Consider the following 72,089-nt stretch of genomic DNA (forward strand, 5'->3'; position numbering starts at 1 on the left):
ACTTTAGAAAACATAAATTTTCTGACAGTGCATTGCTCGTCTATTACCTCTTTTTTTTAGAAGCCTTTTTAAAAACACAGTTAAATCATTCATTTCATTTTAAGTGGAATAGAGAAAGATTCATCAGAAAAAATATATCAATTAAATAAATTCTTGAAGAAAATTCAAGTCCATGGGGCCAGATGACATCCATCCTAGAGCTTTGAAAGAGATGGTTGATGTGGTTTGCCGAGCCACTCTCCGTTGTATTTGAAAAACATGGCTGTCTGGTCCCCAGTTACTGGAAAAAGGGAAATGTTGCTCCCATTTTTAAGAAAGGGAGAAAGGAAGACCCAGGGAACTACAGGCCGGTGAACCTCAGCTCTGTGACTGGGAAGATCATGAAGCAGATCCTCCTAGAAGCTATGTTAAGGCACATATGAGATAAAGAGGTGATCCAAGACAGCCAGCTTGGCTTCACCAAGGGCAGATCGTGCCTGACCAATCTGGTGGCCTTCTATGACGGAGTGACGGCTTCGGTGGATAGGGGAAGAGTGGTGGATGTCATCTACCTGGACTTCTGCAAGGCTTTTGACATGGTCCCTCACTACATCCTTCTCTCTAAATTGGAGAAGTACGGATTTGAAGGATGGACTGTTTGATGGATTGGAAATTGTCTGGCTGGACGCAGCCAAAGGGTTATGATCAATGGTTCTGTGTCAGGGTGGAGACTGGTCACAAGCAGTGTCCTTCATGGGTCAGTCTTGGGACCGGTGCTCTTCAGCATCTTCATCACGGCATAGACAATGGCATCAAGTGCACCCTCAGCAAGTTTGTAGATGACACCAAGCTGAGTGGTGCAGTCGATACATTGGAAGGAAGGAAAGCCATCCAGAGGGACCTGGACAGGCTGGAGAAGTGAGCCCATAAAAACCTAATGAGGTTCAATAAGACCACTGCAGGGTATTGCACTTGGGTCCGGGCAATCCCAGGTATTTATACAGACTGGAGGAAGATCTCCTGGAGAGCAGCCCAGCAGAGAAAGACTTGGGGGTCCTAGTAGGTGAGAACCTGGACATGAGCCAGATGTATGTACTTGCAGCCCGGAAGACCAACTGTGTCCTGGGCTGCATTAAAAAAGGGGTGGCCAGCAGGGAGAGGGAGGTGATTGTCCCCCTCTACTTGACTCTGAGGCCCCATCTGGAGTACTGTGTCCAGGCCTGGGTCTCCTAGTACAGGAATGACATGGAGCTCTTACAGCAGGTCCAGAGAAGGGCCACTAAGATGATCAGAGGGCTGGAACACCTCTCCTATGAAGAAAGGTTGAGGGAACTGGGCTTGTTTAGCTTGGAGAAGAGAAGGCTCCAGGGAGACCTCATTGTAGCCTTCCAGTATTTGAAGGGAGAATATAAATAGGAGGGGGAACAGCTGTTTTTGGGGGTAGATAGTGATAGGACAAGGGGAGTTGGTTTTAAACTAAGACAGGGAAGGTTTAGGTTAGATATTAGGAGGAAGTTCTTCACAGAGGGCGGTGACGCACTGGTTGCCCAAGGAGGTTGTGAATGCCCCATCCCTGGAGGCATTCAAGGCCAGGCTGGATGTGGCCCTGGGCAGCCTGGTCTACTGGCTGGCAACATGGCAGGGAGGTTGAAACTCGATGATTGTTGTGGCCCTTTTCAACTCAGGCCATTCCATGATTCTATTCTAAAATCCACTTTTTACAATGCCACATCTCAGCTGCAATCAAAATGTGCACAATTGTATTCGTATTGTTTTTTTTTTATTTTTAGTACCATTGATTCAATTCACCTAGAGTTGTTTCAGTTTCTAACCCCAGTAGCCCTAACACTATGGTTCATTTGATATTTATTACATTAAAATTTCTTAATATGTTAAGAGGGATCTGGAGCTTGTCCCAATATGAGAAAAGACTAAAGTTGATGGAATAAATATCTAGTCTGTATGAGCATTACTTTAGTTTTTTTGAAGGATATTTTCCCACTTCAAATAGATTTTTGTGTCAATAAAGAAGTTAAGTCTTTGGTATATTGTTGTGTTTTGGTACATTTGAATTAGGTGTAACTTCCTCCTTTAGAATAAGAGTCTTTTCTCCTTTAAGGATTTCCTAACTGGAAGCTTCACAAAGCACTAATTTATGTTGTCTGAAAAAATAGCATGTCGTGCTGGAAAAGTTGATGAGATCTATAAAGTTATCACTATTAATAGTTTTTGTGGTCTCTTATCACATTACAGTCACAATTGTTGTTTTCTTTGTACAGTTACTAATGAATTGTGCCTTGTGTATAGAAGTTCACAATTTCAGCCCCCATGAGTTCTTTCAGTATGTGAAAGCAGAATTATTTTTTTAAGATTTGTGTATATTCTTAATATGCAGCGTTCCACTACTTTGATTTTTCTACATGTAAGATTGTATAATATTGTTTATTAAGACATAAATTACTTTACTGAGTTTATAGTATTCTTTTTGTGTTAAAATTTGCACTAATATCCAGAAGGTTGCTATTTTTTTTTTACTACTATTGTATTTCCCGAGTCTTAGGATTACTTCTAAATGGGAACATTGAGTGCCCACTGCCTTTTTTTCCTTATGATTAAGTCTCTAAGCTTAGATGATTGCTTTAAACTAAATGCAAAACTGTTAGATGAGCTGTGCACATGACTAAGGCCTGGATAAATGCTTTTTATCCTCAGGATCTGACTGTATGTGTCCTATTAATAGAATACACTGTTTTAGGATACATGTTACTTATGAGCAATGCTGAAACTTGAACAGGTGTTATTCTATTCCGGAGACGTGCTCACACTGCAGACCTGGTGATTTTGCAAAGTAAATGGTTCTTCTTATTGTAGTATTGTAAATTCAAATATTACACCAGATCACCTATCAGATTGGCTTTCCTAAATAAAAAAGATGTTTGGAACATTATTCCTGATGTTTTACCTCTGTGTATCCCTTCAACAATAACAAAAATTGAATCAAAAGTTTAGTAATAACATATGCACATATTGGATGGAGAAAGAAACAAGGAGAAAAGCATCTTTAAAACCTTATGATGGGATACACAACATTAATGGCAGGACTTGGCTCCAATATGTGATGGATAAGCATTAATAACATTCATTTATACATTGAAAACTGATTGAGGTGAGTATAGATTTACCTTGTCCCAGATCAGTCTTGCCTGTCAGTGTTTTGGGGTTTAGGTTTTAAAGGCATTTTTACTTACAGTTCTGAGGCTGTCAAATCTGAATTAGATCATTTCCATAACAGCAATTGCATCTATTTGCATTCTAAAACTTAGTGAGCTTTATGCTGATGAAGTTTTTTGAGGATATAAATAAAAATGCCTAGATGATAAATAACAAAAATGTTCAATTCTTTTTTTCTTTTTTTTTTTTTTTTTATATCACATAAGTATATCTTAATATAGCCTAAGTTACCTTTAGAAATGTTTAACAGGAGATAAAAAGTTGATCAAAAATTACCTTTATTCATGTTTATCAGGACAGTAGTTGTTCATCATTCCTTACTTAAACCAGGACAGGCAAAATCTAGGCAATCACAAGCATATTTTTAAAAAATCACCCTCTGAGATGACAAGCAAAGAACATACAAGTGATTCTTCAAGCTTCATGAAGATTTAGATCAATCTCCAGGGGAATAACTTATAAGAAGAACATTGTCAACTGATAAAATTCCTCCTCTGTGAAGATATAAATGGTAAGATACAAAGGCATAGTTTTCAATTTTCGTTGTATGAAAATGTTCATGGTCAAATCAAAAATCACAAAGACTTCCCAAGGTGGAAGATTACTAGATTACTACAATACTACAAAGAAATGGAAGGACCTCAGGTTACATCTAGCTCTCTCATAAGCTTTCATACTCTGGGCTACAACCTATACTATGTCTATATGGCCTGTTAAAGAAGGAGACAGGAAAAAAGCTATGGGCCATTACCCTGGTTTGTTTCACATTAGTGATAAGAGGGGTATGTTCAACTGTTTTATTGAATTTACTTTTGTCTTATATAGGAACACTGCATATTTGTTTTGATATTTTATTATTACTTTGTGAAAAGTTATTTTGTTACCAGGATATGTATAACTGAACAGTACACACTAGGTTTTCATTAGCTAATACATGATAGATAGCAGGTTTAGCATGCTGCAGGCTTATCTGTTTACATGCTCACCATCAGCCTCCATTGCTTCAAATGGCTGAAATTCAGTTGCACTGACATCTTTTGTGTGTGAGGGATTAAAGGGGTAGTTGCACTGACATCTTTTGTGTGTGAGGGATTAAAGGGGTATCTAACTTTTTATGAAGATCAGTATTATCTTTACTTCTTCATGAATCATTGAGTCATTCTTACTATCTCAACAGCTTTTCTCAGTTGCAACTTTTCGTATCTTGTAAGGCTTCAGGTTATATATTCCTTTACTGCCCAACAGAATTTCATTTATTTTTTTTTTCTGCAAAAATAAACCAAATTAGCATAGCTGAGATTCACTAATATGGCCTTTAGGTCACAGAGTCTTGACCTTAATGTGGTTCATTGTAAAGCCATTCTACCAGTGATCTTGCCTATCTTCTCTGGACAAAGTTAGTAATATAAAGATACAGTCAGTGAGCCCACAGTGGCAGAGCATGAACACATGGGCTTTTTCTTCTGCAATGCTCTAGAATTAATGTCTTTCTAGTGGATGCTATATTTTGTTTATCATCTTCCTTAGGTCCTTGTTTGTAATTGGAAGCAATGTTTTTTATCCAGTTTGTTACAATGAACTGAAGATATCTTCTTTAGCATGTGTCAAGAGTTTCAGTTTTATAATGCTCAAAAGAACCTGTTTAGAATTCAGTGTTATTAGGATTCAGTGAATATCATGAATGGTGGAAGGTTTACAACCTTTATTAAGCATTACAGAAATATCTGTATTTTTGCTTTATTGATCACCACACTGTATTTAAAACCTTGGAAATATATTTCAGTTATACTGTGAGACAAAAGATGTGCCAAGCCCAGACAAAATCTTCTCCTTCCAAGCCATACAAGCGTAGGTAGTTTCTGTAACAGTTCCATGGCTGACACAAACATTCCAACAGAAAATATTTGGTACTAACTGCAATGTAAAACTATCTAAGAATAAATGTACTGTGACTTGGATCCTAAGATAAAATTTTCTATGCATGCAAGCAAAATGAAGTAATGACAGAGTTCACAAAACCTATTCTCTTCTTAAGATTGCTGTTTGAACTTGTTTTTTAGGAGGACTTTTTTAAAAATTTAAACTTGACAGTGCAAGAAATTTCACACATTTTATCCGTAAACTGTCAATTGCAATTGAACAATGCTCACATTCTTCTACAGTGTTCTGTTCATGAGAATACTAAAATGAGATCTCTGGGTCATCAGACCATAATACTTATATTAGCAACATAAAATTGTACATTTCAAGTTAATGGCTACTGGGATGCAGATTTTCTGCATAGTACACTAGTATTGTACTGAGAGACCAAAAAGCCTGAACTTTCTGCACTACAAAGTTTCTCATTTTTAAATGCAAATGAAGTATTTCCACCAGGAGAGCAATAGGGCAAAACCATTACAGTTATAACACTTTTCTAGAAAAGTATAGAAAAGAATATCCTTGTGAAATGAAAATGCATAAATTCAGTATTCTATGGATATAAAGTTTCCCAAGATGTGGAATACTGCTGAGATCTTTTTATTGTCAGGTGTATGAAAGTCTCAATCACTTCTACTTCTATCATAGGATAATGCAATAGTTCCATTACAGTGGCTCCAATTGTTTCAAAAGAAGGAATGTAATTTTTTTTTTCTTAGGGAAGGTTTGGGGCTCTGAGTGCTAAGCAGAGAAATGGTGAGACATTTTAATATCAGAAACAAGATTTAAAACATTATTTTTGTATTGCATTTCCTATTGGTAGCCTCACAGAACTTTTTGTTAAAAATTTTGTTCATACATATTTGGCCACACAGAGAGAAGGCTATATCTGTGTAAACAGTGCACAAAAGTGGCCCTCAGTTTGGTGAAGTGTCAAACAGTACTCCATACTTCATTAGTGTGTCCATTTTAACCAAACTCTATCTACATGGAAGGCAATCCTAAAAATTCATGCATTGTTTTAAATGTTTAAAGAGGTGGATCACTGCACGATACTTTTTAGAATGTCTGCACAGAATTTTAAATCTTCTATATCATTGACAAGTTGAGTCAATGTACTATCAGGGATCTCCTATTGTTTGCAGGAATTACTTGTAAAAATAAGTTCAAAAAAATAAGAACAACGCACGTTACAAATGTGTTTAGCCTCTGTTGTACGTCTTCTTATCAAAAAATTGTAAGGAATGAACTGTGTTTTCACACATTTCTACTAACTTCTCATGCCATTTAGATTGGATTCATATACAGTAAGAAATTATCATTGTAAATTAAACCAATGAAGTATTGCTTGTTAATATATATACATCTCACAGCAAGGTTATTCTATATGCCTTATAGCAGACTCAGGAAAAAATTGAGTAGGATAAATAGATTGTCTTAAAGAAATGAATTGTGAAGTGTATGGTGTGTAGAACACAAATAATCAAATCCCCATTTATTATTAATCAGTATGACTCCTAGAATCGAAAGTATCTGTGCCAACTTGATTCAATTAATCATAGAATCATAGAATCACCAAGGTTGGAAAAGATCTACAAGGTCACCCATTCCAACCATATCGCCAATAGCTCTCACTAAAGCACGTCCCTCAACACAACATCTAAATGTTCCTTGAACACCTCCAGGGTTGGTGAACCCACTACACCCTGGGCAACCCATTCCAGGGCCTGACCACTCTTTTGGAAAAGTGGCATCTCCTGACATCCAGTCTGAATCTCCCATGGAGCAATTTGAGGCCATTCCCTCTAGTCCTATCACTAGTTACACAAGAGAAGAGGCCAAACCTCAGCTCACTACAACCTCCCTTCAGGAGATTTCAATATTAAACCCTCCCCCCACCGCCCCTAGTGACGAAGCGCAAGGAGGAGAACAATAAGTTCTCCCCTGAGTCTCCTCTTCTCCAGACTGAACAATCCCAACTCCCTCAGCTGCTCCACATAAGGCCTGTTTCCAGATTCCTCACCAGATTAGTTGCCCTTCTCTGGACACTCTCTAGGGCCTTGATGTCTTTCTTGCTGTGAGAAGCCCAAAACTGTACACAGTACTCAAAGTGCAGCCTCACCAGTGTTGATACAGAGGGACAATTACTTCCCTGCTCTTGCTGACAATACTATTTCTGATACAAACCAGGATGCCATTGGCATTCTTGGCCACCTGGGCATGTTTCTGACTCATGTTCAGCCAAGCATAGACCAGTACCTTCAGTTCTGTTTCCTCTACACATTCTTCCAGCCACTTTGCCCCAAGCCAGTAGTATTGCTTGGGGTTGCTGTGACCAACATTCAGGACCCATCATTTGGTCCTGTTGAACCTCATCCCATTGGCTTCAGCCCATTGATTCAGCCTGTCTAGATCCCTCTGTACTGCCTTGCTAGTCCCAGGCAGATCAACACTCCCTGCTAACTTGGTGTTGTTTGCAAACTTACTGAGGGTGCACTCAACACCCTCATCCAGGTCATTAATACAGATATTGAAGAGGACAGACCCTAGCACCGACCCCTGGAGAACACCACTCACGATTGATTGCCAGCTGGATTTAACTTAATTCATCACCACTGTCTGGTCCTGACCCTCCAGCCAGTTCTTTATCCAGTAAAGAGTGTACCTGTCCAAGCCAAGAGCTGCCAGCTTCTGCAGGAGAATACTGTGGGAGGCAGTGTTGAAAGCTTTGCTGAAGTCTAGTTAGACCACATCAACAGCCTTTCTCTTATCCATCAGGTGCGTTACTCGATCACAGGGGGAGATCACACTGATCAAGCAGGACCCGCCCTTCATGATCCCAAACTGGCTAGCCCTGATCCCCCAGCTATCCTGTATATGCCATGTTATCTCCCTGACATTTCCTTTCCTTTCCTTTCCTTTCCTTTCCTTTCCTTTCCTTTCCTTTCCTTTCCTTTCCTTTCCTTTCCTTTCCTTTCCTTTCCTTTCCTTTCCTTTCCTTTCCTTTCCTTTCCTTTCCTTTCCTTTCCTTTCCTTTCCTTTCCTTTCCTTTCCTTTCCTTTCCTTTCCTTTCCTTTCCTTTCCTTTCCTTTCCTTTCCTTTCCTTTCCTTTCCTTTCCTTTCCTTTCCTTTCCTTTCCTTTCCTTTCCTTTCCTTTCCTATTATATTCCTAATGCTGGCTCCAGCACTGGTGATCTCTCTCTCTCTCTCTCTCTCTCTCTCACTCTCTTTTTCTCTTAAGAAAAGCTTACCTGAATACCTTATAAACCTGCACAGCTTAGGTAGATATAATTGTGAGGTGACCAAAGCATATAGGATAACAGTTTGGAAGAAATATCCTATTAAAGGTGATGTTTTCCTCTTGAAAAGGAGGAATGACCTTGAGTGTCATTTCACTTTAATCTGGGGGGATTTGCAAATTTCATTCCCCATGTAGGATGTGACAAATGCTCTCAAGAAGGTAATGAACCTTAGAAAGGAATGTACAAAATTCAGAATTAAAAATCAAGCAAAAAATAAGAAAACAACGACAGCAAAGACAAGCTTAAATGATCTATTTTAAGACTTGAAAAGGTTAAGTGGGGGAGTGCAGGTATTGTACTTAGGTTAGCAGCTATTAGTTCTCTAATTAAGGACCCATAAAAGGTCATTCTGGAGTTAAAGTCTGTTGATTATATATTTAATTATTTGAATATAGTCTGTACTGTAAAAGATTATGAAAAATTCTAAAACTACAGAGCAACAGCAGAGGAAATAACTTAAAAGTAAGGCAAATTATACAGACACTATTGAGCTATTAATGCAAACCTAGTAATCCTTTGCACGTGTAAACCCTCTGATAATTTCCTGAAGTAATTTTTAAAGAGTCAACAAAACAAAGGACTAATAATGCTTTGAAAAGAAACAAAAATCAACTATCCACAAAAAAAAAAAAAAAAAAAAAAAAAAAAATCTGAAAATCAAAGCTGTCTGAAAACCATTTTTCCAGCATCCTAAGGTAACATATTTCATTCCAATGTTCCCCAGTGTACTGTTTCAGTAAGTGATATATTTTAAAATAGGTTGCTCTCGGCTATATTTTGAAACCAAATCTGTGACTGTTCCTATCCCTTTCTTAGCTATTGACTTCTCCACGTCCAGAACTACACAGCTGAGTTGCTTGATGAGTGCTGTATTTGTTATTTATTTGTATTTGCTATGTTACAGCAATACAGTAAAATGCACGGACTTTAATTTATGATTCATAAGCAAAGTCATACTTTGATTTGTTATTGTGCAATTGTTTTTAAAAAAGGCATCAGGGACTCAGGGTTCTTGCTGGATGTGTCACTGGTAATGTTCACACTGCAATTCTGCTTACAGGTCTACCGTGCATAGCTTCATTTAGGACTTTCTAAAGTCTCAATAAGGCTTTTGATTCATTTTTGTTGTCTTTTCACACTTTATCATTTATCATTACATAGATATGGTAACAACAAATATATATTAACTACAGCCTAATTCAGGAGACAGTAAAGCATTAGACAGATTTCTCCTACATTCTCAGTCCAATTGTTTCTCAACTTTTATTGCCAATTTTATAGAAAATGAATAATGCTTTATGTGTTCATTTTCACATTTTGATTTTGATTGAAACAACTAAGCATAATCATAGGAAAAAGATACTAAAACAAATGAATGGTTCCACCTCTATTAGCTCCAAGAAAGCAATTGTTACTTGATAGATTTATTTATGTATGAAATACTGGAGCTCAAATCTGGGAATCATTACCCCTCCCTCCCCCCAGAAAATATATATATATATTGAAAACTTTGTTTTTTTTAATTAAGTGTAAAAGTGAAAGTTGATATCTGACATAAGTAATTTTCATTGGAATATCTGCTAGATTGTTGCATTAAACAAAAACACCCAAATAAAACTGAAGAAATGAACATAGAAGCAAACTTATCTTGCATATCTTTTATTTTTTTCTGTCCTGTATTCTAATTCAATTAAAAACACATCTTGACCTTTTTTTCTATTACTGTTTTTGTCAGCTCTTGATAACATCTTATTGTTTATGCAAGTAAATGAAATTGTTTCATTCTGACAAAGAACTAAATAAGATAAAGTCATAAACAGATTTTACATGTAGCAATATCAATATTACCTGTGATAACACAGAAAACTTGGAGAAGGACCTTCACATCTTAAGATATTTTTCAATGTTAAGCCCTCTTCCAGACTGCAGCATTTGTACATATCTGGTTGTTTCTTATAAATACTCATTGAGCTGCCACATCCATAGCTACTTTTTAAATGACAATTTTTAACATATGCATGAACTAGAAATATTTGCCAGGTCAGATCCAGAATTCAACTCAATGAACTTAAGTCCTCCAAGCATCTCAGCAGCTTGCTGTTGGAGAAGACAGTCCTTTTAACAGGATGAATCTTTCTTAAACTGCATGTAGACAAGTCATGAAGAAGGCTTTGGTGATGTCAGGATACCTTCTAATGATAAGGTTCTTAAATTTGGCACCTCAAGTAAGTGATTAAATTTCAGCAGGATAACTCTTCCCCTGGATATCTAGATAATCATCTTTCTAGAAATTAAGAGTGTCTATGGTGTTCATGGCTAGCCAAGTCTTATGTCAGTCTCTTCTTTGCTTGATTTGTAAAGGGAATTTGAAGGGAAGAGAAAACCTCCTGCAGAATGAGCAGCTGAAAATTCTCATACTGAAGTCCCTGTAAATGGGGCTTACCAGTCCAGAGGTTGGATGGGCTCTAGAAGAAAAATCTGGTTTGTTAGGATCTTCATAGATTAAAAATAATAATAATAATAATAATAAAATAATAATAATAAAGCAAATTTTTAAAAAGGGAGAGAATAGAGGAAGAGAAGAAATAAAGAATTGTTCAGAGTGCATTAAATGCTTGGGTTGAATTAGGATTTATACCTTTCATTAATCTGCATTATATTGAATTATAAGGCAATTCAAGCTATTTTAAAGCCTCTGACTCATTTTTTAATTGTTCTGTTAATGTAGTCCTTTTACACAGTATTGTTTTCTGAAAACCATTTTTAACAAGCAAGGTAATGATTCAGTTTACAAGAACAGACATAGAAAAGCAGTGTAGTTCTTACATCTCTGCATGTGCATCTGGTTTAAACAAAGATAAATGATTCAATTTTGTTACAGGAATTTGTCATCAATAATACTATGTAAATCATCTCCATTATGATAGGGTTGGTGCATTTGCTCCTTTTGACATTTTAGGAAGCAATGGTAATGAAATTCGTGAACTACTACAGAGCTTTCTGAAGAACACTTGAGATTATTTTCAGAAGTTTATAAGGAATGCCAGTTAAATAAAAAAATTATTTCTGGCAGATGATATGAATTCCATTAAGGAACCATGAATGAGGCATTTTTTACTACATAGCACTTCTTGTAGTAGTGCAACTTCTCCAAATAATACATCCTAAAAGTTTACTGCTATAGAGAAAGAAAAATTAATTGTAATCATCTTTTGGACCTTATTAATTAAAGCCTTAATGAGACCTCATAAATTAATTAATTAAAGATGGACTTTGTGAAGCACCTTAATAAATGCTGGAATGTTTTTATAATTTCTCCTCATATAACAGCAGTTATGTTCAACTGTCTTAATCTAATGTTGCTCTGAGAGACTTAAACACCACAAGCTTTGTCTTTTTCAGTTCCTATACTGTCACTGATTTATTTTAAATATTATTTTTATTTATTCTTTTTTTGTAGTTAAGTACTGTGAAGTATACACATCTGTATACATATTAAGTATACATATTTGGTATAATGGAATTTTAATTCAATTAGTTTCCATGAAGACTTCACTCAAGCAGTTTTCTAGTTTTCCCTTTGTTTAAAAAGATAGCACAGCAATTTGTCCTTGAAACCTTAGACAAATCTAGTAACCATTTGCAACATTTACTATTATAAATATATTGGAAACAGTGAAATGAGGAAAAGAATATCTTTAGCGTAAATTTTGGAGATAGGAGTCTATAGCTTTTAAACCGGTTCTCCAGATGACTGGCTGGTAATACTGGAAGACCTCTGTAAAATAAGGTAGATAATACCACTGTATCAATCATGATTACTATAATGATTGGTTATTTAATATCAGTACATTTCCGTAGACGTTACAGGTGCTAAATATTATTGAAGGATATTCTGGCTTACAACAGAACTTGACTTCTCATTCTACAAAGCAAGTGTGATGATGCATTGTCATGGCAATGGCTGTATCATCACAGGTTGTGGATTGATTGCACTTCTACTGTGGCATAAACTAAATGCAAATAATTGCTATCAGGAAAGAAAAACTTTGCTTAAATTTGAACAGCACAAGAAAAAGCCATTAACAAAATGTAGAGAGGGAAATACGTGCACTGGGGAAAGCTACTCTTTTTCAATTATATTATGACATGTGAATTTGAAAAGTTTTTTCAGTAAGAAAACCTCCACTTAGCAGACTGAAGAGCATTAAGGATTTGCAGAAATGTCTCTAATGGGAACTGATATTTAAAAGCAAAGGATACCAGGGCTGATTATTTTTCTCATTAGGCAGCATCTCTAACTAAGTAAATCAGATGTTGCCTTATAACATTTCACAAAATCTGTCAAATTGAAGGATATAATCTGAAAACATACCATGAAATTAGCATAGATCTGTGCTGAATTGGATTCAACAAGCATTTTCATCTTACACTAATTGACAAAAAGCAGTGCTACTGCAGCACAGAATTTCACATGCAATTATTATTAGACAGACAAGTGAAAACATTCTGAATTACAATATTTTCCTCATGTTTTGATGTCGAGTGCTACCCAAATCAATGTCTAGAATAGGTAGAATTATTTTTTACTTAATACTGTCCAGTGCTCCCTTTAGCAGCATCTTCCTCCTTTTAATAGAAAAATTAAGTGACATTATTTCTTTGAATAGTCTATGCAGAAAAAGAATTAGAAATACTTCTTAGGAAGAAGTGTAGAATCAGTTCAACATGCAGATTCCAATATGTCAAGCATCATATTGTGAGGTGACTACATAGGGCACATGGCTCTAAGGCCAAAGTTAGTTTCCCTAGGCTGTCTCTGCAGAGAGTGGGGAAAAAAAAAAAAAAAAAGTTCAACAGATTCAGGGCTCTTGGAACAGGAGCTGCTCTGAATATTCTTAGTGATGAACAAGTCATTAAATGCTCAAAGGTGGTGAGAGAGAGAGAGAAAGAAATGAGACTGCCTATAGGCAAAGGGACATTTAAATCTTTTGAACAAGATGGTATTGCTTTAACTGGAAAGTAGAAGAATGCCTTCGTGGTAAGATATCCTTTATCATTACATGCACTTTTTGGTCAGAAAATTTGAGTTCAAATTACTTTTCTAAATCAAGAAGTAAAGGAAATCTGTTGTCTGTTTTACAAACTGTGAATATTCAATGAGGTGGTTGTTGTTTTATGTATGTGACTGGCATCAGAGCAGCCAACAGGGAATTTATGTGGCTACTTTGCTGGTGCTAGTACTTCTCAGCAAAGTAGGTAGTATCTAGGAACCCTAGATAAATGAGCACATCTCTCATTTGATGTGCTTGATTTGATGTGCTATCCAAGCATGTGAATGGCATACGTCTGGGCAAACAAAGCTGTAGCAGCCTATCTCTCATAACTTCTTGAGTCCCTTCAGCTTCAGGTCTCCTTAGCTGTCTTCAGATTTGATACAAGCAATTGGTAGTTGAAGTGGGAGCTAGTTATGAGATTATTGTTGATATTTGTCACAGTGCTTATCATTTATTAGGCAACTTCAACAAAGCTCCAAGCTCTAGCTGAACTTCATATAGAGTTACTGGGAGAGGTGCTAGTTTTTTGTTATATTGTTATTACTGTTCAGTTATTTATTGTATTTTATTCCCTTTATTATGCGAAGAAAAACATTTTTGCTAAATTCTAGCGTTTTAGAATTAACACACTACACAGTCGACTTTTAACAGATTGTTCAGTGAAGTATGACACTGTGCTCCCTTGCATTTGGTTTTTAGCATAGTTCACACAGACTAATCACCGGAGTTAAAAAATTGGTACTAAAGTCCAGCTTTCCCTTATCTCTTCTAATTTATGCACCTTATGTAGCAGAGATTGATAAAATTTTACACATACTGCCCAAGAAACCATCTCATATGATTTCCTATCAAATCAGACTTTGAGTTTTGTTAATTTTCAATGGTTTTTTTTTGTTTGTTTGTTTTTTTTAATAAAAATGAAACTGAGCTGAGGCAAAACATCCTCCATCCTCCCAGCATGTTTGTGGGTTCCTCTTATAGAAGGTATAGAAGGGATCGTAATATCTCATATCAAGCAGAGAGGGAATGACTAGAATTGTGAAAGGTCAATCCCCACTGTTTCATATACTGACAACATGCTTAATGCATGAAAAAATATGTGAAAGGAAAAGTAATTATCAGAGAAGCATTTCAAATTATAACAGTTCTTATAAAATAATTAAATGCTGTTTACTCCAGTCGGATACTGTGCTGACGGTATTCTACCATGATGGCACCTATGATTTTAAATATATATAGAGAGATAGATTTTTAATGTAGGTGGCATTTACAAAACTTTGGCACAAACTGCACTGAGTTTAAAAGCAGTGTGTGCTCTTTGTAAAGGAAAAAAGTTCAGGAGAGTAGCAACAAATTTTATCAGTAGTAGGGAAACAGAATAATTAAAAGATAATTAAAGATAATTAAATGATAGCAAATACTAACCTGATGTGCTTTAGGCTAAGTGAAATAATTAATCTTGATACATGGTATATGATAAGAGTTTTCAATGTATACTCTTACACTATCTTGCTCTTATGAAATCACATCCTTCTATGCAGGAAATAATTGGGCTAAAGTTAAATGTTCGTAATAGACTCACTCTGTCACTAGTGCAGTTAGTTTTACTGTGAAAGGTGAATTTTAGGCAGTAAGCAGGAAGAATAGAAATATTAATTTACTATGAAACTTCTGAGGCTTCCATATATATAGAAAACGAGATCCTCCTCATCTTTTCTCAGGGATGCAGGGAGGGGAAGTCAATGACTAATGAAAGATGCTGCGGTGATTAGTTGAGACTCTTCAGACGTGAAAGTTCCATGAACTGCAAAGATACATTAATCCTCTTCCTGTTCTTGACCTGGTGTCCCACAGGGGTCAATACTTGGATACTTGGATTGCCACTCTTTAATATCATCATCGGTGACATCAACACTGGGATAGAGTGCATCCTCAGCAAGTTACTTGATGACACTAAGCTGTGTGGTACTGTCAACAGGCCGAGGGACGGGATGTCACCCAGAGAGACCTAGACAGGCCTGAATAGCAGGCCCAGGGGTACCTCATGAGGTTCAACAAACCCAAGTGCATGTTCTTGCACTTGAATCGTGGCAACCTCCACTATGAGTACAAGCTGGGAGATGAAAGGAGAGCACTAATGTAAAGGATTTGGAGGTACTAGTGGATGGCAAGCTGCTCATGAGCCAGCAACGAGCCCTTGCAGCCCAGAAAGCCAACCACATCCTGGGCTACATGAAAAGAAGCATGGCCAGCAGGGCAAGGGAGGTGATCCTACATCTGTACTCTGCGCTGGTGAGATCTCACCTGGAGTACTGCAACCAGATGAGGAGTCCTCCGTAAACATAGACCTGTTGGAGAACATCCAGAAAAGGGCCACCAAAATGATCCAAGGGATGAAACACCTCTTCTGTGATGATAGGCTGAGAGCGATAGGGCTGATAGACCTGGAAAAGAGATAGCTCCAGGGAGATCTGGAACAACCTTTAAGTATCAAAAGGGGAGTTATAAGAAAGAAGGGGACAGACTCTTTAGCAGAGTCTATTGTGATATGGCAACAGAAATGGTTTTAAACTAAGAGATTTAGTCTGTATATAAGGAAAAAGTTTTTTACTGTAAGGGTAGAAAAGCACAGGTTCTGATTGCCCAGAGATGTGGCAGTTGCCCTGTTATCAGAGACATTCTAAATCAAGCTGGATGGGGTTCTGAACAACCTGATCTAGCTGTAGGTGTCCCTGTTCTTTGCAGTAGAGTTGGACTAGAAGACCTTTCATGGCCCCTTCCAACTCAAACGATAATGTGGTTCTATGATGATTCTATGATTCTAGCATGGCAGATTCTTGGCATTGGTCAGGAAATGCTTTTCCTCATGCACATAGTTTATCTAAGTCAATTGTTTTTTTCCAGGAAATGCCATTCCTCACGCACAGTTTATCTAAGTCAATTGTTTTTTTCTGTTCTATACTGGAGCAAACACAGATTCTTAAAAACTCTTTGTCACTTTTGTGATGAAGGAACAGGCTTTATACAAAATGTGGATCAACTTAATTTAGATGACAAGTATTAATTTCTTTTCTCTCTTTTCTTTCAGTTGGTTGTCTTGATCTATCAGTTTCATTTTGTTTTCTCCTACTTTTTTTAACCTTCTCTGAAAATTTCTATAAGTATCTTTAGCTGTTAATAACAGAGTAGAAATTTCCTTGTGAAAATTATTGAAAGTTATCACCCAAAACCATAACATAAAGCAATCATTGAGAAGACTTATTTTTTTATAAAATTATTTAAATGAGTGCAGACCCTTTGCAGTTTGCTTGTTTTTTTAAAAAGCTTTCAAGATTTTAAGGATAATTTAAATTTAATTTACTCTAATTTTAGAGTGTGTGTCTCATCACCACAATTTTATACTATTCATCTTATAGTTAAGGGAAGTACAATTTAGGAAAAAGTAAATGATAGTATTCAGTTGTTCATTATGTTGATTTTTTTGGAAGATGGCAAAAGTAAATATTAATTACTGCCAACCATGGTAATATCTTTTATAATACTGATTTATTAGAAATGAATTGAAGTCAATAATTTCCCACAGTGTTCCTAATAATGGCAGCTTTTTAATGATTTATGAAGAGTTTTTCATTTTTGTAAAGCATCACTATTTAAAAGAAAGTAAAATTGATAGAAAAAAATGCTCTCTCTGTTTTTTAAGCATAATATTGCAGGCCAACATAAAAAAATATGAGGCGTTATTTTTGGAGCAGTCCTCATAGTTGTACCTACCTGTGTTCGGCTTTCCTGTCTAAAAGTAAATTACTGATTCCTCTGTGAACTGCAGTGATTCAGATGTTCTACTCTGCACATCTTCATGTCTCAGAAGGTAAATGGGTGACCAAGAAGAAGCTCTGCACTGTGAAGTAGAGATTGCAATGTCTTCTCCGTATTTCATTAAGAAGTGCACAACAAAAAATACCATAATAAAATTCCTTAATATCATAGAAATTGAAAAATAAATATAGATTATGAGTAAATCTTACATTTTTTTCTGATGCTGGAAACTCCACATCTATAAAGCATCAGACAAATACCAGATGAATTCTCAGAGCACACTGTGCAGATCTTATCTGTTCAGTCTGTGTTGCCTGTGGTTTTGTGTACCAAACAAAAATATGTCTTTTTCTGACAGGTTAGGATTTTATCTCTTTCATGACATGCATCTAAGCTCAGTGCTGACCATCTCAGTGCATTCCAGCACAATTACTTGCATGTAGGGAGGTGGTTATATGGCAGCTATTGGTGTTACAGCTTCTCATTGAGTTCTCAGACCTTAAGTACAGAGCTCAGTAGGGCACATGTTCTTTACCGAAGATCACTAACTATGCAAATATGATGTCTTCCCAAAGGCACCAAATATGGAGTGCTGGTCAGCAGTTGTAGTATGGGGTAGAACTAGTACACATATAGCAGATCCTGTTAACAAGTTGCAGAAGTCTTTTTGACAAAGCAATATTGTGAATACAGCTAAAAATGCATGTTTGAGTGGCAAAGTTTTATTCTTATAAAATTGGTTTAAGATTTCTCTGAACTGGTGAAGTTAAGGAAAAGCTTATTCTGAGGAGAAGTTGACTTGCTGCATATTCATTTGTTTTCCAAATGTACTTTTTGTTTTGAGTCTTTAACAGAGTCCTTGAGAGAAAGTGGAGTGGGTGAATGAATGAAAATAAAACAGTAAAAACACACTTCACATGCAATTTTATTTTCTCTTCTTATTACTCAGGCTATGAAAAAATTATTCCAGGGTATCTTCAAAAATATACATGCCATTGTGACACATCTTGTGAAGGGTTGGCCCTGAGCTTCTATTTCTCTGCATCATGGATATAATTGAAAGCTATGAAATCCAGAAAGCTCCTGAGAAGATCAGTGTTTAGTTCTTCAGGTTCAACTACTATGTTGAATAAGGCTTTGCACAAAATCGTCGAGTAATTTGGCACTGGTATACTGCTAAAATTTCATGGACTTGGTTGTTGTCTTTTTTTGCAAGATTCAATGCAAGTCTTTTTAGGAGATGCATTTTTTGTGTCAGTGATTTATGGGCTGGTTCAGCCCAGTTCTGTGACTAGCAGGGCAGAGGGATCCACAGATCAGTGCCTCTGGAAAAGGGAAACAGGGACCCCGAATAATTAAAAGCAGTGGCAATGATCTGGGGAGAAACAAACTAATTTACTAAATATGGTATCGGAATGCAAGATAACACACTATGATGCAATATAATTACAATTTGAAGCTAATAAATAAAATATAATGAGAGAGTATCTGAAAGCTGAAGGCCTTACACTAATGCTGGTGCGATGTGTGCGCTCAGGACAAGCAGCAGGAAGGAGAGCAGATAAAGGGAAGGTCAGGTGATCTACAAAAGCTTTTATTCCCTCTCTGAACGCAAACTTCTCTGGGGTATGTAGTTCTTCTCTTCCGGACATATGCCCAGAACTGGAGTATTAACTCTTTAAATCCCAGTGCACTACATGATGTTATGATGTGGAATACCGATAACCAAAAATCATAAAACCATGACAGTGTGCCAATCCTGTTGCACTGAGTGGGAGATGAAAGCATCTGACAGTTCTGAGGAAGAACTCAGAGTTAGTAATAACAAGTGTTACCTGTCACAACCTTAGATGAAGCAGTATTTTAATAGGACTACAGCTATTATTTATTTGAAATAGAACAACTGATGGAAGTACATGTACTGAAGTGAATGAGATTGTGTACATAGCAGAGAAAAGCAATTTGCCTTTTCTATTACTGTACCTACTTCTTGGGAAATAATGGAATAAGAGAAAAAAAAGTACAAGTAGCATTCATTCCATACCACAAAGGGGATTTTAGATATCTTGGAAATAAAAGCTGTGAATGGTGACAAACGAACTGAGTAGTAAGGTAATGGAAGAAGTGCTTGACAATGGGTATGTCGCTACTGAGCACTCATGAACCTGTGAAATTCAACTCAATGAAGGCATGCTGATATCGATCAGGAATGACTCTTCCAGTTTTGATATAGACTTGTAACATGGCTCTCTTGACAGTCTATTAATCACTTTTACATGCTGTATTTCATTAATGTTAAATATATAATATGTTAAACGTCATAATTGTTTTTAGATGGATTGCCCTATTGAGAATTAGTTCTCTGGCTGTGAGCATTCCCAAACAGCTTTCTGCTTCACACATTCCCGCTGAAAACATCCCTTCCACTTGGCACTTCATAGCATCTCCTGCTCCATTCACTGCAGCTTTCAAACATGTGCATCTAAAGTCTTCCAATCTGTCCTTGTTTGCAATACTGCAAAATAGGTTTTTTGCACAGGTAGTTTATTTATTTGCTGTATATGTACAAGAAACAGATTTAGTGCCTGTCAGTCCACTTTAAGCCCTCTAGCTTAAAATAAAACTCATACATTCCCTTGCAGTACAGAGTTATGTTATTGATTACAAAGTTGGAAGCAATGCCTCCAAAGAAAAGTATAAAGTGGGAAAACTTAATCCTTGATGACTTGACAAGAATCTTAGCTGCTCCTGTACCATAGGTAGCTTGGGGGTCTTTTGCTTTATTCTGTGCAGAGATGCAGTCCTGTAGCAAAAGCTATTTCAGTTCTCTTTCACAACAGAGCCTGACAAGTAGATATCCACTCCCTGTCTTTGAAAATTCCTTCTGACTAGAAGGAATAGCCTGTTTTGTGAAAGTCTGAACATGAATATGTTGCCTGAAAGAATAGTTTTCTTTCACCTCACCTAAACTAGCTTAAAATTACAAGTGTTCTAAAATAAATAAATAAATAAATAAAGCTGAAAGCAAAAAGACTAGAAAATATCAGGAGTATGATTTAAAGGTCAAAGGGAAAGTTCTAAGTTCTTAACATCTCATAAAAGAAAAAGAAAAGTATGCCTGGATCAATAGAAATGTTCTCCTGATACCTATAGACCAAAATAAATACTGGAAGGTGGGAGAAGAAACATGAGCTATTCTGGAAAGTTTCTTAACACTGACTTTTGCAGAATATATCTCTCAACAGTCTTCATCAGTTGCCAGAAGTCTCCACCAAAAACCTTGCTTATTCTGAGAATGTTTCATAGTTAATAGGATTATTTATTCTTCTTGCATTGTACACTCTTCATTCAGCTCAAAGATCTAGACTGTCTGCACCAATGGAAAAGGAAGCCTCCAGTCCCAGAAGAAAGGTAAAAGATAGAAATTCTCATCAGTGAGAACAACTGGACATGAAGCATAACTATGTTTGAGGCATACAGTGAAAGTATTTCTGAGCAGATACTGATTTATTTTTTTAAATCACAGGGAAATCTTTTCGTGGAACAGTAAATCCTTTAAAGTTTAGTGAGGTATTTTGCATTCTTAGTTTCACTATATCTCAGAGACATTTTATGGATGAGGAACTAATATTTCTTCACTTAAAAAGAGGTAAATACAATAGTTGCGCAACATTTATAGCTTGCATTAACATATCATGAGGGAACATGAAACAGAAATAACAGCTAGAAAAACAGATGACCAGATAGGGTAGGAAACTTGAAACATTTTTAGATTAAATTATTTCATTTAACTTTATAGTAGTCTGAATCAATTTTCTGCTTATTTGTGATGACATTTTCCATTCTTCAGAATGAATGAAGAATTCATTTGATTGTTTTGTGATAAATTTTTAACTATGAAACTTTAATTAACAAAAAAATTAACACAGCTCAGATGGCTGATTTGCAGATTCACGGTTCTGTATATTTTCTAATTAATTAACATTTGTTTAATGTTTCAAACATGACAAGGACCATGAAAGCAATAGGCACAATTAGTTACTCCTTTGCAGACTTTAGGTGAAAGAATTAGCTCAGTAGAGTTAGGAGGAATATAATCTAAGTAGGAGGTTATTGACACTTGGTAGATTTATGGACAGCAGAAGAAAAATGAGAGACAGTTAAGGACATTTTATTTACATTGATATTGGCATGTACAAATGGAACACTTGAATTTCCACATTTAACATGATAGTGGATATATGGTTGTGCATCTCTTCAAGTTTGCCTTCAATTCTCACGTTAGCCATTTCTCTATTCTTTGATGTGTTATTATTTTCATTTATTTAGGTTTTGATTTTCTGACTTTGCTGAATCAGTGCAATCAATGACCTTTGATATGACCAAGAGTAAAAAACAGAACCATTGTGTCTAACCTTCTGCATCTTTCTCCTGAACTGGGTATATTTTCCTTCCTCTAGCTATATCTTCCTGGAGATGTGATTGTTATGGTAAAGAGTATGTCTCTATACTTTCCTTAACAAAGCACTTCAGCCAGATTACAGTTGCATCATCTTTTTAAAAAGCAAAATGCAGGAACAAATCATAAATATGTTTCTTTTCCCCATTAGTGTCAATCTGGAGTTTCCCAAGCGTTACTGTGAAAATAATGTGAAAGGAATAATATATTTGAGATAATACACTGGTAGATTGTGTTATAACAGGGAATAAAGTCTGAATCAGTATCTTGTATCTAAATCTAAACCATCCTTCTTCACTGCAAAGAAGAAAAGAGACATACATTAAGCATTGGAGAGGAAAAGAGAAAGAATTCAATCCCCTGACACAACTATTGTGATTTTTGATTTATCTCTTTGTTTACTGAAACTGACTTATTATTTTTTAAAATTGTCATGATAATGTCTGCAATAAGTTCAGTGGAGTTTCAAATAATGTATCTTGCTTTTGGATAGAGCCGTATCTCATATTTAGTTTGATGAACCTAGATTATATATTCTTCATGGTGAGGCAATGGCCAGAAGCAATATATTGATTCATCAGGCAAAAAGCGAATTAAATATTGCTTCCCATCCTAGAGAATTTGAAATTATTGAATGGTTTCTTGCATTTTTCCAATTGCAATCCCCCAGGTGATAGGATTCACTTATTTCAGATAAATTGCAAACATCTTCTCCAAACCTAGATATAGAGACCTTCTAGGGAAAAACTTTGAATCAAGTTCTCAAACAAAAGACATTTATTTTTCTGGGTGGCCCCTGGGAGTCACTATATACTAAATACTGTATTAAATAAGCTATCAATAAAAAATCTTTTCCAGAACAAAACACAAATCCATCCAGCATCTTTATTAGCCCTTGGCACATGGTGCTGACAATCTTATCATTGTCTGATCTTTTTAAAATAGAATGAAGGACTTGTCCCACAGGAGTATACAAATATGCTCAAGGGTAAACACAGATAATCAGATTTCTTTTTCTTTTTTTTCTTTTTTTCTTTTTTTTGAAGGAAGTTAGTTAGTATTTGAAAATTGGACTTATCTGAGAGCTATAGGTACTGCTAATTTATCACGTAATCAGTGATTATGTAGATTTTGTATTTAAGTCTTTATGAGTATGTGTTAATTAAAACAAAGTAATACACTCTTCTTGTTTTCTTTCTGAAAATTTGGAAATAATTACTTTGATCTTAACAGTAGTTTCCCTTGACCAAATTTCTTCTAGAAAAGACGGCGTCATTAGTTGCCATATTGCTGATTTGTGACTTTAACTTGGCATCAGTAGGAGGCAGTGTCACTAAACTGAAATTGGCTTAAAACAGTAAAACTGTCTTCCCACTGAAGCAGCCTTTGAAGTTCCTCCCCTCTTTTTTTTTCTTTTTTTTCTTTTTTTTTCTTTTTTGTAAATAGTTATCAAAATAAACTGAAAATATTTAGTAAGAACTGTCTTTGCTAACGTACTAAGTTGATTAGACATACCTCACATTGAGTTGCTGTAAAATTAAACCATACAAATAACATATCTCAGTTTAACTACTACAACCTAGGATTCCCCCCAAAAATGAGATGTGCTTTTATGAATCAGTAGGAGTTAATAATTTACTATTGCTTTGTGACAATGTCACAAAGGGAAAAAAGGAAGATTGAAGAATGAAATATATTGATTCACTAGATCCAGTTCTGCTCCCAGGTATATTATGCCACCAATAAATTTTATTTGCCCTTTTATTTGCTCTGCTGTAGTTAGTAACTTTCTGCCACATTACTAGCCTTATGTATGAATTTGTACTGACATTTACACATGCAAAATCTGTGTTTTGCAGATGGAAAATGAGACCTTATCTGTTTCTATTCATAAATCTAAAAGGATTTTGCACAACTATAAGCAATACTACAATGCAGTAAGTTTCCAGTAAACCTTCTGCTTTTCTTTTCCCTTAACTTGAATGTCCATTATCCTGCAACAGACTAAAGAAGGATCAGCTGATCCTTTAGGAGAGTTCTTAGAAGAAAATTGGAGTTTAAACTGTTGAGGAATATATATGTGAATAAACAAATAATTAAAAAAAAAAAAAAAAGCAGTAAATTCATGAAATTCTTTTTTTTTTTTTTTTTAAGACAAGAACAAAATAGGCAGGCTTTTTTTTATGTTTTCTGCTATAAGTGTGATATTTTAATGTAGTACATATTTCCTTCCTTCCTTCCTTCCTTCCTTCCTTCCTTCCTTCCTTCCTTCCTTCCTTCCTTCCTCCCTCCCTCCCTCCCTCCCTCCCTCCCTTCCTTCCTTCCTTCCTTCCTTCCTTCCTTCCTTCCTTCCTTCCTTCCTTCCTTCCTTCCTTCCTTCCTCTCTTCCTCTCTTCCTCTCTTCCTCTCTTCCTCTCTTCCTCTCTTCCTCTCTTCCTCTCTTCCTCTCTCTTTCTTTCTCACTTTTTTGTTTTCTTTTTTTCCTATTATCTCCCTCATCTCACCAGAAGGGGAAGCAGAGTGAGTGGAAGCCTTTGCTGTGCTCTCCTACCGCTACAGGGTACTGTCAGCCTGAGGGAAATGAGAAAAGATATAACATAGAATAGCATAGTGGTAGCAGATCCTTAAGTTACCCTTTTACAGTTTTTCCAGTTAAAGAGAAAAAAAAAATCGTATTCAACAATATAATTAGATCCTCGAGGGCTACGGAGGCAAAAGTTCAGCCTGGAGAGTATGAGAAACAGAGGAGAGGAGAGGAGAGGAGAGGAGAGGAGAGGAGAGGAGAGGAGAGGAGAGGAGAGGAGAGGAGAGGAGAGGAGAGGAGAGGAGAGGAGAGGAGAGGAGAGGAGAGGAGAGGAGAGGAGAGGAGAGGAGAGGAGAGGAGAGGAGAGGAGAGGAGAGGAGAGGAGAGGAGAGGAGAGGAGAGGAGAGGAGAGGAGAGGAGAGGAGAGGAGAGGAGGCATAATTGTTTATAACATCTAAAGCGTTGGAGTCAGGTGAATAGGGCTAGGCTCTTTGTAATGGTATCCAGTGACAGAACAAGGGGAAATAGGTAAGAGCCACAGCATAGGAAATTCCATGCAAACATGAGGACCACTTAACTTCACAGAGCACTGGAACAGGCAGCCCAGAGAGACTGAGGATTCTGCTTCTATGGAAATTTTCAAAACCTGCCTGATTGCTTACCTGTGCAGCCTAACCTATCGTAGGGAACTTGCTTTAGCAGGGGGTTGGTCTAGATGGTTTCCAGAGGCATACTGTCCACCAATCATGATTCTGTGATTCTCTAAGATGGCACCAGAAATTGATAGAGAAGAATGTAAAACAACTTGAAGGGTGATAACTCATTAAGAAGGGAGAATAATTGCATGCTAATGTGGAAGATACTGAGCAGAAAAGAGTGATGGTCCCTGTATCTTTTAATAAGGACACAGGTGGGTCAGACAAGAGAGCTACAACAGCTAGGATATGCTTATTTTTTTAAAACAGACAAACTTTGAAAGATAGAGATCATACTCTTAAATTGTCAGTTAATCAACACAGCCTATAGAGGCACACACACATGTATATATATCAAATGTTCTTTAGTTTTTACTAGAGGAAGTTACTGTGCGAAAGCAGGCCAGATGGAAGTTGCAGATAATCCATGGATGAGCTAACTGTAAACTTACAAGGTTTAAATTTCCAGCTGAACTCAAGTGATAGAAAGCATCCAGAGATCTATTGTTCTTATGCACGGCATACACTTAAAGAGTGATCAGTTATTCCCCAAGGCTAATGAACAGAAAGATACAGAGAGACCACAGGTGGAAAAGCAGATTGCTTGAGGTTGACGAAAGATATTATACTGTTGCAACATACAGAGAATCTGCCTGCAGATGGGCAAGGCCTGGAGAGAATCTGTGCTAAACTATCCCTTTGATGGAATTCATGGCTCATTAATCTATGACTTGGTTGCATCTTAGCTGAGGTCATGAGAGGAAAACATATCAGCAGAAGCTCATTTTATTAGAGAGTATAAAGACAGACTGTTCCCTGTTTTAAGAAGAATGAGTACTGCTATTTCAAGAGTACTACAGTTTTAGGCAGAAGGCACTCTGTGACTAGCAAAAGATGGGAAATGATTTGGGCTAACATGACAAAAAGGGGAACTTTCATAGAGACACTATTAGTAACTTTAAAAATTGGTAGTTTGGTAGATAAAACTTAATGTAAGACCTATGTATTAATGGTTTTAAAATTATAGATTTCAAAATTCAGTTTCTATAGGAAATATTATGGGAAAAAAAAATCAAGAAATGCAAATAAAGCCTGCAAACTGGAATGCAAGTCAGTACAGCCCAGGGTGCTAATATTAGTCCTATTAAAATAACTAAGATGAATCACTGTTTTTACCTTATCTTAAATTTTATGCATTAAATTTAACTTGCATTAAAATTAAACCAACCATCTGAAATGCTGTTAGAACCAGATTTTGTGAGATTTTGAGCTCGGGAGGTTTTAAAGTGATTTCCTAGAGAATTTTCTAATGCATCCTAACTAACACAAGCATTCAAGATTTGTAAAGGCTGGCCAAAATTATTCTGCACTGGTTATCACAAATAGGGACTCTATCTGTGAAGTGTTAGCAGAGCTCTTTCAGATGTCTTCCATGTCCTAATACGAAGATGTATATTAAAAACTCATCAGTTTGCTTTGGACAAATACTCTACTGTTTCTCCCAAACAATTTAATCCACAGTAAATGAAGCTCAGACCATTGAAACTTCTTTGAATATTAAGAGTTTTCTGACATTTGGGATTTTTTTCAGTGTTTCAGAATTTAATAATAATGAGTACTATTAGGCCAGAAAACTCCACAGTTAGCTCATTTACTAATACTGTCTGCAATTCCACCAGAGTGGGTTGGAGAACACTTCATTCATACTTTGGTGATGTAATCAATCATCCTGGTACTTTTTAAGTACAACAAACAAACAAACAAACAAACAAACAAACAAACTTGTTGAACATTTCTGGCTTACCTACTTTATTTTATACAATCTATCTCCACTGACTAAAAGGACTCAAATTTTTTTTTAAAAAAAAATTTCAAATTAGTAAATAACTACAATCATTCTTACTGTTATTAGCTTCAGTAACCACAGATTTCTTTCTTTGCATACTTATCATCCTGTATCAATATAATGCAGTCATTAACTCTGAATTTATGTATGTTTCTAGACTTGTCTCCTTCTTTACTGTTCATAAAATATTATGATTTTTTATTTTTTCATTTGCTTAAGCCCTGGCCATTAATTAAATTTTATTTAATGTTATATTTTCTTTTGATTAAGAAACTGTATCGATCTCTTAGTACATCCAATGAACTCGTCCTAAAATAACAGATATTTAAAATCCTTTTTTTAAATTTTGTGAACCACATTATTTTGAGCAGTTATATTTACTGTTACTATTTACACTTTGAAGTATCTAAAATAATGCATAAGTAGTTCCAGCTTTTACTGGAGTAAGATATGACACTTTATAAAGTTGTGATATTGGTGATTTAAAGTATATATTCTTGAGGTAATTTCATCATCAATTGCATGATAAAAATTTCCTGATAATATTATTAAAAGTACTTTCACATTGGAATGTATTAAGAATTAAATCATACTACCTTGAATTAATATTATATGCATATATATAAATGATACAAGTAGATGTGGCGTATGTAGTGTCCAAGGGCTTCCTAGGTGCCTGTGAAAGAAGGATTTGATTTGTCTGTGCTTCAGATTTTCCTCTGTGATAATTTTGCCACACTGTGACTTTTCTATTTTGATGTAAGTCTTTTCAAGGATGAGTCTGTCCCTCACATTCTTTGTATTCCATTGTCCCATTCATAATGAACTCTGATTTCCTGTGCCTCCAGGCTCTGCAATAGTATTAACTGATTCACTTGATGTTTACAGTAGAGATCGTTTTGATCTACATAATATAAATTCTATTTTAATTAGTTTATTGTGTTGAAGTCACTGTCAGGGCAGCTGATTTCTTTCCAACCCATTCTTATATGCCAACATTTTGAAAAATCACATTAAGAGTTTTCTGAAAAAGTAAGTTCTGATTGTTACAACTGTTACAATTTGCAGGACACAGTCATTTAGAAGTGTTGTGTATTTCACAAGAAAGTCTTGTGTATTCCACAAGAAAGTATTCGAGTATTTATTAGTTCTTTTTTTCATTTTGACTACTTTTTTGTTTTGTTTTGTTGCATTTGTTATGATTTCCGTAAATTACTAAATCATTGCCATATATTTGTGTACTATAATACTGCTTTTTAAATTTCACTTAATAACTAGAACATCTTTTCAGTCCAAAGGATAGGTTTGAAGTCCAAACGATTATCACATTTTCCACTTTATTAGTTGCTATTCTCCTTTAGTCTCAGATTCTCAAATTAATGGTTTTTCAGGGGAAAAAAAATCTGTACACCTGATTTATGACTTAAGAATAATACTTGCAAGACTGATAATGGTTTTTAAATAAAGTGCTTGAAAAACATTATTCATATATATTTTATATTAACTATCTTTAAGTGGTGTAATGCTATATGTCCTCAACGTGGCACATATATATTCTCTCGTGGGTTCTAAAGCTTATCCGAGTCCTATTTTTTGAGTAGGTAGGCATATTTTCTTCTAGGTATAATGAAAAAATTAAATCTTTGAATAAAGCTCTAAACATGAAAATTCTGCTCTTTATGACTATTACTTAGGCACATGAATTATGTATCATCAGTATCAGAACTGTTTGCCAGAATAATGACTGATCAGTATACGTAATGATTCCACATTTCACTTAAAAGAACAATGCTGTCAATTGGTAATTGGCAATTGTCAACTGCTACCAACTAAAAACATTTCCTTTTTTAAAATTATTTTTATTTAGAACATCTGAGCGCATTACTTTGTCTATTCTGTTCTGGAAATGACTGTGGTTGTATTGTTTAATTAATAAACTATGATTTCTGACAAACTTTACTGCAAAGTCCAATCAGAGATAATGTAGAACAGTAACAACATTTCCAGACACCTGATTGACAGAACCCATTATGGTGCTACTGATTTGAGGTGGTGAAGGGGAAGAGATACCAAGCAGACGATACTGTCTGTAAATTATTAAAGAAAATATAAATATTTCTTTTAATATTTGTTCCCCAGCTAAGTAATTGTTGTAATTTCCTTTAAACAATGATAAGAACAAGACAGAGTAGTTCAGGGAACAATTCGCTTTTAAAATATGACCTTTTGTACAGTTAATCTGTTTTTGCAGTACAGCTGGAGAAATACACAGTTGTAAAGTCCAAAATACCTTTCTAGTCCTATAGGAGGCTCACAAAAGTGGTTCGCACAATTTCAAGTGCATTGTTATAACTAATCACCTTTCTGCTAACTTAATTACTTCAGCAGAATCATTTCTGTTTTGTCCTTTTCAAGAGGCATACTACTCCTGGAACATCTGCACACACAATAACCTATTTAGAAAGCGCTCAAGCAAGGCTTGATTAGAACTGCAGGAATAATACTCGCTTCTATATAAATTCAGTCTAAATCCTATTTTACAGTCTTTTACAGTGCAGTGTAATAAATGCCAATATAGGGAATTTCACAGCTGCAGGTGAATCAGCCTGCAGCATTTATACAGGCCTCTCAATCACTCAAAGAGATGAGACAAAACACAGAAGAGTGGAGGGGTGGGGGGGAAAAAAAAAAAAAAACAGGAAAGAAAAAAAAACCATCCAGAATGCTGCAAGGAAAGGCAATGCAACAGTCATACTTTACAAATCAGTTCTTGCTTAAGGATCTGGAGGAATGATATATACAATTCTGACAGAAATACTCCTGGTCATGCTGTGTGCTTCCAGCACATTGCAGAGAACAAGATAAATCTCTCTGGACTAAAAATGCTACTTTTAGGACTTAGATATCTGTTTGTGAAAATTTGGAAGATGTAGCAAGGGTGAAAAGAAGCACTGAAGAAACACAAATTGATATGTGAATGAACTATGGTACTACTAAGTAGATGGTAAAAACTCTGTGAGATACTGCATAAAGGTATCACTCCCAGTGAATACACCAAACATCACAGTGGTACGTATGAAATTAATATCAGAATAGAATCTTCTTGATACTTTGTGGCTCAGATTAATTTATGAAAAAACTAATGCACTACTGTAAGCAATAGCCATCGGAAATCTTGTCCAAAGGCAAATCGGGTCAACCAAAGTTGTGATCTGCCCTTCTTATTTAATAGACTACATGCATTTGTGTATTTACCAGGGACATTTGAAATTGTTAGGCAAGATTCTCTCTTTCTAGTGCATTTGTAGATAAAGTACTCTTTTACTCTATATACTGCATAGTTTAATGCTGTCTAGTTACCAAGTTCCTAATTAATGTCTAAGTCCATATTGAATTAAGAGTTATATTTTATTAGCTGCTTTTTTTGGAGTTCTCTAATAAGAGAAAAGTGAGAGTAAGTGCTGCTATTAACTCTTAATGACTAAATTGAATCGCAGTCTTTCTCAAGCCTATTATATCTTCTATTTCTTCCCCCCTTATTTTCAGCCTTACCCCTTTGCACCCTCACTGACCAAATGATCCCATTCTAGGCTACAACCAGCTGTGAGGATTTCAATAAGCAATTTTCTCTAAGTGCTTTCTCCCGAACCTTTCTTATATAGCTTGCAATCTTTCTTATTGAAACAGAAGGTTTATGATCATTTTGGCTAACAAAAGCACAAATGACAAATCAGACCTCATTTTAGCAGTGTGCTTAGCATAGGAGATTCATGCATTCAGAGAGAGTTCTGTACAAGCTCCTACTTCATCCTTATTTGGAAATATTTGCCATTATAAATTCACAAGAAAACTAAGGCATATGAGTATTCAAAATAACTCTCTGCAGTGCAGTACTCCACAAGGGTAATGTCTCTGTCCAGTTCAAATGTGCTTTTCTCCACTGACTGCAGTATAGTAATAGCAGTGTAGAGCAGGAAAGAATTTCTGTCAAGGGACATATTTCCACTGTGCATTTTGGAGATTTTGTGACTGCAATATGTCACTTTTGGCCATATATTTTATGAAGACTAACACTCAAAAAAAAAAAAAAAAAAAAAGGAGAAAGAAAAAGAAAAAACATAAAAAAATAACCTCTATTGTTTTGTAGTCTTATAATACTCCTAGTGTGTTTTAAAAATGTACTGACATTATTACTGCCATCATTTCAGCTATAGAAATATGTGCATATTAAAATTTTCATTTGCATAAATTTTTTACCATCTAGAAATGCCAGTAATTTAACAAGTGCTAGTATGAAAGTTAAATCAGAACATATTATTTTCCAGTCCAGTCAGTGTTTGCTGTTTTAACCTAATCATGCTTTCAAATACAGTTTTTACTTTATATGGAATTTTATTTCTTATAATGATTTATATTTGAAAAATAATGCATATTCCAGCTCACAGGAAAATGGATCCTTTGTCTTTTTCCTTATTAGAATTATTTCTGTCTTTTTTTTTTTTTTTACTTTCTCTGTTGCTCTTTCTATAGTCATTTAATATACATGGAGGTAAGACAATAATGCCGAATAAAGACAATATCCATCAGATTCTTAACTGGTCTTTTACTTTTTTTATGTACTGGGTAGAAAATGAGTAATGAAAATGATAAACTGATTGTTGGGATTGGCATTAGGATTAATTTTCAAATTTTATATTTATTTTATTTTACATTATTTAAAGTATATTTTTAGAGCTGCAATGTTAATGAAAAGCAGAAGAGGACAACTCCAAATAACATATTTGTTTCGTTAATATTTCTTTACTTTAACATAAAGCACCTACTGAATCTGCAGCTGCAGACTTGCTGGAGGAAAAGGTGAAAAGATGTGCAGCACAAGGATATTTACCACTCCTGCTAGGACCACCCATCCAAAGTATATAATCATATTGCTACGTATTGCTGTGTACTGCATTTCCAACTGCACTACTGTGAAGTTAGGTATTAGTAGTTCACTATGCAGGTAAACAAGTCACTGCTGTTACAAACTCACATTATCTGCTGAGTCATGAACTTTTGCAACAAACCAAGAAAAACACACTTGTAGAAATGTGGGAAGCCAGAAATCAATGAACCTTGTGTATGAGACATAATGTTTTTTTGAAGCTATTATAAGAGAAGTTATTATAAGAGTGCCTTACAATAAGGCAGTAGGCCATGAAGCATTGATTCTAACATCGTATGCTGCCACCTGCCAGACAACATCACACTTGTAGAGGCTGCCCAGAGAGGTTGTGGATCCCCCATCCCTGGGAGTGTTCAAGGCCAGATTGGATGGGGCCCTGGGCAGTCTAGCGTTAAATGAGGAGATTGGTGGCCCTGCCTGTGGCAGGGGGGTTGGAGATTCATGATCCTTGAGGTCCCTTCCAGCCCTGGCCATTCTGTGATTCTGTGATTGTACTGACCAGCCATATATTTCTGAGGCTGGTGAGTGAACACAGACTACTTTCTGAGCTGTTTTCTTTTCCAGGTTCACTGGCAAGACTAAGAAATCTCAGAGGATACAAAAAAAAAAAAAAAAGAATTATTGCAACTTACTGCTCTTTGAAAGGGTTCAAAGGGTTCAACACAGACTGTTTCAAGTGAACTTAAAAGGCAAGTGTCAAGTCATCAGCTGAGTCAGATTCTCTAAATACAGTTGCACTGTTTTTATATACTAAGATTTTGGGTATGTTTGGGTAAAAGATTTTACTTCTTTGGATAGAAGCATTTATTTCTCTTCAGGCATAGCAATAGGCCTAAGGTTGTCAGCCAGATGTCCCTCACACTTGGGTATTATGTAAGTTCTTCCTGATTTGCAGCCAGAGTTCCCAGCAGAGGATGGTATGGTCCAAAATGTCTGTCTACTTTGAGAAAAACAGGATTTTGTCATGGTCTTGCTCTCTGATGTGAGCTTTTAGTAATACATAGACTTGCTTCCATTTGTGTTGAGAGCAATTTCAACAGAATTTACCAGTAAAACTGCTCAGTATTGTCCTTCTTATCTGAATCTTACTGATGACAGAAAATGTTTGTCTCACTTTCTAGCATGTTCTCCAATACTTTCATTTCAGACATTATAATCTCTATAACTTGCTCATATCTGAAGTTGGCAGGACAATTCAATACAGCAGAACAAGCTGAAGTCTCTGGTGTTTATCCCTGAAGCTACTGTGATCTGGGGAGAGCTTGCTGACATCTGTGAGACTGGAGGGAGCCTCTTCCAACATTAGCTGATGTCCATAGTATCCATGCTGAAATGTGCCTTTTGGGGAGGAAATTGCCATTGTAAAATTGTTGGCAATTTAAAGGCCTTTAAGTGGAACACCAACTTGCATAAGGCCAAATTTCAGTCTTCAGAGCATTACTGTCTTCCAGCACACAGAGAGAGCACTGTCAGACACATTGCTCAGCATCTTTTATTAGGCCAGTGTCTTTTCCCTGAGGGAATTCATTTATTACTATGGCTAAAGCTGTTTTATCGTTTTAGAATTGTATTTACTTAATCTGAACCAGTAAAAAGAACTGTAGCTTAGATGATAGCAAATGCTCAGAATAAGAGCCCAAGGGATTAATTCCGGAAAAATTCTGCATGAAAAAGCAAATCTTTCCTTGTAGAGACCATACTTGAGACTTTGATCTCAGGGGAGTGGGTTGTGGAACAGCAGATGTTCCTCCTGCTTGCAGCAGAAAAGCAGTTTTCTAAAATTCATCTGAAATTTCAAAATTATTTTATGTATGTTCAATAAAAGGTAAAAGCTGAAGTACTATGACAGGATTATGTCTTCAACTACAGCTAAATTCTTGGTTTCATTTGCTCAAAATATCATAGAAGTCATGAGTCAGATCCACCAATCTGGTTTGCATTACTTTCCTGAGATAAAACATCTGTAAATCTTAACCAAATGGTATTATTCCATGAATTATTGTTGTTAAATTCAACCACTACTACCAGAAGTTATTTTAGGGAAAAACAGAACATTTTTTCCCACTGATTAGTAAAAGAAATACATTAACTGTTCAACACTCCATAAATTAAAATAGTAATAATACTTTTTGTAATCTGTAGCCTGAATTTACCTAATTCTACAGACACTTCTAAAAAGAAAAAAGGGCAGTGTAAATTTTTGATAAATTCCAACTCTGAGCTGCATTCATGATATCCTAATCAGCTTAATAATGCATTCATTATATTTGATTGTTATTTTTTTTCTCTTATATTTAAGACTGTTCTTCTCTTTTCTTCAAATCTGATTAAAACAAGAATATCTTTTAGCATTTTGCACTCTCCCTTTCATGACAAGAATGGCAATATTATCACAATTAAAATGAAATGTTCAAGGAGAGCTGTCTACTTCCAGATCTTTGAGAGGAGCTGTGCAGAGCTAGTTGCTTTAATTGAACTAATGAATTCAGTCTACAGTACCCCATGCAGATATCCTTTTACTTTAGCAGCTATATTAAATGTTTTCTATTAAAAGTCACATTAAATTGGAAAATTTATTTGTCTGCATAATCCGAAATATGCACATTGATTTCTCCAATCTGACTTTTTATTATGCTTTGTAATGTTTTCAGGAGCATGAACAAAGGATTGAAAATCTTATGGATTTCTACCCTTTGGTTAGAGAAAGTTACGTTCTTGCATGTAAATGATCTGTCAATCTTCTTCATTAAATTTTATTGTCATTTTTGTCTTCTTTGCATGCTCCTTATTGCCACATTGGACTGAGAACCATTTTGCTGTCAAGGTTCACAGAATGGCCAAGTACTCAGGGCAGTTTCAATACCTATTAAAGTTGACATGATTTGGACTGTGGTTGAGATGACCTTTTCCTTTTGGAATTTGATATAACTCATTTTTTAGTCAGTCTTACCCTTCAGGTCCATTTCAGCTATATGCTATAGGCCATCAAAAGACAGGAACTGTCTTCAACAGAGTTGGATTAGGCCCTCAGGGTTACACTGACTATGTTTATACCATGGATTGTAGTTTTCATAATGAAGCTTTCACAAGAGTCAAACTGATATTCAATATTGTCATATTAAAGATAATTTTGTAAACATTGTGGAGGATTAGACTTTTATCATCAGCTTTCTTAAAGTCTATATTAATTATATCATAGATACAATTATTTTTAAGAGGAAATTTGCTTTATACACATATTCACATAATTTAAGTGAATTCCACATAAATAAGTGGAATTATTTTAAATGAAGGAAAAAAGGAAAAAACAGCACAAATCAGGCATATAATATATACATACTGAACGTACACATAATACATACATACATATACATAATACATACAAGTTTGTTAGCCTTTTTAATGATGATAGTAAATAAACCTTAATTCAGAGGATGAATGACTACATTGTAAAGTACCATATAGGATAATACCGTGCAGGAGTACTATTAGACTTTAATTTCTTTTTTTCTGCTACTTATATATCAAAGATAATCTCAAAGCGATATTTTACCAGAAACTATTATAAATAAATAAATCAGGGAACACACAATGTGATAGAAGATTCTTTAATTGAGGACCATCCAGGTTAAAGTAAATGGAATCTTCTTCTTTCTGGTTTGTGATGTGATGTATAAGAAGTAACCACACCAAAAATTTCTATCATTTTCATTCTAAGAATAGCACTTCCTCAAGCACTGTGTAGAATTCCATCCCTTCCTCACAGAATAACGTCATTCACATTGTATAGAAGTTAAAGTGTATGCCTTGCAAAAATTGGGTTAGGTCTCTGAAGTAGGTATTGTAAATTTGTTTTTTAATGTTAATCCCATAGAAAATCGTTGTGTTAACACTTCAAAACTTCAAAATCACTTCAAAAATATAACCTGGAGAATTTAAAACAACAACACATATTTTAAAAAAAACTTGTATAAAAGAAGTACAACCACATTAAAGATCAGAGTAATCTCTTCATGTTTTAAATGGAACAATCATATTAATTTTATGATTGCATTTATTTTATATTACTGAACAATTTTTACTCAAACTAATAGAAACTATTTTCTAGCAACCTCTTCTGGCATATCACATGTTGTGTATGTAGATCAATACCCTTATTTATCTCCAGACTCATATTTATCTGTTTGACATAGAATTGTGAATTTATTTCCTTAAAAACTCATGAGGTGAACAGTGCATCGTTCCCATTCTAAAAAGGTAAGGCTTCTTTCCTTTATAGATTACATTTAAGATTATCTACAAATCCTAAGTGTCCAGAATAAGAAATGTAGAATCTGATTTTGCAGAGAGTTTATATTGCATTTTATACATTCAAAGCACAGTCTCCATTGACTGCATTTGCACTTCTATAAATCAGAGTCTACAGTCTCAAGTTAGACACCTAGAAAATGAGAAACATGTAGTTCGTAGTCTCCTCTGAAAAACTAAATTTAAGTGACTTACTACGATCAGAGAACTATAATTCCACAAAAGCAATCTACTGTCTAGGTCAACAATTAACCAGAAAGTTAATAGCTGTAACTAGAAAGCTGTAACTAGAAAGACCTCCTTTCTTTTTATGCAGACCTTCAAAGGTGGAAAACTTAGGTTCACTCTCTGGGTCATATCAAGCAATAAAAGAATAACTGCTGGTACCACTAAGTTGTCATTCTTTGCATAATTCTGTATGCTATATGGATGAGATACACACTTAACAGATTTCACAGTTATTTGCTCACAGGGTAAGGCAATTTCTGTGCTAAAATCTGAAAAATCTCTTTTGGAACTAAACAGAAATCTTAAGGAGTATTCTGTGTAAAATAAATTATTTTCAAAATTTAGCAGGTTTTCATGACTGTCTGGAATGTGGTTTATCTTTCATGACACTGCCACTGTTGAAATACACCACCACGTGGCAACAAAATTTAATGGGATATTGGCATGAAGTTCAACTGCATAACATTATTGGTGTTGAGACTTAGTGTCACTACTATAACCTGGAATTAAAACAGTATTTTATGGAGTGGCAACTTGTAAATTGCCCATAAAAAAAAAAGTTCAAGATGCAACCCCCAGTCATGTGCACTGCCTTTTAGGATAGGAAAGTTATAATCCTTCTAGATTTCCTCAAAACTGGACAAAACATCAACTGACTGCTAGATCATGACAGTGACTAAGCTGAGGGCTCGAATTACAGGACAGAGTCCTGGAGAGACAGTAAGGCCAGAGGAGAAGACAGTCTTTCTCTTGCAGTATGATAATGCCAGACCCCACACTGGTTTGAAGACCAAGGAGTACATTGCCAATCTTGCCTGGGCTGCCCCACCAGACCCACCACATAGTTTGAGTTTAGTGCTTTCTGACTTCTATTTATTCAGGCTGTTGAAATATAGACTGCTATTTTCCTAGCATCAGTGCTGTCATAGCCACTGTGAAACAGTGGATTACCTCCACTGGTGCAAATTTTTACAAGTGTAGCATGCAGGCTCTTGTTCACCACTGGCAAAAATGCATAGCTAATAGTGATGACTATGTCGAAAGTCGTGTTTTGTAGCTTAGTCAGCTCTATCAAATAGTATTATTGCGCTCTTTTAATCTGTTGTAGTTTCCATGCAAATAAATAGTAGGCATTACCTTTGGATACATAGAATGTTACTGTTGTCTTCTACCTGTTGTCATTTCACTGGCAGACTAGGGCCATCATAAATGGAGTAGAATACTGACAACAGAGAATATGAAAACATAATCTTCTGGTCTACAGATATTTTTAGGTATTATATTTAAATACTAGGATCCTGGGTTTTAAAATGTTGATGTAATGTGAGATAAGCTTTTCCTAATAATAGTCACTACCTACTAAACACTAAAGTCTAATGCAATACTGTCTTTCTTTTAGAGTTGAATGTGGCCTCTGAGAAGAATCAGGAACAGATCTACAGGTCCGAAAATGATAGAGATTGAAACATTGCAAGGGGCTATAGTAAAAATATTGTAAGAGTATTTCATGAAGAACTGATTCACTTGCCATGGTCCTCACAATTAGATGCAGTTCTAAATTTAAAAAATATCTATTTTCCAATATTCTTGAATAAGTTAAAATCTTCATATTTGATTTTTTTTCCCCCTCTAATTGGATGCAGAAAAAAATCTCTTACTATCCTGCTGACACCTCTACTAAATTTCTTTACAGGTTTTGGATGTGCTTTCAGGTATGATTCAGAATACTAATGATGATTTTTATAGCCTCCCATAGTCTGAGATTTGGTTTTCTAAGAGATCACTGTCAGTCTTCTTGCTATCAATTAGTAAGCTAGAAGTTTTAGACTAGCATGTATTTAAATACCTCTGTAGCATTAATATGCTGCTGCTGGAACTACCTATTAGTAATTACCTATCTAGTATAGCCAGCCCAGTATGTATTCCTTTCAAACAATAGCAATAATAGCAAAGGAGAGTACGCAAGGAGAGAAATTCTCAAAAACGATACAAGTAAACAAAAAAAAATTTTTTTTTAATATAGAAACTTTCATTTAGAAGAGCAATATAGACTGCTTCTTCAAAAGCTGTTATTCTAGTACAAATTCTCCCCATTTGAAGGCTTTGTTGCCACGTCACAGTGGCAGACCATTCCTTAATTAGACAGGTTTTCTTAGCTCCAAAATTTGACAACCTAGGAGAATGATATGTTAATCACAGTATTGTAGAGGTTGAAAGGGACTTACAAAGATGACCTAGAGCAATTCCCTGCTAAAACAGGTTCCCTACAGCAAGTGCTGTAGGGAAAAGTGCCTCAGAGAAGTGCCCAGGTGAGTTTTGAATATCTCCAGAGAGGGAGGTTCCACTACCTCTCTGGACAGCCTGTTCCACTGCTCTGTCACCCTCACAGTAAAGATTTTTTCATGTTCGTATGGAACATTCTATGTTCCAGTATGTGTCCATTATGCCATGTTCTGCTCCTGGACACTGCTGTACCCCATCCTCTTGACTCCCAACCACTAGATATTTATAAGTATTGATAAGATCCCCCCTCAGTCTCCTCCAGGCTGAACAGTCCCAAGCCTTTCAGCCTTTCCTCATAACAGAGATGATCCAAGCACCCTCATCATTTTTTTGTGACCCTTTGCTGGGCTCTCTCTAGATGATACCTGTCTTTTCTGAACTGAGGAGCTAGAACTGAAGACAGTATTCCAGATGTGGACTCACCAGGGCAAAGGAGAGAAGGATCACCTCCCTTGACCTGCTGGCCATGGTCTTTTTAATGTACCCCAGGATATCATTAATAAGCATCCAGAGATATTCTAATAAATCCTTTCAGATAAGAGGCTTGGGGCTCCTAAATGCTAGCAAACCTGTGTAGCAGGGAACATACAGCTACCCTGGCAGTAAGCACCAAGTCTGTCAGTGATAGAAGAGGAAAAGCTTTAGTGCATGGGGCTGAGGATCAGTGCGGTGAGTGTTAATAAGGGATACTGTGAATGAAGATTAGGAAGTTATCTGTGAGAGTGAGAATGGACACTGCGAGAGTGGTTAATAAAGAAGGACCTAGAAGCTGAACCTCGGGAGAGTTTTCATATATGGAGGAAACATTGCATCCACCTCATGGCCCATTTCAAAAAGCACGGAAAATAGGCATAACTATGGAAAAATCAATAAAATGAGATACAGAAAAATGAAATCCACTGCCAAGATCTGACTTCCATGCACCATTTTTGTATTCCTGTGACTGTACAGGCAGCAAAAGCAACATTCACCTATGTTTATTGGAGGATCTGGGGAGCTGTCCTAGGGATCGTAGAACCATAGAATTGTAGAATTATCTGAATTGGAAGGGACCTTTAAAGTTTATCTAGTCTAACTCCTCTGCAATGAACAGGAACACCTACAGCTAGATTAGGTTCTCGGAGCCCTGTCCAGCCTGACCTTGAATGCTTCCAGAGATGGATCATCCAACAGCTCTCTGGGCAACCTGTTCCTGTGCCTCACCATCCTTATAGTAAAAACTTCTACTATCATAATATATATATATATATATATTTGAAACTATTTCCCTTGTTGTATCCCTGATAAAGAGTCTGTGTCCTTTTTACTTATAAACCCCCTTTAGACCTCTAGAAGGTTTTCCTGGAGCCTTCTCTTAAGGCCTGATACAGCCTTTCATTATTTAAATGGGTCTGTACAACTGGGGATGTGCACCAGTGATAATTCCTTCTCCCATTTATTTTTACTATATCTGGAAGGAGAGTTTGGCCACTAATAGCAAATGAAGTTGTGACTAATTATTCCAATTCATGCTGATTGCAAACCATCTTTTACTTTTCATTTAATTCTAAAAAAATGTTAAAATTATCTAAACATTAGTGCAGTATGTAATATGAAGTAACTGCCTCATCCAGACTGTTCTGAATAGTCAGAAGTAGTTCATTAGGTTGTTAGGCTCCTACAAGCAACTATATTTTATGTTATTTTTGTAATTTTTTTAAGTGTTTTTCTAGAATTAATATCTTCACTTCAGATATAATACTCCAACTAAATACAGAGCTGCTTGAACAACCAGAAACCGAGGTAGCGTGACACATGCACTGCTTTTAGAAGAGGAGTGCATTTGTGTTGAAAGAAGTCTGTCTGGCCTAGATTTTTGCATAGAAAAGCTTGAAAAGACTTCTATAATAATTTGGCTAAGGACTATACAAAACCAATTAGAAATGTGCAGTTCCATAAGGGCACAAAATGATAGTTGGAAACACCTCTTTAAATATTCATTTTTACACCCTCAGTAAAGGGAGAAAAAAGATCTAATTTTATAAAAGCCTTCATGTAAGAGAAAAAAAGTTGACCATAAAATAACTTATTAGTCATTACTACAACTTTATCCAATGACATAATGCATTCAGTGTCTCACTGTATGTCTGACTTTATCTCTGTAAACCTATATAATGCATATAATACCTTCACAGAATCACCAAGGTTGGAAAAGACCTACAAGGTCATCCAGTCCAACCATCCACCTATCACCAGTAGTACTCACTAAACCATGTCCCTCAACACAAAATCCAAACATTCCTTGAACACCTCCAGGGTCAGTGACTCCACTACCTCCCTGGGCAGCCCATTCCAGTGCCTGACCACTCTTTCAGAGAAGTAGTATTTCCTAGCATCCAGCCTAAATCTCCACTGGCGCAGCTTGAAGCCATTCCCTCTAGTCCTATCACCAGTTACACAAGAGAAGAGGCCGACCCTCAGCTCGCTACAACCTCCCTTCAGGTAGTTATAGAGAGCAATAAGGTCTCCCCTGAGCCTCCTCTTCTCCAGACTGAACAATCCCAGCTCCCTCAGCTGCTCCTCATAAGGCCTGTGCTCCAGACCCCTCACCAGCTTTGTTGCCCTTCTTTGAACACACTCCAGGGCCTAAATGCCTTTCTTGCAGCGAGGGGCATCCTTCTCAATTTATGCAGCAAAGATATTCCCACTTTAATGGAAAATCTATGATCAGAGGTTTTTTTCCTTTCGCATGATAGCAAGTTTGATATATAAAAATATCTATCCGTACGTTGGTAAACTTTGGGTTAATTTAAATTGTTATTTCTTTTAAGTGCTAAAATAACCATGCCTAGATTACTAGTTTGCCTTTTTTTTTTTTTTTTTTTTTTCCTTTCTATTTCTATTTCTTTATTATTATTATTTTTGGTGATGCTGTCCAAACTGCAAAATCAGAAAACAGCATTTTTCCAATCCTACTACAGGCAAACAAAGCCAGAAAAATGTGTTATTGAATACCAAATGTTAACAGTTTGCTAGTTAATAATCTTATACAGTGTAATTCAGCCACTAGAGTACAAAAATTTAGCTAGTAATAATCTTGCTTAGGGTTTAATTGTTGTATGAATGCATCGTCAGTATTCAAGGTAAAAGTGTTAAACCATACAGAATCTGCAACAAATTTTTCCCTCTTTCTTTGTTTTCCTTCCTAAGTATTTACTCTTTCTGTAATGATTTCAAAACAAAAGGTGTTTCTCCATTTGTCATCCTTGAATGATTCCAAGACAGTTAGAATTCATGTTTTAGCTTAGCAAGTTTGTCTCTAAAGTCTCAGTTCAAATTTGACCTCAGGCTTCTTGCAGCCAGCTTAACTATAGAACCTACAGTCACAGACGGTAAACAGTTTTTAAAGATATCAATCCCACTGCTGGTACTTGAAACCAGATAATCAGGTAGGGGCAACATCCTTAGATGCTTTTTTAAACCTTACATTTCTTATATGCCATGCCATCCATATGTGTAGTAAACAAAATGCCACAAACAAGAAGTCAGTCAGATCTTGGTTGTAAGTTTTGTTTGTTTGTTTGTTTGTTTGTTTGTTTTTAATAGACTGAATTTAATTTCTTGCTAGTGTTGGTATTTTAACTCCCTGAACATGAGAGAAGCTTTCTACAAAATTAAGTTTTCTTATATGATTATTTTCATCATCCTCATTTATTTGGTCAGCAGATGCTAAAGACCTCTTTTTCTCAAAGCCAATGTTTCTAAACGGGTCTTTCCTTACTGTGGTTACATGCATTGTTTTTCATTTGGATGACTGAATGTAGAAAGGGTTAGACGTTTCCATTTGTGCATAATAATAAATTCTCAGAATTTCTTAAAATCCTTTAGTGATTTTCTTTTGATATCTTCGGTTCTGTTTCTGAAGGAATTGAATTTGCAGGATTATCTGCATTTAAATCAGAACACTCTTTAAATTGTTGAGTATGTGAGGGTTTCTTGTTTGGTTGTTTTTTTGTTTGTTTGTTTGTTTTGTTTTGTTTTTGTTTATTTGTTTTTAATGAAATTGGCTATTGATTTACTTCCAGTTTATTAAGATAATCAGTATAGCACGTAATGATAAGCTTTAAAGTGAATCTACTCCATCAGTCATCTTCTGGAAATAGTTATCTACTTTCTGCTCTTTCTTACCCACGTGTTTTAAAGAAGGCTGAGTTGTCCTGTAACATCAGATAATATCGTATAACAACATATGCCTAAATTACTCTTTTAGTAGCTTTGCTACTTAGTGCCAAAAGGCAGCTACATGGTTGTACATTATAAACTACATATAAATTACACAACCTCCTCTGCCTGCCTCTCTTTAAATCAGCAAACAAACTCAGAAAAATCAAAGGAAATAATTTTAACTTAAAGAAAATAATGGAGATTTAGGACCATTACAGATGAGTATGAATGTATTGAAATCATTCACTAGTAATGACAGATCCCAAAGAATTTTTACAGCTGATAAAATGCTAGATTTCTCTTTTTCCTCCCTCTGCTTTCAATGGTGAATTCACAATGTCATTGCTCAGTGTAAAATATCAGAATGATTAGTGCTACTAGCAACAAGCATAATGAGATCAAGCTATTGAATACAAGTGAGAGGCTTTTTTGTGTGTGCAGAACCTTTGATAACCCAGCCATAAAACAGGGTTCTGATTACAAGTATTTGAAGAAAAAGTTTCCCTGCTGAATTTCCCTTTTACCCTTAAACACCACACTAACCTTGCACATTCAGAATTCACCTTTCAAAGCCACAGTAATGCTTTTTACATCCATAGAATAATGTAATGTGTGAAGTAGTGTTCTCAGAGACTTCGCAATCAATTAGAAGAGCTCATTCTCAGGAAATATATATATTTATATATGAAACTATCAAGCTGTTCCACTCCTGCTCTGAAATAAGAAACCTGAAGGTTTCTTCATTGACTACACTCAGTTTCAGATATCAAGACAGGCTGCATTTTCACGTTTTTCAGTAGACCTACTTTTTAAAGTACTTTTGTGTGTGGTGCCCAAGCAGAACACCATTGTAAAAGAGTACATTTTTTGGTCATTGTACATTTTGGTCATTAAGTTTGCAAAGAATCCCACAGCAGAAAATTTCATGTAATGAAAATCACTTTGCTGATATTTGGTGCTAATATTCATAGTTAGCAACAGAGAACAAATTCAACCTGCTGTGTTACAAGTATTGTCCTACTTGCATGAACTGTATTAACTGAATTCAATTCTGTAGATTTATTTCCTTTTTTTAAATGTGTGATTCATTGGTGGTCAACTGAGACTGCAGGAAGCAAAAGGCCAAATGGAGAAAGAATCTAATAGTTATGCATGTTACATTTGAGATGCTCATTGTCTATGATCATTCAGTCATTTTGAATTTTAGAACACAGCAGTAGATTTTGCTGCTTTGTGGAACAAAAGAAAAAATTAGAATTGGATCATTCTTAAAGAATAAACATATTGAACACAATGTTCAGAAAAATGTAAATACTTGTGTCTATTTTTTAAAAAATTGTCATTAGAGGAAGAATTTAACAACTGTGATAATAAAGAACTAAAGTATCAAAACATTTCACTAAGTTGCAGAATATTTTTGTTTGCTTTACATAATTATCTTCCAATATGAATAAATGAAATTTAGACTTTTCCTTCAATTACATTTAGACCTTGCATTTGCTTAATTGAACTTCATGAGGTTGGCATGGGCCACCTCTCAAACCTATCCAGGTCCATTTGGATAGCATCACTTCCCTCTTGCACATCAACTGCATCACTCAGCTCAGTGTCATCTGCAAACTTGCTGAGTGTGCCCTCAATTCCACTGTCATGTCACCTACAAAGATGTTAAATAACTCGAGTCCCAGGACTGATTCCTGAGGAACACCACTCATCACCAGTCTCCACTTGGACTTAGACACTGAGCGATTGACCACAGCACTCTGAATGCAACCATGTGGCCAACTCCCTTTCCAGTGAATGGTTCATCCATCAAATCCGTCTTTCTCCAAAAAAAATCTTTAGAATGCCTATATTAAGAATTACATTCCTGCTCTATTAGCATGATGTCTACAGAGATAAATAAATTTTGAGGAAAATTCACAAAAACATTGGTAAATTGCACTGTCCTCCTTGTGCTGCTTTTCTGTACTAGCAAATTAAGCAGTGCAAGGGACTAGTCTCATAACAGTCCTCATTGGTTTCTGCCCCAGGTCAAATCTCCAACCCCAGGCAACCCCACAGGCTTCGGGATAAGTGGCTGGAAAGCTACCTGATGGAAAGGGACCTTGGTGTACTGTTGGACAGTTGGCTGAATATGAGCCAGCAATGTGCCCAGTTGGCCAAGAAGGCCAATGGCATCCTGGCTTGTATCAGGAATGATGTGGTGAGCAGGACTAGGGAAGTCATCCTGTCCCTGTATTCGGCATTGGTGAGACCTCACCTTGAGTACTGTGTTCGGTTTTAGGCACCTCAGTACAGAAATGACACTGAGGTGCTTGTCCAAAAAAGGATAGCAAGGCTTGTGAAGGGCTTGGAGAATATGTCCTATGAGGAGAGACTGAAGGAACTAGGGCTGTCTAGTCTGGGGAAAAGAAGGCTGAGGGGAGACCTTAATGCTCTCTTCCAATATCTGAAAGGTGCTTACAGCGAGAGTGGGGTTGGTCTCTTCTCACTGATGACAGGTGACAGGATGAGGGAAAATGGCCTGAAGTTGCATCAGGGTAAGTTTAGGTTGGATATCTTTACAGAAAGGGTTGTTAAGCACTGGAATAGGCTCCCCAGAGTGATGATTGAGTCATCACCCCTGGATGTGTTTAAAAACCATTTGGTGTGGTGCTCAGGGACAAGATTAAGCACAGGGCTGTTAGTTAGGGTAGTATGGTTAGGTTGTGGTTGGACTCAATGATCTTTAAGGTCTTTTCCAACCTGAACAATTCTGTGTTTTTATGATCTCCAATACAATCCGGAGGGACCAAGCTAGACTTAAACAGCTTCAGGGACAGTAAATGGGCTTTAGTGCTGCTTCACTAGTACAGGCATATTTGAAAAAGATTATTTATTTTACGTCAGCACTCAGTTGAGTTAGCGAGCTCTCTCAATTTCTTGTATGCATCAGAATTGTTATACTTTATTGTGTTCAACATACATCTTATATACCATCCACTAACAAACAAGAAGTTCCTTTTCCTCTAATCAGTTAATTGGCCCTAGCTTCTCCCAAACAACAGCAATAAAGAATCAAAGGTTTCTCAAGCATGATAAGATTAACAATGCATACAAAAGGACCTCCTGTTTACTCTTAGATGCCGTTTGCTCTTTGTCTTACATTTCAGTCTCCTGAGACATCACACTGATAAGGTCTATCAAGCTCTTTGGTTATCTGTTCACAGTTACGTCTTCCCCCACAATTTAATAATATACTGAGAAACCATGAGAGTAAATCAACAATGGAGTCCCTCATCTTATTCATCTTGGAGTACTTCCTTCACTGTAAAATCAGACTGATCTTGTTTTCCTCTGTGGCTGTTCTCTTTCAGTTGTCTTCTGAGAAAAAAGAAGAGTTTGGATTGAACATCAGCAATCACACATATGACTGTAGTTGCAAATTCTTCTCCAACGTGTTATGGAAAGTGTCATTTTTTAAGTGCTTTGAAAAAACTTATATTATTGAGGAATATCAAGAAAATAACCTTTCCAACAGCAGTAATTTCAGGGCTTAACATCAGACGTGAAATCAAAAGAGGTCAGGAAGTCACAGCTCCGTTCTCACAGGTATAAGTAAATTCAATTCATCAACTTTGATATAGCCTTATAAGTATGGATACTCATCTGCTCTTAAAAGTTTTTCAACCTGGGCATTTTCATGTCTCATATACACAGTCAGGTCTCACTGGAAAATGAAGCAACTCTTGCCTTTCTCATGTAGTGGAACAAAGTGAACCACACCATCAAGTATGCAGGTCACAAGATTTGTTGAAAGTCACTATTTTTCTTCTTCTTCTAGCTTGACTGACCCCTGGCTAAAGAAGTTATGAATTCAAGCATTTCATCTCTGCCTGGAGGCTTGTACTTGATACCTCTTGACTGATCCATGAAACCACTGTAGTTCTATTTCTTTCTGGTTTTGTCACAGATTGTACTAGTGACTAACCTGATTATGTGATCACTTTTGTTAAAAGTGATTCCAGATGTAAAGGAAAAAAGATTTATATTTTATGATAAAAAAGAAGTATTAAAAAGATAGTAACTAATAAATTGAAGTAGAGAGGTACATTAAGTCAAAGGAATATCTGAAACAGCAAACTCAAAGTCTTCAGTTTACCCTTTTAAAATTGAAATTAAGGTGAATCAATGGGAACAGATTTAAAACTGATCGCAAATCTTCTGTTTTTCATGATGGAAATCTATTAAACTGGTAGAACTCATTGCCATAATATATTACTAATTTCAAAGACTTAGTAAGCTTTAAAACAACTAAACATTTACATTGATAATGGAAACACCCACTGTTATATTAGATAGAAAATAAAGATCTTGTTTAGAATGGGACTAAATCTTCATATTTTTATATAGAGATTTATCATTAGCTGACAAATATTTAAAAAAAAAAAAAAAAGTAATCTACGTGGACCGGTTTTTTGAAAGAATTGTTCATTTAATCAGGTTTTTGCATTTTCTGTTTAATTTGTTATTCAGTCAATCAACCTATCTATCTATCTTAACACAGCAACAGAAGATCTTCCAAGTATATCTTCAATGAGTCCAGCCTGGAAGAAAACTGAATTATTTGTGAAAAGGAACTGGAAGAAACTTGAAGATTGAGAGTATTTGAAATAAGATCTAAATAATAAATATAACAACAATTATTGTTAGTAGTAGTAATGCTCATACGAGCTATCAACTCCTGAAGACCTTTTCTCTGAGGCAGACAGTTGAGGATGTTAAGTTCCTTCCTGAGAAGTAAGGCTGGTATGTATCCTCTGGCAAGCCAGGAAGTTGTTGAGGAGTGGGTGGAGGGATCAATTATGATTACTTGCAGAACCCACTTTGTCAGAGAACTGTAGGCTGTTAAACTTTCCAACTAGTGGGTATTTCACAGACTTGAATTATTTTTTCCAATTAAGTTAGAACACTTGTTCTGGTTCAGGCTTCATTTGTTTGTTTGTTTGTTTCTTCTTCCCCATTGTGGATTATACAATTTTGCTAAAATTGATATTCTGTGCACAGAAAAATTGGGAGCTTGGTGGCTCTTGCGTATGCATGTAAGCATATGCTGTCTATGCAAATGGAACATCTCAATTAGAGGAAAACAAAACAAACAAACAAACAAAACCCCAAAAAACAGTTCTAAAACTTTTACCAATACCATTCATGCCTAATTCACTGTCTTCTCTGCCAGTAAGTATTATACTTTTTTCTTCAGACATGATTAGTAAGCATATCCACTGATAAAAAGGCAAATATTTATGTCTGAAAGACTTCAGAGATTATCATGTGTCCAAGTGACACATACTACCCCAGAAATGCATATTCTAAGACATGCTTTATGTCAGTACAAATTAAGCATCTTAAGCAGATCAGATTAAACTCTAAAAGTCTCTGTTAATCTGCATCATTCATATAGAACTTAGCTACTGCTACTTTAGAGGCACAGAAAAGACATCTGTTATGCAGCTGTCTACAGTGAGATCGTGTGAACCTGCCCTTTCTTTTTCTAATCTGTTTAATGTATATTTTTTGAGGTATCTTCAACATGCATCCTGATTCCATCGTGTCTTTGTCTGAGAAGGCTGCAATGTCTAACATTATTTTAGAGCAATTACAACGTCTTTATTTTGTATGTAGGTCATGAGAAAATCAAACCAATTTTTACAGTTTTTAGAGATAATATTCTGTCAGCCTTTGCTCTCACTGAAGAGCTGTAATCAGTATCCACAAAATTTTTTTTTTCTTATGTTCTTAACTTTTTGTATTTGCCCAGAAGGTCACAGCAGAAGCTTAGGACTAGTGTTTACATCACTGAACAAAATAACTGCCTTTACAACCTCAGAGTTAAGTAAGCAATAACTTGATATTGTTGCTAAAAATAATGGACTAAAAGCAACCTCTTCCATCTATACTGATTCTCTGATTGTGTATAAATTTTTGCACCATTTTCTTATGGTATTTCTCCTCCCATTCCTTTCCAACGTCATAGAAGCTATATTATTCATGACAGAGGATATTAATTAAAATCTCCATAGAAATATAAAACTGAAAGAGAAAACAAACTTGCTTTCTTGGCATCTCTCTGTGAACCTTCTCAAGGTTGACATTCACATTTAATCATAGCCTTCAAACATTAAATGCCATTGCATTGTTCTTATAACATTTTTTAATTTTATTTTGTTTTATTCATTACATTTTTAAAATATCAAAATAGATCCTATATTTCTCACAATAACATATTTTTAGAGAAATTATATTGAGTTTCAAAATCATGAGAAATATATGGCTATCCTCTTATGTTATTCCTCATGTAGTAGCTCATTTTTCTTTAAAATTGAACAAACTCAGTTCATCAACATTTTGATGAAATTAGGAATAGAGAACTGAGAAACTGATTGTATTCTGATGGAAAATAAACAGCAAAGTAGCAGAAAAGTGCTATGAAGAGAATTAGGAGATTCAGAAATTAAAAAAAAAAAAAAAAAAAAGCAACATTGGACAGGATCTCTATCTCATTGTGTGTGATGTAACAAGCCTCTTTTTAATAAATTGGTTTTTAGACCTGGAGTCATAATCATTGTACTTTTTAAGAGAAAGCAAGCAAGCAAGAAAGAAAGAAAGAAAAAGAAATGATTAAGTATCTCATTTTCCAGGAAAAAAAAAAAAAAAATTGTTTGCAGAACATTTGTTTAAATCAAAAACACTTCAAAAAGACTCCAGGAGTGCATGCGTAATTCAAGTTACATGTTCAGGAAATCATGTTCAGAGAAACATTTAAATTTCATTCTATTTAAAGACATACAACAGTATAGATCGCTTTTGTTTGTTTATTTGTATGTTGGCTTTTATAGGTGAACTAAGAAGTAAAGTAAAAGGCTATGGGTCACTGTCAACTTTTATTTTAGAAATTTTATTTTTTTTAATTTTCAAAACAGAGAAAACAGGAAAGTTCTAGATACCGATAACCACTTTCAAATTTAGATACTCATAATTTCTATCATAATTTCTTGCTGCAATCATAACCTTTAGACCATAGGTTAAGAATTACTTTAGAAATGTTCAGATGCAAGCAACACTTATCTTACCTTTTACAAATCAGGTTTTAATGTCTCATCTGTTCATGAATCTAACCCGAGTAGCTGTTTTTTTTTGTTTTGGTTTGGTTTGGTTTGGTTTTGGTTTGGTTTGTTTTTGATGTTTCCAAAACACTTTTCCTTCTTGTAATTCAGTTTGAATTCAGTAATGACTTTAGGGAATCCAAAGATACATTTATTTTAGGAAACAGTTGTTGTAAAATATTCACTCAGACACAATGTTTGGTCCTTGGGGTTCAAATGGAACTGAAGATGATGCAAGAAATACAGGCAACATTAGTAACATCTGTTGATAAATTAGAGAAACATCCAAATAAACACAGTCATTATATATAGCTAACGATCTGACTGGTTTGAAATAACTAGTCCTCATTTTATCCTCATTAAAGGCCATAGAAAATTTACAATCAACTCTTTTGAAATAGATATTTTTGAAATTTCATTTTAAAAATAAAACTCTCAAGGTATATGCCATTATTTTAGCTGATATTGGTAAGCATGTCACTAATCAGATCAGAACCCTTTGAATAACCAACTGCATATTCAGAACTTTAAATATCATTAACGAAACAGTCTGGACATGGCTGACTCAGGCTCCTTCAGAAAATATAAATTTCAAGTTTTGATTTGTTCACAGTTCATATCTGCAATATTTATTTTGCAATAACAAAATACAAAAAATAATGACCACTCTTTAAGGATAGCAGAAGTGAAAACTACAAAATTAAATAAAAAGGAATAGAAATTGATTCTGAAAGTGTGTGATGAAGTGTTATAAGTAGAGAACTACAATAAAAAAAACAACGGATTTAAATTTAGGATGTACTAATTTTCCTTCCCATATTCACCATAAAAGCTCTTTAACAGATTTATACCCTTCTGCCAGTTTCAAAAAAGACTGCTGCTGATCAACAACATTTATTTTATAGAAAGGATGATGACCACAGACTCTTTTTTTTTTTTTTTTTTTTTTAGAACGTGGCTCAATGGTGTTAAAATATTATTTATTTATATGTGAAACAGAGGTAATATGCCAGGTAATAATCAGCTTTGTTCATCCCTCCTTAGGCTTTGATTTACCATTATTTACTGTTTTGTTTATTTTCTTATTTAATACCTGAAAGAATAATAAATTTTCACCTGTTTGGAACTGTAAACTTTTTTGACATAAGGCAGAAGAAACTTCCTATAGAACTCACCTTAGAGAAGAAGAAATTCCGAGTTCATGAGATATAAAATACTCTCAATGTAGAAATACACTGCAGGGTATATTCCAACCTCTGAAACACCATTTTTATCTTGAAGCTGGGCAGAAGATCCTGCAAGTCCTGTTTAATTTCTCACTTTTGTAAGTGACCTTATACTACTTCTGGTTCTGCTGCTCCAGTGCTCCAAAACTCTATTTACATGGAAATTCTCTCTCTTTAAAATACGTTTGCTTGTTTTCATTTTTTTTTTAAATGATATTCCATTAAAACATTCATTATTGTTATTTATTTCTTAGGTCATGCTTCAGAAGCTTTCTAGTCTAAATAGAGAAATAATTTTACAAGCTTCATTTGCAACTCTTTCACATGGCTTTCAATTTAGAGTTTTCTCTTATTTGTTACCAAATATTTCATTCTGTTTCTCTTCCCAGCACAAAATTGCACCATTACTCATTATGAGCTCATTGAATTCACAGCTATAAGTGTAAATAAAGGAGGGCAGGGAGTGTTCCCTGCCAGAAAACTGACTGTTCTATGCTGTTCCAGAATAAGGTGGCTGTGATTTTTGATGGCCATACCTTTCCTTTATCAATCTTAATGTTTTCAGGAAAATTGGAAGACCAATGCTCCCTAGGGAATCTAGAAAGGATTTTCACGATTGTCTTGTTTCTGTCTAACACTTACCAGTCAATAGATATTATTACACTTCTTTTGTGCTTGTTGTAACTGTCAAGGTATTCTAGCTTGTTGATCTCACTGAACATCTCCCTGCTAAAAAAAAAAAAAAAAAAGCTCATCATGATTTCTAGAGCTGATACAGGGAATAAGACAGAAATTATGTCTGGATAAGGACAAGAGCCTGCCATGAATGGGAAATGGATGTGGCTGCCAAATCCAAAATATAATGAATCTAGTTGGAGAAGAAGCAAACCACAGGTCAAAACAGAGCTTATAGGTGCTTTAAATTGGGATTGTTCTTGTGTCCAGGACTACAGTTCACTTGGTAATTTTCTATCATGGGCTGGGTAAATCTCTTTTTTATGCACACACCAATTTTTATGCTGCTTATACTCTCTAAAACAGGCAGATGATAGCATACATACTGTACCCTGGGCTAATCAACCACAAACCAGCTTAAACTCAAGACTTACTGATTTCTTGTTCACATATTCTGTTTTTTAAAGACTATGCTAGTCTGAGCTGATAATACTCAACCTGATATGGGTCTCCTGAACTTGAGCTAGCTTACATCCCAACTACCTGAAGGTCAAAGGAGCTCAGTTATGAATGCAGTTGCTATCATATACCTTTAAGCAGTTAACCTCTAAACACACCTTGACAGTAGTTGGTTGCAAGAGATCTGTGTTAATGACAGGAATACATAAAACTGTCTGGAAACAATAAGTGGCTTGCATTAAAAACCTAAATATTATTACACTTAGAAACAGCCAGTCACAATTTGCAGAAATGCTAAATACAAAGCCATGGCTGAATTAATTCCTACTTTGGAGAACACTGCCAGTAAATCTGACTATGCCTGACTCATACAGGTATGTGTTGTATGTCTGAAATTCTTCTGCTAGTAGACAGCTATTCCTTTTACTTGTTCTTTTAGATCAAGGACAGTTTGGGTCCCATTTGTATAGCATTACTTTAGTTGCAACATGGTGGTTCAATTATTGTGAAATAGTAATTCGGTAAAGAATTCACAGTTTAGGAGTTTGCAAAGAAAACAAAACAAAGAAGAACAAAACAAAATAATCCAAAAGAAATTGACTCTAAAAACTAAGGCAATTTATTTAAGACAATGGAATTCCCTGCCAGCTTAAGTTCTTACTGTGGACTCAAGTCAATGTTTGCTCATTATATGACATATGTTGTAAGACGTGGTTTCAGTGATCTAATATGTTTATATCCCATCTATGTCTAGTTCATTGGAACAAGAACATTCAGAAATTGTTGCTATTTAGAGACTAGTAGCTGACGGTTGATGATGGTATTTTAGTAAATTTTTTTCTTTACAATACTGTGCTGTTGGTTTTGTTGTTGTTCCTTGGTAGTATACAGAGTGACTGGTGAAGTGCTGGAACAGGCTGCCCAGAGAGCTTGTGGATGCCCTGCCCCTGGAGGTGTTCAAGGCCTTGCGCAGCCTAGTCTAGTATTAAATGTGGAGGTTGGTGGCCCTGCATGTGGCAGGGGGGTTGGAGATTCATGATCCTTGAGGTCCCTTCCAACTGTGGCCATTCTGTGATTCTGTGATTCTGTGAGTATACTGCTCTTTTACATAAGAAATGTGTTAGAAATTAACTGTTCTGGAAAGACTATATAGTTGCCCCAGTGTGTGTATGAATGCATTTATAAATGATAATCAATTCAGGCATAGTTATTTCTATAAAGATTGTACTATTAGTAAACCAGTTCTTTATCAGTGGAACTTCATCCATGTTACTTTTGCATCCAGCTATTCTTGTTAATGCTGTAGTATGCAATGTGAGGATCATAAGATATTTCATGTTGGAAGTGACTTCAGGTAACCTCTGGTGAAAATGAGGGCCAACTTTAAATCAGACCAGGTTACTTCAGGTTTAGTCTGGTAGGGCTTGAAAGTTTCCAAGTATGTAGAGTACAACAGACTGGGCAACATATTCTACTCCCTGCTGTCTTATCGGGTTTTAAGAATTTTTCTTAGTTGGGAAGAGAGATATTACTCTGTTACTGCAAATGCAGAATTCATTAGTGCCACCTATTTGTGAGACTATAAAACTACAGATAATCCCTGAAAAACTGTATTGAGTTAATAAGAAAATATATTATTTTTCTCTCTGCTTATGCACAAGTAGGAAAACAAGACACATAGGACAGGTTTAAAAGGGTTTTCTTCAATTTTGTATCTAAATAATTTCAGTGGATATATATGTTGTTCAAAATAAGGCTTTAATGTAATTTATGTATCTTATATATATAAAAATGCAAGATGAAACATTTTCTAAGATTTAAATAATATATATTTACATTATATATATAATGTAATGCAATGTAATGTAATGTGATGTATGTATACATACATACATATATATATATATGTATATAAATACACATACACAGTTTTCTTTTAGAGCTCCAGATACATTGCTTCACCTGCAGGAGGTGTGCAATTTTGGAGGAGCTATGTTGTTAAAGGCAAAGGCAGAAAAAGACACTGAAATTATAAGAATGTATCAGTGTAGAAGAAATAAGACTATTTAGGTAGAGTTACATATTAAAGAAAGAATCAGTAAAAAAGTAGTAGAAGCCTTTTTTTTTTTTTTTTTCTCATATTCAGTAATTATCAAATATTTTATTAGACGAGGAATGATTAGACAAATTGTAATGCAAAAAAGAAAAATACAAGAAAAAATCCTTGGAATTTTATTAGTGCTATTATCTCACCCTACTATTAAAGAAGTGGGCAGTGCTCATAATAGTTATACTTCCTCTTTTGCTCTTTCATTTCAAACTGTCCAGAAAGGTTTACAGTTAATTAAACCACATTTCAGTATCAAATAAGACAATATTCTTTAGATCTCTGTGGAGAGACAAAGCTTTGAATGACAGGAGGAAGGTTTAGCATTAATACACAATGAATTATTGTCAACATATGGCTTTAAACTTCAGAGGGACATCTGTAGCCTGAGGAATAGGAGCTGTAAGTTTGCTTGTTATGTAACTCTAGGCATGCAGATTTTCTAAATATGTTAGCCTGACTGTAAACAGACACAGATTTTCAGAAAACATGTAAACAAAGGACAGATTTTCAAAACATTGTTAATTATTAGCTAATTCCTCTGTTGCTGTTGACTTTCTTATGAGAATGACAAATTTGGAAACATGTATGAATATGTGTTATAGAAGTCATTCCTGTGGCTGATAATATATGTGCATTGGCACAGACAATGAATAAATAAATATATAAAAAAGGATTATGTTATGAAAAAAAAAAAAAAAAAAAAAAAACACAAAACTGTAATTTCAAGTATTTTTTTTTCATTCAGTCAAATGATTCCTGTAATACACAACTTGAACACAGCAATACAGATTTTAACTCCATATACAATATTAGAATATTGTTTACAGTTTGCATGTTGTTTCCAAGCCAATGAAAATACCATGTACAGTGAAACTGAAACAGATAATTTATAGAAAGACTTTCAGACCTTTGAAATATGTTTTTGGCAAAAGTTAACTTTGCCATAATCATAATATTATAATGTTATTAAAAAGATATACCACACAACAACAGCAACAAAAGATTTGCAGATCAAATGCAGACAAAGTAACATAATAAAAATAAAGCATTTGAGATATAAAAATTAGTTTTTCTTTTTTTCCAGTATAAATACTATGTCTACTATAAACTTTTATATGCAGTTTTCTGTAGGGAAATTAAATTTTTCTTATATTCTTACATATCTGTAAAATCTGAAACTCTCATATATATGTTTTTATTCACTCATTCTGCTGTCTTTACAAATATATCAATTCAGTGGCTTACTAATTCAAATATCCTTATTGTGGTTGCCTGCATTCATGTTTTTTTAGATCCATGATAAAGTGAACATGATATTTTATCTGAAGATTGAAATCCTGACTGAGCACCTGGGTACATTTTGTTCTTGGTTTGTTGGTTGGTTCGTTGGTAGTTTTTTTGTTGTTCCTGCTGTCTGTTCATTTAGGTGTTCAGTTTTTTTTTTCAATCAATGAACTACTGAAATGGAATTCTTTGGAATAACCTTGTATTGAAGCACATTCAAATGACTGAGGGAAGAAAGCAAATGGAAAGTGGTGGTAAATAAGCAAAAGCAAGAGCAAATTAATGTTAAAAATCTTGTAATGATCAAAAACATATTCTTCAAACTTAGTGTTCATCAATTCAGCGTACACTGAGAAAGTGAACATTGATGGTCCCATAATGCTTTGTTGAAGTGAAATGTTGTAGGTGGTTCTATATGCTAGCAACAATACACGGTACTCTACTGAAAATAGAAATCTAAATCACAGCCATATATCCCAAACCTTACAGTAATATAGCGAAAGGTCAAAGAGGAATATATATATATATTATTATTCAGTTTCCCTTACCTGAATTTGATCTTCAATGATCTAATCAAAATGCTTTTTTTTTTTCCTCAAGACCCTTGACTCATTCATTGCATACTGATGATGTGTTTAGATGTGATGGGAATAGAAGTTCATTATTGTATTTCTTTTCATTATAATTCATATGGCTTCATATTTTGTTATTAAATACTAATCAAGGCCTCTTCTGAAGATAACATGCCTAGTTGTGATTTTGAAATATTTTTCCAGTTCTCAAGGTGGTTCACCACCTCCAAATCTCATCAGGAATCATGTGAAATGACTGTCTGCTATCTTTCAATGACCTTTAAATATCAGATAATTATTCATGACTTTTGGCGCTGATTGAGATGTTTAATTTACATGTCTTATGTCAGTGCATGTATAGGGGGTATACTTCAGTAAAAATGTTCCATGTTTTGTTACTGTGTTTTCTTGTCTTCAGTTGATTGGCCCTAAGAGAGAAAAAACGCTGCTGGAAGTGTGGATTTTTTTTCCCCACAAAATCTAGCATTATTTTTTCTTGGATACAAGGTAATTCAAGAAGGATACAAGGTAAAACATGAAGATGCAGAAAAGTGTTTTTCCCAAGACAGCACTTTAAAGAATACATGGATATCCCTGAAAGAATACTGTTAACACATCAAAATACAGATTGTAGCATTATTTTTAATGATCAAGCACATAGCTACTTGCAGCAGTAAAGAAATAATAACGATGGGATGACCTACATTAATTATATCAGTTAAGAATCTGACACCTGGCATGGAATAAGAATTTGTCTCTTCCAGCACAGAAGAAGGATTGCATAAATATAAGATCCTTTTGAACTCTCACATAATTGTCCTCCTAGTTTTTAAAAACTCTTTCACAACTACAGTGCATATCCTCTAGAATTTCCAAAGATCATTAATCAGCTCATTATTTTTTATGAGTATTAGTGGCACACTAATGAGTAGAAGGCTTCAAAGGAAACCAAGCAGTAGGTGAATGCATTGAGTAAGTTTCTCTAGCATCTGTTATGATCCAGTGAGATATCTCAGTCCATGCTGATCTATACTTGAATTGCCTCTAAATATTAGAATTTACAGTGGAGCAGTGATAAATCATAACCAGCATATCTGTATTTGAATTAGCCCAGACCCATCACTCCAGGTTGAAGTAATGGTTGGAGACGCTGTATCTTCCAATCGTGTCTAAGGTCTCAAGCATTTCTAGAAAGGAGATTTTTGTGAAGAAAAAGGTGATATATAACCATAATGTTCCAATGAGCTTGAAGCTATTAGATTCACATGTAAAATAGTTTTTATCTGTGAATCTTCAGATCCGCTAACATCATCTCTAAGTATATTTATTTTTTTGTTTACATCTGAACAATTACACAGGTCTGCAATCTGACAGCCTCCCACTTCCCTTTGCATACCTTTTTTGAATCTAGCAGGTGTTTAATTAACATTTTATCTACTTCTGAGAAGCTTCTCAGCTTCGGAGCGGAATGCAGTTGGCCTTCGTAGTTTCTTTCTAAGTTGATTAAGTAGCTGTTAGAGTTCATATCTGCTCTAGAATCCTCTGAGAATAAAGGTGGTATATAGCTGCCAGTAGTTCTTTTTTGTCAAATTAATTGACACAGTGTATGTCTTGTATTTAAAATTCAAAAGTTCTTTGTAACTCAACCCTGGAGACCAAAGCATAGACCGGGCCAAAAGTAATAGAATAAAGTCAGTTAAATGTATTATTTTAAAATTCAGAAGTACTATAATTATATTGCTGACATAAAGGCAAATTTACAAAAAGACAATTGTATTTTGATACCTTGCACTAAATCTATTACAAAGCAATTCAAGGTTTGTTGAAGCAAATTAAGTTCACACCTCCTTTGCAAACATGAAGCTCCTCCATAACCAGATCCAAAATTCTTCCTAGACCTGATGTGCTTCACAGCAGCCAGAAATCCTCTGCAAAGAAAATCTCTCTCTGTCTTGTATTGTTTTTGTAGCTGTATGTTTTACTTACTGTATAGTCATGATTTCGAATTGAATACTAACAGTACACGAGGGTATAGAAGAATGATACCACTATGTGTGTGGACTGTGTGATGTATCTTTTGCATGAATACACCACTACATCCTTGGACTTCAAGCAAGTTTGTGGGAAAGTGATAGTGGTATATATATAGTTATTCTGTAAGCAGATTTTTGTGATTCATTTCAGCTTGGTATGTTCTGACAAGCCTTTATTCAATAAATAGTTGGTCACTTCAGAAGTTGTGCAGGCAACATAAGACAAAAATTGACCTATCAGTTTCTTACCTGTTAGACATTCACAAATAAATCACTGACTCATACAAACTTCAAAGAAAGCGGCTGTCTAATCTCTGGTTAAATTTATTGTTAATCTTGCAGAAAAAAAATCTTTGCAATGGCACACACTACAGCAGAAACTTCAAAGAAATGCTGATTGCCCAAAACTGCAAAAGAGGTTTTTCTTTCCTATGCCTTGAAAAAACAGCTTTAGAAATATAAGCTGGGACTTTAGTATCTAAACACATTGTGCATTCAACAGTGACAATAGTGCTGTCACATACAATAAGTAAAAAAAACTAGTGCTCAGGTGTGGGAGAGGATCATTTTTTCCTTGGGGATCAGATGAAGAGTAGAAACTGAAGTGATAATTTCAACACTAAAATAATCAGAGATGTTGGAAGTAGCAGTAGTATTTTGTCTAGTTCAGCCAAAGAGCTTTAAGATCACTCTGATTAGCTAAACTATAAATTGAAGACTGGAATTCTTTTTCTTATTTATTTTTTTCCCCCTGCTGCTTGTAAGAGATTTCAGATGGGATCTTTTTCATCAACCATGAACACATATAGGCTGTAATCTAGATGACAGGTCAAAGAAGGTGGATGGAAGAATGGAAGAAACTGAAATATCTAAAGGAAGTGTACAGTAGTCAGATATCAAGTTTCTATATTTGAATTGCTGCTTGATCAAAACTTTGGAGTATGTACCACCAGAAAAAAAGCACATCCAAATTATTAAAAGGTAAGATTTTATTCAGCTAGATGTTTGCTCAAATGAGATTTGCCAGGTCAGTCTCTTCACCACAGTCAGATTAGTCATAAGCTCTTTTTTTCTGCACGTAGGAAAATGTAGAACATTCTTAGAAAAAGTACAGTAAGAATATATCTATAATAAGTGTGGGAAAATAAGATATTCAGTTTAGGTAAACTAAAAATGCCAGACAGCATCTATTAGAATCAGCTGAATTTGACGCCTGGCACAGGGAATAAATGTGATGTGAAATGATGTAATGGACGATCACATTGTAATGAACTTCACTAAAATGGTCAAGGAAATTCATCCCTGTTAAAGTTCAGATTTAAACCACTGCTGTCTCTTTTTCTTTTCAATAAAAATCAGAGTCCAATGCCTTCTTGAGATGAGAGAAACATAATTTCCTTTCTACTTTAATTTGAAGTGATCCACTTCAAAATAATTAGAAAAAATGAGATCAATGTGTCTTAAAGTGGGTAATACATATGAATGTATCTTCGTGATTTTGCCTCTTGTTACCAGTTTAGAAAGAAAAGCTATTTAGAAAACAAAACAAAACAATCATAAAAACAGATATATGTATAATTACATTTTATGTCTCCTGAAACACCTGTGACACAAGGGAGGGGAGGGGAGGGGAGGGGAGGGGAGGGGAGGGGAGGGGAGGGGAGGGGAGGGGAGGGGAGGGGAGGGGAGGGGAGGGGAGGGGAGGGGAGGGGAAGGGAGGGGAGGGGAGGGGAGGGGAGGGGAGGGGAGGGGAGGGGAGGGGAGGGGAGGGGAGGGGAGGGGAGGGGAGGGGAGGGGAGGGGAGGGGAGGGGAGGGGAGGGGAGGGGAGGGGAGGGGAGGGGAGGGGAGGGGAGGGGAGGGGAGGGGAGGGGAGGGGAGGGGAGGGGAGGGGAGGGAAGAAGAGAAGAGAAGAGAAGAGAAGAGAAGAGAAGAGAAGAGAAGAGAAGAGAAGAGAAGAGAAGAGAAGAGAAGAGAAGAGAAGAGAAGAGAAGAGAAGAGAAGGAGAATGTAGCAATTATCCTTTTTTTAAATATATAAAAGCAAAGATTGGTACTCTCGTTAATTAATTAATTATGTGTTCAGGACAAATATAAGTTTGGAGCTTAACATTTTATTTTATTTTATTTTATTGTTATTTTGTAGATAATGGAGTAAGTATTTGAATTACAGATTCACTAAAAAACAACAACAACAACAACAACAACAACAACAACAACAACAACAACAACAACAGAGGACTCTGTATTTGGGGAGTGTAATTGCAGTCAGAGCAGCATGTGTCGTTCTCACTGTTACCCATGTCTACATCTACATTTTTGATGGAACCTTTATCCATATGCATATCTGCAGGTCAACATCAGTATGCTGTCTACTCGTCTCTGAGTGTCTTCAAGGAATTTTTAGTCTTTGGTATCAGAAGCAGATGTTTGGTCAAGAAAAGAATTTGGCCGATTTTTTATTTTAAGAAAAAGAGTAAATTTTGTTAGATTATGGAACAGGCAGCAGCTCTCTGAAGCCAGGATTGGTGAGGGCTCCCCAGGGGTGTCAGAAAAGGGCCTGGTAGCCTGTTCTGCCAAGCCTGTTAAGAACAGTATAAGCCAGATGCTTTTGGGGGCAACCCCGGACTTGGGCTTCAGCACCACCCTGAGGATAACAATGTGTTCAAGCAGAATGTCAGCCATTTTGACCAGATGGGGCACATGGAAAAGGCTGCCCAGAGAAGTGATTGAGTCACTGTCTCTGGAGGTGTTCGAGGAAAGGGTAGACGTGGCACTGAGGGGACATGGTTTAGTGGGCACAGTGGTGATAGGTTGACAGTTGGTCTAATAGTAGGACTAACAGTCAATGACATATGAACTTAGTGCTCTTTTCCAGCCTAAATGAGCCTGTGATTCTATGGCTGAGTAGAACTGTGGTAGAGATGAAGACCAGCAAATAAACTTTAAAATGAAATAAAAAATAGATTATGTGTGTGCAGGGGTCATTGGAGATATCAGAACCACCTGTAAAATCATACAACAGAAAACAGCAAGATTAGGAAGAGGGAGATATACTGTCCGTAACATCAGAGATATCTAGAAAATATCTTCTTGGAGATTTAAAGAAGAAATTAACAGAGACAAATACAAACATAAATAATTTCCAGATAGAAAAGGATCAGAGTTTCTGGTTTGCAGTCAGCCGAATCTGGCCAACAGTGCGCCCAAGTGTCCAAGAAAGTAAAGACATCCTGACCTGAACTGGAAATGATGTGGCCAGCAGGACTAGGAAAATGATTTTCTTCTTTAATGTGATGCTGTTGAGACTGCTTCTTGAGTATTGTGTTCAGTTTTGGGCCTTGCTGAAGGGACTAGAAAACAGTGCTTATGAGAAACGATTGAGGGAGCAGGGGTTGTTTTGTCTAGAGAAGGGAAGGCGGAAGGGAGGACTTATTGCTCTCTACAGCGAACTCTCTTGGACTTGATACTGAAAGTCTTTTTCAACCTAGATAGCTCTATGAGTCTATTAGTCTGAGAGTTGACAACTCATCATGATTAGTTGTTTTTTAAGGAAATATAGATGTAACTGTAGCACTCACTGATGCTGCAAAAACCTACCTGTGCCTTTGATACCATCAGCCATTTATTTTCTTTCTTCCTGGCTTGAGGGAAGTGAATTATTGTGTGGGCAAAAGGAATTGTGGATGTCAAAAAATATATTGGAAATTGCTAGTTAAATATAATGAGCTTTCTTATGTTATCTTCAAGAAGTCATCTTTTTGTCTTTAGAGTTTGTGCCTTGGAATTGTCGAATACTAACACAAACTGAGATAAATTGTATTATATTTTAATACTAAATTTCTGACTTTTCCATTAATGCTTTTGTTTGTTTGTTTCATGCCAAGTAAAACAAATTATATAGTGAGATTCTTAGAGAAAGGCCCTTCATAGAATAGAACTAATTCTTTGGAAGAAAATGAACTAAAACTATACAAGTTATTGAAGTCACTCGTTAAGAAATACAGAGATTCATTTAAGAGTGGGTAAACTTATGATTGATTTTACAGATTAAAATAATTGAAAAACATTTAATATTAAAGCAACCCTTCTTCTTTCCCCTAAAGAATAAACAAAGTAATCTTTACTAATCAAAATCGATAAATGATAAATATGTTTACAGCCAAAGGTAAAACTTACCCTAATAAAATTGCCTGGCACAAATTGAACTACCTGTTTTCCTTACATCAAATTTATATGCTTTAGTACTATTACCACTCTTAACTTGCTTTCTATGATCTAGAGGCTTTACATCAGATTTGCAATTGGCAATCAGTCTTCAGTTTTAATTATCATTTCATTCTGAGAAAAAAAAAATTTAAAAAATGGTATAAGTATTATGAAATATATATATTGAAAAGTTTGTAATATAGTGTTTTCCTGTTTTCTTTACATATACTTTGTAGATTTTTCTCTTTTTTTTCATGTTAATTATTGAATTATTATTATTAATTCATGTTTCTTTTTCCAGAATCCTTCTCACAAACTGAAATCAGAAACTCCCTAAAAGGTCTGATTGTTAAATTCTTTCCAAGTGTAGTACAAAAATATGTCAAAATTTTCATCCATTCCTTTTCCAAAGGAGTAAAGAAATTAAGACCAATTGTAGATTTTGAATTACTTTTCCTTTGAGACCACATTTAATTCTTTTTCTTTTCTTCTCCTAAAGATATAATTTTTAAGTCTATCTAGTATAGTTATATATCTTTGTTAATCATATCACAAAATAAAATGTAAATGCATTTGTCAAAAATATTCATATACAGTTGTCTAGTTGCAAAATACTTTTTAAAATGAGCTATCACAAAGAGATTTAGCATTCAATAGCATTTATATTTTATGACATAAATGAAAGAAGATGACATTAAAACTTCAAAGCAGCAAAGATGACACATTTCCAGTCATGCTGTCACTGTGAGATCTACAAAGAGCATACTAGTACACAAATAACTGCTTTTTGATTTACTGAAGTTCAAGTATGGATTTATCTTAAAAATATCTAACTTTTTAGGTACTTCAAATCCACCAAATGCCATTAAAAGTGCCATGACAAGTACATATGATATTTTGGTAATTTTTTCCCTTCATGCAAGATACGACGGGTCAAAATTATTTGTAAAACTGTGATCTATCTTGCCACTAGAGCATGCTGTGGATTGGTTGAAGCCATACTTCTCTTGATTTCACCAAATTTTAAAACAAGATTAATTTCAGATGTATTCTAATGCCAGCATAGGCTGTGATTAATGTGATTTTTGTCTATGATGAGAAAGAGTTGTCCGTTCAAGTTTCCCTAATATAATGGTGTTAAATAATTTAATTGACCTGCATAGTTGCTTTGTACTGTCTACTGCTGATAAAGAAGTCTTTTTATGTATAAAATATGGAGAGAAGAGGAGAGGAGACTGAGCTCACATCCAGCAAGAACCTGTACAGGCTTCAGTGTTGGGCAGAGGATATCTGATGAGGTTCAGCAAGGACAAGCGCAAAGTCCTGAACCTGGGGAGGGATAACCACATGCATCTGTACAGGTTAGGGGCTGTGCAGCTGGAAAGGAGCTCTGCAGAGAAGGACCTAGGTGACTTGGTGGACAACAGGTTGACCACATGCCACCTGTGTGGCCAAGAATACTGACGGTATCCTGGGATACATTAAAATAGTGTGGCCAGCAGACTGAGGGTAGGTGATCCTCTCCCTCTCCTCTGACCACAGAGGCCACATCTGGAATACTATGTCCAATTCTGGGCTCAAGAAATATAGAATTCTTCTAGAGAGAACCCAGCAGAGGACAAAAAAGAAGATTAGTATACTGGAGCATCTCTGTTGTGAGGAAACACTGAGAGATCTGGGACTGCTCTGCCTGGAGGAGAATGAGAGGGAATCTTATCAGTGCTTATAAATATCTAGAGGTCAAGAGTCAAGTGGATGAGGCCATGCTCTTCTTGTAAGTGTCTAGTAACAGAACAAGAAGCAATGGGAATTAACTGGAACATAGGAAGTTCCATACAAACACAAGGAAGATTTTCTTCACTTTGAACAAGGCCACAATGAAACAGGCTGCCCAGAGAGGTTGTGAAGTCCCCATCTCTAGAGATATTCAAAACCTATTTGGACACTTTCCTATGTGACTTGCTGTAGGGAACCTGCTTTAGTAGGAGGTTAGACTAGGTGATCTTCAGAGGTTCCTTCTAACCCCTACATTTCTGCAATTCACTTTCCTGTTGTAATCTGTCTTTTGTTGTGCTGAACTTCAGCTCAATTACTGCTTGCACATAAACTGATCTCAGTACAGCATTTTACTGCCTCTGCGGTCCACAAATAATCACAACTGCAGAGACAATCATTCTGAGTTCTGCATTTTTACCTAAGTATTAAGAACACAATGCAAAGATTTGAGTATAATGTAACTTGGTGAGAATATTCACAGTAGGACTGGGACAGGATCCTACTTTACTCTAAAATAATTTCATTTAAAATTATATGTATTTTCACTTGTGACTTTATTTTTCTATGCATTTCTTCATAATAAGTAAGATATACACGTATAAGTTGTGGTATGAGGTTACTCCATTCATAAAAGGAATTCCAGTTCACAGGCTTAAATTGCATACTGTTCTGTAACAGAAATTCCATATCAGTCCATATGAGCAGAATGAGGAAGGTGATTGTATTCCAATATTCAGTTTTGTATTAACTTCTATTTGTGTCAGTTGAGTTGTGATTAATAGAATAGACTCCAGAAGAGAGAAACAACAGAGATCAGAGGCCTGAAGAACATAAACAATGAGGAAGATGGACAGCTTAGAATAATATTGGTTTGATACAAAAGCCACACAAAGTAATAGAGATGAAAAAAAAGATAAGTCTTCTAGAAGTATTTCAAAGAACATTATGGTCTTGACAGGATAAAGGGGAATGGATTTGAACTATTATAAGGAAGAATAATTCATATGTGAGAGGAAATAGTTTTACTGATAAGAATGGTAGATTGTCAGGAGATTATGGGAACCTCAGAAAATGTGCATCTTAATGAAAAAGTCTAATCAAATGTCTGTTAAGAATGAAATTTATATAGTATATCCTGCTTAGGCTCAAAGATAGAGTAGGTGATAGACCATAGGTCTTTTCCCAACATATTATTTGGTTATTCATTGTAATTTAAGTATTAGAACTTTATATGGGTGCATTATATTTAAATATATAACATTATAACCTATTAAACATATTCTAATTTCTTTTCAGGTTGAATAAACTGTTCTCTGTGAAAAAGCTTTTGTCAGTATAGACAGTTCAAGTGGTCATTTAAATACATATATTTATGATATAAAGGTATAATTAAACGTACATTATAAATGTTAAGAAGAGAATGCAAAGATGCACAGAAAACCGACTTGCTCAAAGCATGAGGTAGTGCTCAGCATAAGAATAGTAAAAATATTGCTTACTCTAAGAACTTTTCTACTGTAATACTAATACGAGTTTTAGTTTGCAGATAAGAAACTACTTAGAGAAATCTGTTTTCAAATTTCAGCTATATGAGTTGAAATAATTCTGAGGATGGTTATGCAGTTTTGAGGAAAATTCAGTAGAACAAAGGTCTGCTTTGAAACAGACTTTAATCTACAGGAATTTGAATGAAAAAAGTACATTAAAATTTCTAAAAATTCAGAAATAATACAAAAAGATGGTCATTTCTTCTATTAATTTCAAATGCAGAAGCAAAGTATGCACTCTGGCAAAGCCGTGAGGAAATCATTAATGGAGATATAATTGTATGAAGGTCAATGAAATTATATGTATTTCTAATGGATAATACTCATCAGTTGGCAGCCAAATAATTTCTGAAGCAGATATCTGATGAAGCAGTTATCTTTTCTTATACCATTATCTACAATGTGGAATAATTATGTAGAATCAATTCATGAATTGTCAGATTATTATTTTTCCATTATTGTTTCTTTCTATTTTTTCTTCTGTAATTTTCAGTAAACTCATGCATCATTTTATCTGATCTGACTAGATTTCCTGATGCTAATCTCTTCAGAAAGGCAAGACATTGTCCTGAAAAGAATACAAAGAAAAAATATATGCAACACTGATTTTAAGATAGTCATGGACACAGACAAAATACATTGCAGAACCTGTCTGAGAATACATCAGACCTGTTTACAAATGAAAATAAGTGTTGAACACATAGAATTTTTTTGTTTTCATAGAAGGAAAAATTCAGTGCTTTTCAACAACTTGTTCTGACAAATGGGTCATTCTTCAGATAGTGTTTGTGCATATCTTACAAAATCAACTTCCTTTTTTGAATAAAAGTGTTCTCAGACACCATGGTACAATGTAATGGCTGAAACAGAATTATACATAGAGACAACCAGATAATTACCAGCATGCATATGCAAACAACAAAGTAAAAGCTTTTACTGACAAAAGTTTTTCACTTGTGAGAGTAGCCATACTTACTGCATTTAGCACAAATTTTTTCCTCAGCCAGTGACCAAAATGAATGCCTGGAACTAAGTGTAAGAAGAAGGCAGGGACACTTCTATCAAGTACTGCCTTACCCTCAAATCATGCATTGCTTAAGATCTTCCTCTGCTAGAAATGGTCAGTATTTAATAATCCACAGTACATTTCTGTTCTACATTTTTCCAATCTTCCTATGAAACACTTAAATCTTCAGCAGTGATAACACCCAGAAAAAATAATTTTTATAGCTCATCTCTGCATTATATTAGAAACTACTAATACATTTTATGCCACTGGGAACTTGCACTAAATCACTAGAATGGTCAGTGTTTAGTGTGAATTGAAAACCGAGTCTTGCTTTAGTTCTGCTGTTATTCAAACTATTTTCCTACTATAAATCTTAGAACTGGAGTTATTTCAATAAAATTATAGGCTGTACTCTGAAATTACGACACTGGAAACAGTTTATAATGCAAATAGGCAAATCCTTCAAATGAAATATCTGTCACGTAGAAAATCTTTCACTGAAGCAGTGTATATTTTCATTTTTATCTTGAAACTGTTACTTTGTGGTGTAGTTTTACTATTCTATAATGGTCATTAAAGGTGTGGAAACACCTAAGAGCATGAAAATACTTGCAGGGAAGTGGTCTGCCTCACAAGATTTATAGACAAGTAGTTTTTCAACATCATGGAATTTCATATGTCAGTGGCTTTATTTTTGGTCTTCATTAATTACAGTGAAGTTTTGAAAGGAAGATTCCTTCAACTGTGAAGCATCTAGAAAGAGGCAGCTTCAGCATCTTGTCATACATATAATATATAACATAGCATGAGTAACTGACCTGCTTACACTCCAGAATACTTGTTTTTTGAGACTCCTAAAATATTAGATGAAAGTCAGTTTAAAGCCTTTGAGGTCATTTAGCATAGATCCCTACAGAAAAAGAAAAGGATTTCCCATCATAATCCTTTCTCTGATATTCTCTCACACAGAGCACTTTAAAAATACCTTTGATGGAAGTGAATTTCACATATTAACTACTTCCTTTGTTTGCCTGAAGGTCTGCATCTTAATTTTTAATTCAAGTCACTGTTTTAATCCCCAAAGATATTATGGTGCAAGATGAAACACTCAAAGCCTTACTCTTCAAAGTTGTTTCCTAAAATCTAACCTAAATATTCCCGTACAGTGTCTTCAATTTCCAGGTTGTGTTTTTTTTTTGTTTTTTTTTTTGGTGTGTGTGTGTGTGTGTGTGTGTGTGTGACATCCATATGTAGTAAACCTTGTGCTCAATTTAAATTGCTCAGAGAATTAATAGTCTGTGTCTGTAGAAGAGACAGTATAGAAAGTGAAGCTATAGCAACCCCTGTAACTTGCACATTTTACCTATAAAGTATTTTTAAGCAGCCACAGCATTCTTTACAGCTTTCCTTAAAACTGTGTCATAATATATAAAATTGTGTTAAACACTTTTCAGAGTCACAGACTTCAATCTCTGTTGTTTTGCTTGTTTGCTTAAGTTTAAAAAAATTCTCTTTCTATGTAAAATCCTCTGAGCAGACTGAAAATAGTTAAAGTGCAGGAACAGCAACTAGTTATGACTTGCTAAGACTCTCAATTAAATACACTGAAGAAAGATAGTAACTTTTTGTTGGAGCAAGACATTGAAAATTCTTACCTGATAAACAAAAATGTCTGTTATCATTTTCTGCTCTTCCTGAACAGTCAGTTCTCTGATTTAAGAGAGCTACAAAATTACAAATTTATTTAATCATTATTCCTGATATCTACCCTGTACTTTTTATACAGAAGATTCATCTGAATTCAGTTTTGTGCTCTTCTTGAAATTGGCTGTTCTTGACCCTGAAAGGCACAGAAAACACTTGCAATGTAATCTGTATATTTACATACTTGTTTTCCATTTTCCAAATTATTCAAGATATGTGAGTCAAATTTGTTTCTAAAATTGTTACATGCCAATTCAAAAATTAAAAACAATAAAAAAAAAAAAAAAAGTAAAAAATACTGACAAGAAAGACACAGTTAACCCTACACTACATCACTACAAAGCAGGACAATTCCTTCCCTCACTTGGCTGGCAGTGTTGAACCTGGTGCACTTGGGAGTACAATTTACCCTTTTGGCTCCTAGGGCACACCGCTCACTCAGATTGAACTTGACCTCAATCAGAATCCTTAAATTCTACTCTGTATAGCTACTCTTCAGCCTCTCATCCCTCAGTCTGTACATCTATTTAGGGTTGCCCTAACCCAAGTGCAGAAGAAAGCACTAATCTCTACCCCTAAGAAATTTAACAGGTTCTTCCAATTTGGTGTCATTTGCAAACTTGCTTATACATTCAAGTCCTGTAACCTAGTAATTGATGAAAACATTAAAGTGTAATGGCCATAAATTACAGTCACAAGTAACTCCACTAGTGACTAGCTATCAGCCTCACCTTCTGCTGTAAGCTTTTTGAGCCAGACCTGGACAGAAAGGTTCTGTCAGAAACAACACTGAAAGCTTTGCTGAAATTCAAAAAGATTCCATCAACTGGCTCCCCTTGGTCAGATAGGTGGGTAATTTTGTCATAAAAAGAGTTTATTAAACAGGACTTTACCCTCATGAATTCGTGTGGGCTGTGACCAGTGACTGTATTTTCTTTCAGGTATTTCTCAGTAACTCCCAGAATCATCTTCTCCATCATTTTTCAATGCACTGAAGTAAGACTGACAGGTCTGTAATCACTCCAGGGTCTTCTTTCTTGCTTCTCTTGAAAAAAATCATAGAATGGCTTACAGTGGAGAGGACATTTGTCAGCTTCCAGTCAGCTGGGACCTCTCCAGATTCCTATAATAAATGGAAAGTAATTGAGAGGTACTGCAAGAATATCAGCCAGCTTTTTGAGTACACTACTAAAAATGTGAAGTGAAACAAAAGACTTACTCTGAACAAAGCATCTATTTTTCCATAGTTCATAAACAGAAGGTAATACAATTATTTTAAACATGAAAGTTAATAGAAAATGTCACTAACTTACTGATATTTTTCTATTTATTGTCTTACTTCTTAGGGAGAGTACAAAGAAATTGTTAGGATATGCAGAGAGAAGATTAGAAAGGAAGAAGCCCAACTTGAACTCAACTTGCTACAAGACTAAAAGAGAAAACAAACCTTTTCAGTAAGAGAAAGGCTATTCTGCTAATGAAGAAGCAAAATTGCTTCTGACAGGTTCTTGGTGTTAGTAGGCAAAGTATTCACAGTTAGGCCAATAACCATGTACAGAAAAGAGGATGGAACTCATCAAACTGGTGAAGGGGCTCTCTGGCTCTATAGTACTGCTTCACAGGAAGAAGCCTAGGTCCAAAAGAAACTTCCTTCAGAGGCTGGCCCTTACATGAGCCCAGGATGACTCCATTCTGGGACCACCCTTTCTGGTCACGGGTGGAGCACTGTTCCTTGGCCAGACATACCCCTTCACCAGGTGCTCAATTACCAGGTCAAGTCATGACCTAACAGTTCCCCTGCAAAGGCTAAGGAGAATTTTCATCCTTTACTACATGTGGAGGGTACATGATCACTGAGGATAAGAAGAAGGCTGAGGTTCTCAATGCCTTCTTTACATCTGTTCTAAAAATGTCAGACCAATTATACTTGGAGTATTCCACACTCAGCCTGGAAGTCTGGTATGGGAAACAGAATAAAGCTCAGGACGAAACAATTGAAGACCTAGTATTCCACCTGGACTACTACAAGTGCAGGGGGCTGGATGGGATCCTCTGGAGTGTGCTGAGGAAATTGGTGGAGGTAATTGCTAAGCCACTTTTCATCTGTCAGCGTTCTTGGTGAGCTAGTGAGGTCTCAGAGGACTGTAGGCATGCCAATGTGACTCCCATCTACAAGAAAGGTTGTAAGATGTATCAGGAGAGCTACAGGCCCATCAGCCTGACGTTGGTACTGGAGAAGGTTACAGAGAAGATCATCTTGAGTGAGATTACAAGATGTATGTGGGATGACCAGAGGATTAACCTAGCCAGCATAATTTCACGAACATCAGGTCCCGCTTGATCAACCTGATCTTATTCTGTGATTGAGTGACCATTTTTTTGTGAATGAGGGAAAGACTGTTGATGTAGTCTATCTAGACTTCAGCAAAGCCCTTGACACTGTCTCTCACAGTATTCTGGAGAAGCTGACAGTCCGTTACTTGGACAGGCACACCCTTTGTAGGATAAAGGACTGAGTGGATGGCTGAGCACAAAAAGCTGTGGTTTGGAGTTAAATTCAGCTGGTGACTGGTGACAAGTGTTGCTTCGCAGTGGTAGGTACAGGGGAATGTCCTGTTCAATATTTTTGTTGATGATGGGTTTGAGCACACCCTTGCCAATGATATCAAGTTTGCAGGACTTGTTGGTATGCCTTGGGGTAAGGAAGGCCCCACAGAGGAATCTGGACAGGCTGAATCACTGAACTAAGGCCAATGGGATGAAGTTCAACGAGATCAAGTGCTGGGTCCCACGCTTTGGCCACATCAACCCCAGAAATTCTATATGCTTGGGGCAGAGTGGCTGGAAGATTGCATGGAAGAAAATGATGTGGGTGTGTTGGTAGACGCTTGGCTGAACATGAGCCAGTAGTGTATCCAGGTGGCCAAGAAAGCCAATGGAGTGTGTCCAGAGAACGGGAATGAAGCTGGTGAGGGGTCTGAAGCACAAATCTTATGGTGAGTGTCTGAGAGAACTGGGATTGTTTAGTACGGAGAAGAGGAGGCTCGGGGGAGACATTATAGCACTCTACAGCTACCTGAAATTAGGTTGTTGTGAAGTGGGGATTGATCTCTTCTCCTGCATAACTAGATGGAATGTCTTCAGGTTGCACCAGAAGAGATTCAGGTTGCATGTTAGGAAAACCTTATTCTCCAAATGAGTGGTCTGGTGCTGGAATGTCCAGGGATGTGGTGAAGTCACCAGCCCTTGAGGTGTTCAAGAAATATTTAGATGTTGTACTAAGGGAAATCATTTAGTGGGGAAATATTGGCTATAGGTGGAAAGTCTGGATGATCTTGGAGGTCTTTTCCAACCATAGTGAATCGATGATTCAGTTTAAGGATTAATGCCATTTATTGACTATTGGTATCCTCTATCATTATATGTTTTGACCATCTTTGTTTAATCACAGAATTAAATGGATGGACATTTCCATCAGTCCCGATAATTCATTTAAATATATTTTCAAATCCATTATTCACTGTTTTAAATAGCTTAATGTCAA

Source organism: Phasianus colchicus, chromosome 2 (assembly GCF_987193195.1).
Source record: "Phasianus colchicus chromosome 2, bPhaCol1.hap1.1, whole genome shotgun sequence".
In the NCBI taxonomy this organism is placed as follows: domain Eukaryota; kingdom Metazoa; phylum Chordata; class Aves; order Galliformes; family Phasianidae; genus Phasianus; species Phasianus colchicus.